The 72,089-nt window shown below is 38.3% G+C and overlaps 1 protein-coding gene across 1 annotated transcript; it reads right to left on the bottom strand.

Annotated features, from left to right (window-relative positions):
• Positions 1-44,499: 44,499 nt before the first annotated feature.
• Positions 44,500-53,084, bottom strand: MANEA (mannosidase endo-alpha). The gene is made up of 4 exons (XM_081997635.1): positions 52,526-53,084; positions 48,794-48,903; positions 46,784-46,860; positions 44,500-46,073 (listed from the first exon to the last, which is right to left on the bottom strand). Exons 1-4 carry the CDS (start codon positions 53,073-53,075, stop codon positions 45,437-45,439), a joined length of 1,374 nt encoding a protein of 457 aa, XP_081853761.1. The 5' UTR covers positions 53,076-53,084; the 3' UTR covers positions 44,500-45,436.
• Between the last annotated feature and the right edge of the window lie 19,005 nt (positions 53,085-72,089).

The raw sequence follows: 72,089 nt of genomic DNA, 5'->3' as shown, positions 1-72,089 counted from the left end.
GTCTGCACCTTCCTCAAGGGGGGCAGTGAGGGGTGGGCGGAGTGCTGATCTCCTCTCTGGAGACCAGAGACAGGACGCAAGGAAGTGGAATGAAGCTGCATCGGGGAAGTTCGGGCTGGACGTTAAAAAAGGCTCTTCACTGAGAGGGTGGTCGTTCACTGGAATATGCTCCCCAGGGAAGTGGTTGTGGCACCAAGCCTGTCAGAGTTCAAGGAGCATCTGGAGAACGCTCTTAGTCATATGGTTTAGTTTTAGGTTTTTCTGCGAGGAGCTGGAAGTTGGACTCAATGATCCTTATGTGTCCCTTCCAGCTAGAGATATTCTATGATTCTATGATTCTTCAGTTCTTTCCCCTTTCCTTATGCCACCTGTCTTTCCATGAATCCTTCTAAAGTTATGAATGGACTTTTGGAAGTGCTTAGGCAGTAGCAGCTCTTGCAGGAATGCTTTCAGAGCTGCTGGATACTGAACACTTCCAAGCTATTTCATCTAGAAGCTTAACAAGGAAGAGAAGCCACCTGAAAGATTCATGAGAAGCTGTGGTATTTTTACCCTCGGTCTGTTTCACAGGTTGGCCAGTGACAATGATGCTCCATTGCCAGAAACACAGGAACAGTACATCTTCTATTACTAGGTGTTTGTATTTAACATCTGTTGCTCTTTCATGTAACGGAATCTTCCTAGTTTCCTTCATTTCAACAGGAATAATAATAAACAACAAAAAAGAAAACCTCTTTGAACATCTCTGTCAGTTTTACAATATTCCATTCATATGGAGAGTTGCTCATAGAGAAGGTTATAGCTTTTTCCCAGTCGGGGAAGACAAGTACTAAGTTGTTCCTCATTACACAACTCTCTAGGCTGGATTAATCACTTCTTTAATCTCAGGTGTATTTTTTCCAATGGCATCGGACTCCCCAGAAGAAATCTGAATGATATTAGCAAGTCTGCTTTGAGTTGTCCTCGCATAAGTGGATGAAGAGATAATGTTGATGAGCTGAGATCCTTTTAGTTTCACAGGTTAGTGTGTAGTCCCTATGTTATTGCATGCAAGCACAGTAAATTTGTGAAGATGGATAAAACCAGTGTACTGAGGTTTTATTGTTTGTCCACCCCCACAGCCAGGAGCATCCACAAACAGCCACTCTCATCAACATTGTAAGTGTGCCCTAGCTGTTCTCCTTCCTCTGTCATGGTACAGAGGCTAGACTGGACAAAGCACTGATAAGAATATAATACACAACATTCCTGCTTAGGCACGGATCCAGACTACACATTCAAACAGTCTTTTCCAACTCTAATATTCATTAAACAAATTCTACTTATAAATATAAGTTGATATGTTAAGAACCCAATATCTTACCTTACCTTGCTAGTTTTATACACGTTATGTCTACAGGGGGTAGATAGTACAGATTAAGTTAGGATATGAATTTAAAACAAGAGAAAGAATTATCTCTGAATGTACTTCCAGTGCAGACTTCAAAATAGTTTTAGCATGGAAGGAGAGTATCAAAAGCATAAATCTGAGCTGAGCATTATTAGCTAAAAGCAGGACAGCTTCACTTGACCAGGGTGCTAATGAAAAGCTTTCTGTTGTGCACGTTGCTCTTGAGCTTAATATTAATTTTCTTGGGCCTCATATGTGCCATGGAAAAATGCATTTTTCCCAAGCTGCTTCATGGCAGTTTTTCATAAAAGTGAAAGGGAATCAGCAGACCAGGTTCTTCCACAATCTGTCATATGACACAAGTGCACTTTACCATTTCAAGAATTAGCATTCTCGTTGCTAAAACCAAATAACAATATTATATGTCATCCTTCTTGGAGATCTCCAGAAGAAGACCTACCGTACAACTGCTAAGAGCAATTATTGGTTTTGCAAGTGGATCGCCCAAAAATGGTTCTTGAATCATACAGATTAGGTAGACACAGCTGGTAAGTGAGCTTGCCAGGGGAGGTGCCCTGCTTCACCTGCTGTTTACGAACAGAGAAGGACTGGTGGGCAATGTGGTGGTTGGAGGCCATCTTGGGTTTAGCAACCACGGAATGACAGAATTCTCAATTCTAGGTGAAGTAAGGAGTGAGGTCAGCAAAACCACTACCATGGACTTCTGGAGGGCAGACTTCAGCCTATTCAGGTCACTGGTTGAGAAAGTCCCTTGGGAGACAGTTCTGAAGGGCAAAGTAGTCCTGGAAGGCTGGACAGTCTTCAAGAAAGATATCTTCAAGGCGCAGGAGCAGGCCGTCCCCATGTGCCGCAAGATGAGCTGGCAGGGAAGACAATTGGCCTGGCTGAACAAGGAGCTTTTGCTGGGACTCAGGAATAAAAGGAGAGTTTATCACCTTTGGAAGAAGGGGAAGGCAACTCAAGAAGAGTACAGGGATTTCGTTAGGTCATACAGAGAGAAATTAGAAAGGCAAAAGCCCAGCTGGAACTCAAACTGGCCATGGCTGTAAGGGGCAACAAAAAATGCTTTTACAAATATATTAACCACAAAAAGAGAGCCAAGGAGAATCTCCATCCTTTATTGGATGTGAGGGGGAAACATTGTCACCAAGGATGAGGACAAGGCTGAGGTACTTAATACCTTCTTTGCCTCAGTCTTTAATAGCCAGGCCAGGTATCTGCAGGATATTCAGACCCCTGAGCTGGAAGAAAGGGATGGAGAGCAGAATAATCCAGGACGAAGCAGTTAATGACCTGCTATGCCACCTGGACACCCACAAGTCTATGGGGCCTGATGGGATCCACCCAAGAGTACTGAGGAACTGGCGGAGGAGCTTGCCAAGCCACTCTCCATCATTTATCAGCAGTCCTGGTTAACAGGGGAGGTCCCAGAAGACTGGAGGCTTGCCAATGTGACGCCCGTCTACAAGAAAGGCCGGAAGGAGGATCCTGGGAACTACAGGCCTGTCAGCCTGACCTCTGTTCCAGGGAAGATTATGGAGCGGTTGGTCTTGAGAGTGCTCACAGGGCATCTGCAGGACAGCCAAGGGATCAGGCCCAGCCAGCATGGGTTCATGAAAGGCAGGTCCTGTTTGTCCAACCTGATCTCCTTCTATGACCAGGTGACCTGCCTAGTGGATGAGGGAAAGGCTGTGGTTGTCTACCTGGACTTTAGTAAAGCCTTTGACAGTGTCTCCCACAGCATTCTCCTGGAGAAACTGGCAGCTCGTGGCTTAGACAGGTTTACTCTTCACTGGGTAAAGAACGGGATGGACGGCCGAGCCCAGAGAGCTGTGGTGAATGGAGTTAAATCCAGGTGGTGGCCAGTTACAAGCAGTGTTCCCCAGGGCTCAGTTTTGGGGCGGGTCTTGTTCAATATCTTTATTGATGATCTGGATGAGGGGATCGAGTGGTCCCTCAGTAAGTTTACAGGTAACACCAAGTTGGGTGGGAGTGTTGATCACCTCAAGGGTAGGAAGGTTCTGCAGAGGGATCTGGACAGGCTGGATTGATGGCCTGAGGACAACTGTATGAGGTTTAATAAGGCCAAGTGCCGGGTCCTGCACTTTGGCCACAACAACCCCATGCAACACTACAGGCTTGGGGAGGAGTGGCTGGAGAGATGTCCGGTGGAAAGGGACCTAGGGGTGCTGGTTGACAGCTGTCTGGACAAGAGCCAGCAGTGTGCCCAGGTGGCCAAGAAAGCCAACAGCGTCGTGGCCTGTATCAGAACTAGTGTGGCCAGCAGGAGTAGGGAAGTGATTGTGCCCCTGTACTCGGCACTGGTGAGGCCGCAGCTTGAATACTGCGTTCAGTTTTGGGCCCCTCACTACAAGAAGGACACTGAGGTGCTGGAGTGTGTCCAGAGAAGGACAACAAAGCTGGTGAGGGGTCTGGAGCACAAGTCTTATGAGGAGCGGCTGAGGGAACTGGGGTTGTTTAGTCTGGAGAAGAGGAGGCTGAGGGGAGACCTTATCGCTCTCTACAACTACCTGAAAGGGGGTTGTGGTGAGGTGGGTGTTGGTCACTTCTCCCAAGTAACTAGTGATAGGACAAGAGGAAATGGCCTTAAGTTGCACCAGGGGAGGTTTAGATTGGATATTAGGAAAAATTTCTTTCCTGAGAGAGTGGTCAAGCATTGGAACAGGCTGCCCAGGGTGGAGTCACCACCACTGGAAGTGTTCAAAAAACGTGTAGATGTGGCACTTCGGGGCACTGTTTACTGGCCATGGTGGTGTTGGGTTGATGGTTGGACTTGGATGATCTTAAAGGTCTTTCCCAACCATAATGATTCTGTGGTTTTGTGATATTGCATCCTTCAAGCACCTTTTACTCTTGTATAGTGTTAAATGTCATGTTTCTTTTCATCACTCTCTGCTTTACTATATGATAACCTCATGCTAGATGGAATAAAGTCCAGTGGTAAAAAAGACAGTTTCATTCAATTTCAGCAAAAGAAGAGAGAGGAATCTCTGGGCATTGACATGGCACCATACCCATTAACCATTTTGTATAACAGAAAAATTCTGCTTTCAGAGAACATCTTTTCATAGCCCATCCCAAGTTTCGCGTTGCCTGTGTCTCCAGTTCCTTTGAGCTACCTAAATTTCTAATACACCTACAACACAACTCATTCTTTATAGAAAATTCCTGTCCAAAAAGCAACATTCAAGAGAGAGAATCTGATTAAATACTTCCCCTACTCTGAAAAGCTGAAAGAACCTCTGATTAGTTCTTCAAGGTGTATCCTCAATGGGAAAGGGCTTGGAGAGCAGAGGAGTCTAGTTGGCATTCATTGTCCTTACTTTAAACAGTTCAGAAACACCACTGTAGAAAGATCCTGAACTAGCAATTGAATAGAGCTAATATTGGCCTAGAAACAACATTTTAAAAGAAGACTTTTAATTGCAATTTTAATTATAGTTAAATATTTAGTTAAATAAATGTAATTATTTTATTGTTATTGCTATTATCTTGGTAGAAATAATTAAATTATTATTTTTCTTAAACCCCTTTTTCCAGGGTTTAAGTCATTATCACCTAGTGAGCTCACAAATGAAAGACAAAAATCAACCTTTATATGGGGTGAACTGACAACTGTCGGAGAGTCTATTACTGAGGCAGAATTACAGAGTTCTCAGGAATGGAGGCATGTGCTTTCTATCCCAACAGAGGGCTGTTTGGGGAGTGGTGACACTAAATGCCATCTCACTAGAAAATAATCTCTTCTGGCAGGCAATAATCAAAACCCTTTGGCAAGCAGCAATAGGGATGTTTAATTGACTTCTGACTTGGAGAATAAAGCTGCTCATGACTAATCTATTTCCAGAGAAAAATCTACATGGGGACTTAAAAGCAAACACCCCACAAATCCTCTGTGTGATTTTCAGGTAGAAACAGAGTTCTGTCAAGTTTGTGAAACTGCCATATAGGCAGATTCAGGAGCATTTAAGGTAAGAAAATACAGAGGGTTAGCAATGAGGAGTTAGTCAGTCAAGATAAGAAAGTTTGCATTATCCTTATCCTACCTCTTGGCATAACATTCTTTGCATTTCACACTTCAGAGTGAGTTATATAATAGTTACCATCATTTGAGAGATGCTCGTAAAGCCCTAATATATGAGAGATTTAGTAGAAGGGCCTCCCATTCTTATATGCATACAGAAAGAACCAACTTCCAGCAGTTTCTGCATGAAAATCCCCTTTATTAAATGTGTAGTCATAATTGTATATAGATCAAAGTGCTAATCATCTTGGCTGACAGCACCAGTGATGCAAAGCACTAATGTTCTACCCACTATTCCCTTTGAAAAATGCCCTCTCTGACTGTGAAACACAGACATGCTTTGCATTTGCTGGTTTAATGTGTTCAGAGGTTCATAAATCTGGGCTTCTCTCTTACAAGTTTTTCTTGGCAGATGTCTATCAGTCAGCATCTTTTCATTAAGCTGGCAGCCACTGTTAAGAACCATTTAATCTCTGAGCACTTCTGTCCTAAGGAAGCTGTCCTTCAGTACAGGTCCTTACAGAGGTCCCTGTACCAAAAGGTCCTTGTAAAAGAGCTCACAGCTCAAAGCTCTAATTCTGTAATGATCTCTCTGTCCAAAGATCCCCGAACCAGTGAAGAATTTATTAGGTTGGCCTCTCCCCATAAGGAGGTTTCAGGAAAATGGGAACCAATGATAAATTAAGCTATCTATCTGGGATGCAGAGCAACAGTCAGTGAAGGAAAAACAGGAGTATATTTTTACACAGTTAAAGTTAAAAAAAGGGGACTAGCTGCTCTTAGATATGTTCATGTAAATGAGAGTCAATGATAAACTGCAGGCATACTGTCAGAGTACTGCATTTTCCAGTAGACTGTTCTTTCAATAACTGGGTTTCCAAACAAGTTTTAAAAGCATAGAACTAAATCAGACATCCGCAAAGCTCTGACCTGCTTGAAGACACTGCCATGACCTGGCCTGTAGGCTTTGTTAGCTTGCATTCTTGTTATGGGTGTTTCATGACAAAAAGTTGAAAGGTGTTTCCAGAGCAAGGAACAAGCCAGAAGAAAATAAAACCACAAAAAGATTACAAGATTCTGAAGATGGGAAGACTTCTATGTATTCATTCATGATCTAATTATCAGTATAATGAATGGCTATATCGGGTCACAGGGCTATTTAGTGTATATGAACTTTGTTATGATTTAATAATAGACAATGATTTAATAATAGGCTGCTACAGCCACAACTGTCCAAAGATATGGGTGAGACTAGCTTGTATTAAAGAAATAATATATTTCATTAGACCAGCTGACAGAGCTAGAAAAAACAGTCTCTTCTCCAGATTGGAAGCAGAAGCAGAAGCAGAAAATTTTGAAATTGGATGCTGGGTAAGAACAAGTGGTTTCTGCTAAACTTCTGCTAAACTTCTCTGCTAATCTATGTGACCCAAATCTGATTAGCACATGTGGACAAGAGCAGGCAGTTTGCAAGAGAATAGGTGCTAGGGTCATTAGGTCTCCATCTTGGAAAAGAGCAATAAATATTGCCTAAATCATGTGAAATATTAAGGAATTACTCCAGGATCAGAAGTGAAAGAATAAATATTATTTATTGTATCAACAAAACAATATCTCTGTGAGACTATGCTCGGTCTTTGACTTTAAGTATCTGGTAGAGTTATGAGTTTTAGTTCCGAGGTTTGTCTTTTGAAAGTATTTTGTAAGTCTCTGAGTATCAGGACTGAATTGTCAAAGATGAAGTAGCTGCTCTGTGAAAAAGTTTTTCCCAGTGGTAGCTGTATATTTATGTCCTGCATCGATTGCATGTGTGAATTCATTTTAGTACACAGCAGGTGTGGTTTTTTATCCAAGTAATTTCAAGGATGCCATTTTGTGCACTAGATGAAATTCTGGAATCACATGTTTAGATGTTTATTGTGAGAAGGAACACTTTGATTTATGTTGCTACATGTTATCAAATAGGATAAAACAAAGATCAACATGCTTGCCTCTAGAAAACCAGCACTCGAAAAACCCCCTTAATCAATACAAAGATGATATTCAACAAAAAAGGGTATTCTTCTAAGGAAATAAATCACACCTGAATATTCTTGTGACTTATTACAGTACAAACCAAACAAAATACAACAGAACCCACTGTCCATACATTTCTGCATAGACTAAACATTTTGCTAAGCAAATTTCAATGTATATTGGGTTTTAAAATGGAAGTATGCACTAGACTTGAGCTTGTCCTATATTGCAATCTGTATGATCAAGTCATTAAATATGTACAAACTATTCTGAAAGACAACACACTCAGAACCCTCTCTGCCTCTGTCACCCTCCCTACTCTCCTGAGGTTTCACGTACTCCTCCACAGCTTATCAAAGGTCTCATCAAAGGCAAGCTTTCTGTAAACCAGCAGGCATCATACAAATGAAAAACCTGTCAGCATGACTCCACAGGCACTGCCATAAAGGTTTCACCAGACCCAGGCTAGGTCCCTCTAGTTGGATAACCTTGACTCCAAGCTCTCCTCCTTTTCCAAATTGTTCTTCTTCCAAACATGTCCACCCATGTTTACCCTTTCCCCAAAGGCCCTATTTTTGTTAACTCTTATGTGGTATACGTATAATCATTCTCAAAATTCCTACCTCTCTCAGCAGTCCCATCAAACTAGCATCCTCCTTGTGTTCTCTATGCTTCCCATGTTAATGTTTTGTTTGCAGCATCCCATGACAAAATGCAGGAGCGAGAGACTGTTGTGTTGCTCTGGCTACAGGCTTAGCAGAACACTGAGTTTAAGGTAAGATGAATTGGGATTTAAAGTATTTTGCTGTAATGCATAAACAGTTGCTGGAAAAAGATGTCCTGGGCTATCTAACATCCTTTTGATCCAATGTCTCCCATGTTCAGGAGGAGGTAGTGCACTTTGAAATTCAGTAGTAAATGCAATGAAAGGAAGAGGAACAAAGTCAAACCTTGGAAGAGTGAAAGATTTTCTTTCCCTGGTTAGTCCATGCAACTATTCCCTATTTCTGAGGTGCATGTTGAGGGAAATTTTCAGAAGTACAATGCAGTGAAGTCCAATTTGGATGTTGCTGCTATTTATAGTTAAGAGGCCAGTAGAAATGTGAACTTTCTGGACAGTTAGTGATATTTTATTGTTCTGGCAGCACAGGTTGTCTCCTCGTAGGCATAAAAATAATATAGTGAATGTACTGCAATTGTTCTGCTCTTACATAAGCTCCTGTAGAAGGTGTGATTGAGATATCTCTATATTAAAGGTAGTAACCAGCCTTAGAAAGAGAGTTGGAAACTGCTCAAAGTGATGAACTCCTCACTACCTTCTCCCTGACATAAAAAGGCAAAATGATGTATTTTGGAAAAGTGTTAACTTGAAGTATTTCTTGTCTGTAAGTGGATAAATACAATAACTGCCACCAAACTACCAAGTTGTAATATTTTCTGTGTTGCAATCTGTTTTCCTCTGCAGCCCTCTGTTTTCCTAGATTGGAAATTCAAGAGTCACAGCTTTAGTTTGTACTCCAGTTATGAAGAGCAGAACATTTATAATATTAATTTATTTTTCTCATTACAATGTTTTTAGGAGATTAGATCAAGAGGGTTCTTTGACATTTGCTTGCACATGTCTATCAGAAGCCATAAATAAATTCAATGTGACTGAGACCTTCATCATTTCTGATTATTCTGGTTTTGCAATAAAAACAATCCAATACATAACATGCCTGGAATAACTAGGAGAACATTTAGTTTTTCAGTCAGTCCTGTTTAGGAAAATCTAAATGCTGATTTCTGCGAAACATGTTGCCAAGTATCATTTTGTTGCAGCTTGATAGAGAACTGACCAATACTACAAATGAGATCAAGGAGAATCTACCTATCTAGTTATCACAATAAGTGTAGGATAATTAATCATATTGTTTCTACTGGAAGGCAATTCCAGAATCTAACCACTCTAGCAGCTAGGAATATATATATTTTATTTTCAGACTAAGTATATGCTTTATACATATCTTAAGATATATATAACCATTTCTCTGTCAGTCATGATACGGTCCTGATATGTCTAGACAAAGCAACAAATTCTGTATGGATTTGTCCTATGCTTTGAGGCTAAAGAAGCCACATTCTTTTAGTCTTGTTTCTCCGAGAGGGTCTTCACATTTGTCCTCATATCCCTTAACTTTTCTAATTCCATCTTGCATGAAAATGAGAGTTTTCCAGGTCAGGCTTCCCACCACCTTGCATTAATTACACTCTCCTTTCCTTCTTTCTATTAAAATCGTTCTCAAGATAAATGTGAAGTTAAAGCCTGAAACTCATTTTCTGTGAACTTTTCCAATACTTATTCTTTGCTTAGTCACATGTTCTATGGTAGAAGAGTAAATTGTTATGAACTGGCAAATACAACCACAAGTTTTCTTTAATAAAGAGGAAACTTCTGCATTGGGGAAACCAGCCAGGCCTCCCTAACTTTGGTCTGTCATCAATTCTGGCCCCATCAAAGCTCTTTCAGCACAAATGCATCTCTGCATCCATTTACATGAAATTCTGGATACTGGCATGTAGTAAATCATGAAGTAAATCCTGGAGACAGGACCAAAGCATTATTGGAGATATACACATTCTGGGAGATTGTTTAAAACTTTGATCTTTTGTTGGAGGGCAGTATTTCTAGGGGATAAAGAAACCTGATCAAATTATTGTATACTGGATTATGTTTAGGTTTATTCTGCTAAAAGAATTACTCCATATTTCACATGGAGAGGTCAAGGCTTGGTCTTTTTGGCCATCAAGATCATATGGTTCAAAGGATTTGATTTTGTATGTTAATTTCCTGATTACAAGTTTGATTTGACTATGTAATCAGACATCAATTTCTATATCATGTTGGCCTTCTAAGTTACAAAAATTCATCAGAACTGGAGTAATATGAAACTGAAATGGAGACCAATAACTATCTGTATGAAATCTGAGTCTGTGTTCCTAATATACCTGTAAGTTTTATTGGATTTTTAAGTTAAAATTATTCTTATTATAATTATTTCTTAAGTGAGAACTAAGAGAAAAAATGTCTATTTCTTCCCATTCTTGATGTAGAGGTGATGGCCTGACAATGGTACATTATGATACATTGTAAATAGTTTTTGAAATTTCAGTTGATATACACATTCTTCCCTCCACAATCTGTTCTCTCTTTTGACTTTTAACCGTTAAAAAGGTCAACTAAGTAATTTATTCTACAAGCTGAGGCAATAAATGGTACCATTAGAGGTAGAAAAAATTGTATGAGACCAGTTTATCTGTATGTCTACTATATGTTTTATGCAATGACCTTTCCACACAAGTAGTTGTAAAAAGACATACTCCAAAATTAAAATTGGATCACACAGTAACATTTTCGTTTACACATCTGCTACCACCACTCTTATTCACATGATGCTGATGAATTTTTTTTTTTTTTGTCTGCAATACCTGTATTTTTTATTTCAGGCTTAAAGTATAACTATCACATTCATCAGACTAAACAATGAAGATGCAGGTATTTTATACCTGGCAGGATGATCATGGAAGGTGTGTGTAATTCATAAAACTTCAATAAATCCAAGGGTCAACATAGAATCTGAGAGCTTCCCAGACCCACAGCCTTGTTCCAATCCTGAATATAGCAAAAAAAAAAAAAAAAAAAAAAGTGAGACACTATAGATCCAGTAACACTGGAAATGTTACAGAATATTTGTAACAGAAAGAGGAAGCTGTTGGATACTTTTATGTCAAAGACACAAAACAGCATGGACACTGAAAAAAGAAAAACTTTTAGAAAGTCAATGAGAGATTCCAAGTGGATCGATAACAAATGAGGCAGAAAGTGTCATCTGTCGAAGAAAAACAAGTACTTGGAAGGACAAGGGTCTCACAAAGTGCTGATTAAATGTAATATGCTACGTGAGGATGCACAAATGAGAAATGCTTCAATGAAGAAGATGAACATCAGGTCCTTCACCACATCAGGAAAACAGATTATTCTTGGAGAGGTACATTATCATTAAAGTTGTTAGCATTTGTATAACAAAAAATTATGAAGCAAAAGTATGTCTGTGTCGTGGTTTAGCCCCAGCCGGCAACTGAGCACCACGCAGCCGCTCACGCACTCCCCCTCCCCCAGTGGGATGGGGGAGAGAACTGGGAAAAAAACTCGTGGGTTGAGATAAACACAGTTTAATAGGACAGCAATAGAGAAGGAAACAACAATGATAACAACAATGATAATACTGACAAAGAATGTACAAGAACAAGTGATGCCCAATACAGCAATTGCTCACCACCCGGTGATCGACAGCCCGTCCCCGAGCAGCGATTCCCGCCCCCCAGCCAACTCCAGTTTATGGGCTGGGCATGACGTCATATGGTATGGAATATCTCTTTGGCCAGCCTGGGTCAGCTGTCCCAGCTGTGTCCCCTCCCAGCTCCCCATGCACTCCCAGACTGCTCGCTGGCAGGCCAGCACGAGAAGCTGGACTGTCCTTGACTGCTCAGCAACAACCCAAAACATCAGCACCTTATCAACAGTTTCTCATCCCAAATCCAAAACACAGCCTCACACTAGCTTCTGTGAAGAACACCAACTCTATCCTGGCTGAAACCAGGACAGTGTGAAATACCATGAAAGGGATGATCCAGATTCCAAATGTTCTAAAAGACTAAAAGATCTGAATTACTTGCATTCACCAAAAATAATCTCTTTGCTAATCCCACTTTCTAACAAGTCATAGCAAAACTAGCTCTATCTGTGAAGCAACATGGAAGCTGCTGAACAAAAGGTTCAGCCTTGAATCACATCAATCACAAACTGAAGGTCAAATTTGAAGGAGGCCTTCATATTATCCATACTTACTAGGGGAAATGTATTGTATATCCAGGATAAATTTGCCCTAGATTATCTATGCTAAAAAAGAAAGAGTTGAAAGCAGCCAAACCAAAAGCAATAAATATCCACACAGTTTTGAGAAGAGTTGATTTACAGATAGGAGTTGACATTAAAGTAAAAAGTACAGATAAATTCTGGTATTTTGTACCTTCCATTCTGAATCAGTGCTCAATAAATTTTTATGCCAAGGGATTAATTCAATTCATCTGCTAGGACTGAAAAGATGATAATATTATCTTGTCAAGACTTAGTTTCTACAGTGACTTGTGGAAAAAGCCATCCACGAAAGCATCTGACATTTGTTCAGAAGTTAATAACCATCAGTGTGAAGTTTGTTTGAATACTAAAAGAGATCACAGAATCACAGAATCACTAAGGTTGGAAAGGACCTTCAAGATCATCAAGTCCAACCATTAATCCAGCGCCACCGTGGTCCCTAAACCATGTCCTGAAGCACCACATCCACGTGTTTTTTGAACACTTCCAGAGATGGCGACTCCACCACCGCCCTGGGCAGCCTGTTCCAATGTTTGACCACCCTCTCGGTGAAGAAATTTTTCCTAATATCCAATCTAAACCTCCCCTGGCGCAACTTGAGGCCATTTCCTCTCGTCCTATCGCTGGTTACTTGGGAGAAGAGGCCAACACCCACCTCACCACAACCCCCTTTCAGGTAGTTGTAGAGAGCGATAAGGTCTCCCCTCAGCCTCCTCTTCTCCAGGGTAAACAACCCCAGTTCCCTCAGCTGCTCCTCATAAGACTTGTGCTCCAGACCCTTCACCAGCTTCATTGCCCTTCTCTGGACACGCTCCAGCACCTCAACATCCTTCTTGTAGTGAGGGGCCCAAAACTGAACACAGTATTCGAGGTGCAGCCTCACCAGTGCCGAGTACAGGGGCACGATCACTTCCCTACTCCTGCTGGCCACACTAGTTCTGATACAGGCCAGGACGCTGTTGGCCTTCTTGGCCACCTGGGCACACTGCTGGCTCATATTCAGCCGGCCGTCAACCAGCACCAACCAGATCGGACACAACCTGCAGTTTATTCACTAACTGGAGATCCTGATAGAGCCCTTTGCTTCCAGAAGCATGACTTGTGCTTCATTCACTCCTATGTGCATATGACCCAGCCTTAGGACGATGTGGACAGACCTGAGGACACATGAAGTGCAGGGGGAACATTCCACTATGGAAATGAAACCCAGTGGCCAGATTGCATGCATTGGACTGCAGCATGAAACAACATTAGTTAATTTTATTGAGATTAAACAATAAACATCATAGTGTTGTCTTTGCCAAACCAGTCTCCAATGTCACAGAAAGCCTGTAATGCTTGCAACATCAATCTAGAAAGATACAGAATCATAGAATATGGAAGGAACCCATAAGGATCATTGAGTCCAACTTCCAGCTCCTCGCAGAAAAACCTAAAACTAAACCATATGACTAAGAGTGTTCTCCAGATGCTCCTTGAACTCTGACAGGCTTGGTGCCACAACCACTTCCCTGGGGAGCATATTCCAGTGAATGACCACCCTCTCAGTGAAGAGCCTTTTTTAACGTCCAGCCCGAACTTCCCCGATGCAGCTTCATTCCACTTCCTTGCGTCCTATCTCTGGTCTCCAGAGAGGAGATCAGCACTCCGCCCACCCCTCACTGCCCCCCTTGAGGAAGGTGCAGACTGTGATGAGGTCACCCCTCAGCCTTCTCTTCTCCAAACAGAACAAGCCAAGTGATCTCAGCAACTCCTCTTAAGTCTTGCCCTGGAGACCTTTCACCATCTTGGTTGCCCTCCTCTGGACACAGTCTAATAGTCTGATGTCCTTCTTCTATTAAGCACCCATAACTGCACACAGTACTCGAGCTGGGGCTGCACCAGTGCAGTGTAGAATGGAACAATCACCTCCCTTGACCAGCTAGCTATGCTCTGCTTGATGCATGGTAGCTCTGACTGCTAATGAAATCCCATCAACCACACTGAAAAACACAGATCATCTCTGGGAAATAACATTCTAAATGGAAGGAAGGTATAACAATAATTCTCATGGACTCAGAGGCAGCTGAATCTTTTTAAAAAACTTTAAATCCAGGCTGCCTAGCTGTTGTGTCTGACTGCGGGTAGCAAATACATGACAGAAACAAACCTCTGTCATTAATTCAGGTCCCAGTTACATAAATCTAGATGAGTAATTAGAGTTTAATGAAACTGAATTGTAATTCATTAGATTTTAATTGCATTAATATACCTTTTTCTATGACATATTGTCTATAAATTGCATTCAGATAGTACTTGTATTTTATAAAAAATACTATTAATGATCAATTCCCCTTGACAGTTTTGTAAATCCCCTTGATGTTATGGTTCCCAGTTTGCTTTATAGATTTGAGATTTATCGTCAGGCCTTGTAAAACTATATAAAGTGTAGGCCCTCCAACCTGAATGAGCCTTTATGAATTTGCTGGGTCTACCAGTATGGATAAGTATACAGACATGAAACCAGAAATCAACATTAGGATGATTAATGAGCTCTGATACAACATGCGCCTTTAGGTTTTCCTTGAATTAATTATGTAAGGACTAGGACACAATATTTAGAAAAAAAATCTTAAAGTAAAGATCATTATTCTTTAAAATGGTGTACCAACACCATCTGGTAATAACAATATTCCTCTTCAAAAGAAGAAATTAACAATAATTTTATTTCATGTGTCAGGAGAAAAAAAAAATCACTGTTTTTCATAATCTTAGTAACACAAAAATTGACATGAATCAGTGAGAGTCCCAGTTTGAGATGACATTTCCTGTCTCATCCAGATGCTCCCACCTGTTTCTCCGTGCTGCCAATACACCTGAAAAGATAGGTATCTACAGAACTAGAAAGGTCCATACTGTATATCTATCATCCTTGTGAAAAAGAACTAACCATTCTTGGCTTAAGATCTCACTAGTTTTACTCTTGGAAGGCAAAAAGTAAGATTTAGTTTGTGGGGATTTTTCTTTTTTTAAGAAGCCTTACGGAAGCTGTGTATGCCACATGGAATTCCATTTTGCCCATGAAATAAAACTGCAAAACAATCCTATTGTAGCAGGACTGATACTGCTTACAGCAAAGCTGATGTATAAAGTTGATGATAAAGTTGATGATAAAACCTTCCATTAAGCTCTTTATATAAGGGAAATTATAATTATTTACTTAGTTCTCACAGAATTGGGATGTAAAACAATTCACTGGAAGAAATTAATAAAGTGAGGAATTTGTTTCAAAAACATGGCTAGTGTGTAACGGTCCCAGGAGATTTAACTTCTGTGCTAAGTCGTTAGCAAGATGGAATTGAGGCAATAAGGAAAAAAAAAGTAAAAACAAAAGTAAACATTCAGATTTCAGATTGAGGCAAGTCTGCAGCCTTTAACTCAAAATCTTTACAACAAATTTTCTTTACATGTTGAAGGAACATTCTCCTCTGTCTCCATTGTAAACACACCACTTTAAAAACAAGGTGATATTTCAGGGTCATGAAATAGGATAGGTAACATAAACTACAGTTATTCTGGGCTATGCTTAGCATATCTGTAAAATGGGTGGCCTAAAAGTGAAGTGCACCCACATTTCCCATTATTTCTACATTCCCTGTAACAGTTATTTTTCTTAAAGCATTCAATAAACTAATGATTGTGCAATTCTCTGCTCATTTTCCCCTGATTTTAATCAGCAAATTAATGTTGTATGAAACTAGGGTAAATTCTATAAATCTACAAATCTGCCTGTGTACAAAACATGTACAGACCTCTGTGTTGACAGAGTATAAAGAATACTTTAAAATCATGCTTTAAGTAAACAGTATTTGCATACTGTGTTAGTGCCACATGGGTTGCGCTTGCAAAAACAACAAAGGACGATGTATGTTTAACTTCTGATTTTATAAAAGCAAAGTGACTCAAATGGTCAATGACCTTTTAAATTAGCATTTACATGTGGGTTTGGAAATTATTATAGACCTCCTTAGCTCTATGTACAGAATCACAGAATCACAAAGATTGGAAAAGACCTTCAAGATCAAGTCCAACCATCAACACAACACCACCATGTCCACTAAACCACCTGAAGTGCCATGTCCACACATTTTTTGAACACTTCCAGTGATGGTGACTGCACCACCTCCCTGGGCAGCCTGTTCCAATGCTTGACCACTTTCTCAGTAAAGAATTTTTCCTAATATCTAGTCTAATCCTCCCCTGGCACAACTTGAGGCCATTTCCTCTCGTCCTATCACTAGTTACTTGGAGAAGAGACCAACACCCTCGTTGCCACAACCCCCTTTCAGGTAGTTGTAGAGATCCATGATGTCACTGGCTTTACAGCTTTACACAAGCATGGCACTACGGAGATGCTGAAAAGCACGATACTTCTTTACCACCCACACTACTTTCCCCTGGAAACATTGTGGAAATCATTCTGGGACATTCCAAAATATGGGGCAACTACAGCGCTTTATGGCAGCCTCAGCAGTCTCCGTGTCTCCTATTTGTCAGGAGAAATTTGCAGCCTCTCTGCCCCTCCTGGGGGTCTGGCTGTGGGTGCTCAGGCCAGCTCTGAGACATTGCGGCCAGGCCGTGAGAGCAAAAGCTGCAGGAAGCCATGGTCTCCCTTCACCCGGGAGCTGTGCTGGAGCTGGGGCCCGTGCCTTGAGCTGCGTTGCGGTTACATCTGTGCCTGGAGGTGGATCTTGCTGACGCTTGATTTCTTGTCTGGACCTCAGAGCTGCCTCACCACCTCTCTGGCGACTGCTGGACTCTGCGTTGGCCCCGTCTGCCACCTGACCGCCTCCTTGCTCCTTGCCGTGCCTCTGCTAGCAAGGGGGCTGCCCCGCCAGCCTTGCTGTCGGCCTTGGCTGCTGGCTCACCCCTCCCGAGGAGCAGACCGGTCCTGCTGCCTCCTGGCACTGTTTTCCCTTTGGACATCATTTTACACAGGCTCTGGACCACTCCCAGCAGCCCGCTGCACTCCTCCCGCGGGGTAAGCCATGGCTGAAGAGAAGGAGTCGGGCCTGCTGGAGAGGTCTGACCCGCGGAGCACCGCCAGTTTGGCCCCTCAGCTACTTATTACGATACCACCTATTTTGTTCGGGTAAAAGAAAACGTATTTACAAAGTCTTTACCTTATGAAATGTCTCTCTTCTATTTGAAAATACAGTAAATAAATACGTCTTTGATACAGGACTGTGGAGATCAGGCTTACAAGATACAGCAATTCTGTTATTGTAAGAGGAGAATGCAAATAAGCAATGTGCATACTGCTCAAGGACAAGGTTTAATTGTGTCACATACCAAACGGGACACTCACTGCTACTGCATGAGAGATGGCAAAGAGGAACGAGTTCATATTAGCTCTTATCTCTTAAGCAAATTTAGTACTATGATTGGCAAAGTCCATTGTGTTGCTGGAGAAGACAGCAGATTAAATCATTTTGGATTTGTAAATTAAGCAGCACAAATTTCTAAAAAAATAGCTCTGTATTACGGTGACTGAAAGGATGTATTTGCTTAGCAATTATGACTTAACCAAACAGTGAACAGTAGGTTCTAAAATAAATGCATACATACAGTAACCGGACAAAGAGAAATTGGCCAGGGAGTGGAGATTGCAAGGAGAATTATCCCACACTTAGTCAGAGTCTCACGATTTAAATGTTAGATAAGGACTTGCCACACTTGCTTTCAAGCAACCTATTGAACATTAGGTTTGTGGGTTCACAGGCAGGGCAATGTAGGCACAGGGGGAAGAATTAAGCCCACAAAGCATTTGGAGTTCAGATTTTCCAACAGCGCTCCTGAGTCATGCTTAGATATTGCAGAGGATATAGTATGAACTGCTGTTTACTCAATTATTCAATTTTGTTTGGATCAATGGTTTAGGAATTATCGTCTTCTGAAGATATTTTTAAAGGGAACAATAAAATCATTCACATTCAAATCATCCAAAAGTAACAAATAGATTGATGCTTACCTGACTAGACTTAAGTGAAAATTCAATTCTGCATAATTTACTCCTTATTTTGAATAAGTGGTAAGTACAGTGGTGCAGTAAGTACAGGTATTCAGAGATATGCCCTGGCTTGAAGACTTTGTTCTGACAACATATATTTTCATCAAAGACCTATTTAATGAACTTTTCACTGTATTTGACTGTTCAAACTACTTGATCAAACACTTTGTTGCATGCCATTTCTGTCAGCTGTTTACAAAATAAGACTCTAATTTCCTGGGCAAGTATTGCAGAATGCGAGTCTTAGGGTTAGTTCATGTGATTAGCTAGACATATGATTTTTACATTTCCTTTCACAGGTTTTGTAAATTAATACAGCAAACATCTGTAAAGAGATGCAGGCACAGGCTTAACCCAAGTCCTTCAGCTACCTGGATTCCCACTGCTGCAGAAGGACTGACTGAGGGTAGAAGGGATCGTTGGTTCAATGTGCGCTGTGTTTCCTTCCTAGGCTCCTTGTTTTTATTACGGCATTCTTTCTTCTGGTCTACAAAATTACTTTTAATATTTTCAATTAAACATCTATGGGATTTTTTTTTTTTTTGCCACTTCTGGCATCTTCTTTCCTGTTTGGTAATGAGAAGAAATTAGATTTTTTTGCGCCATTTGATTTATATGAGAATTTCCACAAGGTTGTAGCATTACAGGGGCTATGATAGAGGCACAAAGACCTATTCATTGTATTGCCATGCAGTGACAAAGCAATTGCATACATATTCATTACTTTGAGGTTTTTACATAAGAGGAAAAATTCCATCTGTCACCCTCGCTGCAGTTTACATTCCCTGCTTCATATTCTCTATTTTTAAGCAAATAGAGAAACTAACATGCCAACAGTATAACACTGCATAGATTGAAATGCAACTATGCTGCCTAAACTAACCTAACGTAAAGGAGAGTGTTTAGAAATAAACACTAGCATTGCTACTCCCTCCTCCCTCAAGTGATTCATGCTGACATGGTAACATCAGCTGAATTGAAGGGCAAGATTTTCTGCAGGCTCCTCAGAGCACACTGTTTTTCAATTTTTGAAATGTTCACAAGTCTGACATGGTTGTTCCCTGAGTTTCCAGGTAGCTATGTTACTACAGAGAGAACCAGGATTTTACACAATGTTTAATACAGAGTGCAGAGAACTGCTGTGTGGCTGTGCTATATTTAGAGGAAGGGTTCACTTAAAATTAATACCTGCAATGGAAGCCCTGAAGCACTAGACACCTTGAAGGTCTCCTGAGAATGAACTTTGGCTCAGCACAAAGGTAGATAATGCATAGAGCCCCAAAATAATCACAGACAAAATATTTCTTATGTTATGGACAAAATACTTCTAAAAAACATCCAGCTGCTCCATATATCTTCTTTGGCTGCCTCAGAATAAGAATCAGAGTTAAAAAAAAAAAAAAAAAAGGCAAATTTAGTGAGATTTAGGTGGAAGATTGGTACCAAAGGCCAAAATTACCTTCCTCACAACTCTGTTTTGCACCTGGTGGAATTCAGTAGACCTCTGGCTTTTTATTAACTGAACTTTAAAGTTTAATCCCCCGCTCAAAGGCATCACCCACTTCCTTTTCTTGATGAAATGGTCTGTAACATTCTCCCTCCATGATATCTATGACGTCTTTGACAAATAACCAGTTATTGAAGCAAGGGCCACTAAATGGCCTGGCTACCATTCTCTCTTGTGAACATTCTTCCTGTCTCTTTGGCACTGCGACCAGCATTAAGAGGGATGGTGGAAAGTGCCCTTCATTAATTCAAATGACTTGTAGCACAGTGGTAAGGATGCCTTCCTAGAACGATGCAGGTCACAGAGCATCCTCAGAAGAGCTGGTTCTCCCACTTCCTTGGCAAATGTTTAACTAGTAGGCTGAAAGGGAGTTTCAGTAACTAGTTTCTGAAAGGGATAACAGTTTTCTCTCTACCCTTGCCCTTAGAAGAAACCAGTTGTCATTCATAACTATGTTTTTAAAGCAGGTCAATCCCTCTGCTATGTCTTAGGGATGTTCTGAAAAGATCTCTCCTCATTGATCCTTGTTAGGCACCAATCCAATCTAGGCACTGAACTACTTAGCTATGCCATGGTTAGTGCAGTCTGGTCGCATAAAAAGGGGGAACTTCTTAAGGCACTAGAGAAACTTGGAGTTTAAAAATGAAACAAAATGTGTTTATTGATTCAAAACCAAGCAGCTGCCATTTTGGTGGAGGAAGGGGAAAGGCATTCAAGTTGCAGTTCTGAAGCTGGTGCCTACCTCTACTGTAAGGTCATCTGCCCTGTTTCTGGATTTTATTCGAAAGCTCCATCCACACGACAGTGTTTCAGCGGCGAATGCTCTGAAACCACAATTGTATCTGAAGAAACCAGGCTCCATCCTCAGCACTGATCCAAAGCCAGCAGAAGCTCTTCTGCCTTTTTATGCTTCTGACATAAACTAAGAAAACAAACAACGGGAAGTTCACAGGAGCTTTGGGAACAGCATGACATCAGTTTGGTGGGGTGAACTTTTCATACCCTCCATCAATATAGTGGCTGGGTTGGCAAAAGCTCTGTGGCATGGCCTCCCTCTGTGCTCTCAATAAGCAAGATGATCTGAGCAGTGGCTCATGACACGAAGTCGCAAGTACTGAATGGGCACAAGAAACAGTAGTAAAGTTTTTATAAGAATATTAAAGGAAAATAGGATGAAGGAAGTGCTGGCCATAGTGGGAAGTACTTCTGGGCATGCTTAAGTCCTTAACATACAGTGTTGTCCTGAGTACTACACCTAAGAGCAGAGTGGAGAAGGCAGGAATTCATGCTGTCTTTCTGTCTCCAGGCAAATAGGATTTAAGAAATCAGTGAAATTCAAATGGAATAAAAATCCATTTCATGGTGTCAGCTACGTACACCACAGAGTAGGAAGGGCAAAGATAAAGATAGAAATCGAGCCTGACACTTTGAGAATGTATTTGGGACATGCAGGCGGTGTGAGGAGAACTAAATGTTATCTTTAGCTAGGATGGCTGTGCAAGCTTAGCCTGAGCAGCCATTCCCAAACAGCGATCCATTAGCTGTCCCACCATCACGGACAGACACACATAAACATACACACACACTTGACAGTGAACATGAAAATATATCGCAACAGAGAGCTGAAAACTGCCATTTCACCCTAAATCCTGCAGATGTTCAAGCACAGGTACAAACTGTGAATTTCCATGATTGAAACAGTGATCATGGCTACCAGTCCTGACACCAGTATTCTCTTGTGCTACAGTGGGAGAAGAAGATACTGCATCTGAGCAACGTGACTGAGACAAATAAGAAGTGACATGCTCTAGAGAATGTATGAATGTATAGAGAAGGTCATGTGAGAACACCTGTTTATCCTTCCTCAGAGCCTTCCCCTCAACAAAATTGTCTGACCCCATATTCAAAAGTGGTGAATGTGCTTATACAGAGCAGCACTAATCTGACTTTGAAGCACAGTAAGATGCAATTTCAAATGCTATTGTAAGAATAAAAAGATATTAAATAACCCAGGAGCCAGTTTAAAATGTCTGGTGAATTCAAACTTTTATGCTCCTTTATGCTTTATATCTCACTTACTAATTACCTGGTTTTAAGAAGCTCCCATGTATATATGTTGCAGTATTGTCATATTATATTATCATATTCTTATAATTATTCATTATACTTTAATTACAAAGACTTATACTACGAGAAGATGTGTATGTACCCTTACCATCTAGGACAGGCTGGATACTCTATTTGATTTTTTACAAAGTAAAAAAACTATAGTAGAAAATGAGTACCCAAACAGACTAAGTTCCATACTTTAGGTGCAAAAGAACATTATTTTAATCCAAATGTTCAGAATTACATTCCTGTGTTTTACAATTGTCTTTCTCTTTTTTCCTTGTCTTTTTTCTTTGCTTTTTCCCTCTCTTCTCTCTTTCCTTTCCTTTTCTCTCATTTTCTCTTTTGTCTCATCTCTTTTCTCTTCTTTCTTTTTCTCTTTTCTTTTTCCTCTCCTCTCCTCTCCTCTCCTCTCTTCTCCTCTTCTCTTTGGTATCTGGCAGGTATTAGTAAACTTCAAGGAATGGCTCCAGTGTCACACTACTATATTTACATATATTTCAGGATTTATGTCTTATAACATGCAAATATTACTTTCATGCTATGATATTTGCAGTTGCTACCGTTAAATGCCAAAACTTCATTAAACACGATTCTGCAAAGATTGCTCAGCTTTTCCCAAAGCCAAGAACAAGGCTAGGCATATACTTAAAACCGACAAAACTAATGAGGTCACACATACAAGAGTTAACCTTCTTTGATGTAAAAAAGCATAGCAGGATTCAAAATGCTGCATTACCAAATTTATTAGTAGACTTTGGAGATAAATCAGATTTTTTACAAAGTGCTACTGTCAGGAACAAAGGTTTAAGTGAAAAAATTCTGCAATGTTGCACATGAGCTTGGGAAATGCTGAACATGGGGTGTCTGACCCAGCTGCACACATTCACTACATCCATCTAATCACAGTTCAGATGGTCAGGGTCCCTCGACAGCGTCTGAAACAGAAAGTATTTGTGGCCACATTTGGCTATGAAGTTCAGTGGTCAATGCACTATCGTAGAGGATTTGGCTCTCGTTAGTCTGAGTTCAACCTCTTACTTCTCAGTGAAAATCGACTCTCTGACTTGAGAAGTTAAGACTTACTTGGCTAGAGAAGGTCTCTAAACTATCCAAACGTAACCTCTACAGTCAGGACCAGATCATCAGGACATCACTAGCCCCTATCATTGCTTGAATTCTGCGTGACTTAGTTTTAAGTTAAGTGACAAATAGCTTTGCTCTCAACCCCAGGCTATGTCAATAGTCCGGCAATTAGAAGAGTGTCCAAGGAAACACAAGAATGGGTTTGGAAACCAAATGTTCAGAAGAAACTAGATGCCAGGGCTCTTCCTTCCTGTATAAATGCTGGAATTACAACATATGTAACTAAAAGTTGGTGTCATTTCTTTCACCTGCTCTTTGTGTTAGAATGAAAAGCTGTCTCCATCGGTAAATAAAATATACTATCAGTAAATAAAATAATTCCATTGCTGCTGCTGGCTGACAGAGAATGGTCTGCAGCCACATTGCTAAATGCTCTCATCATCCGCAACAGGGTCACATCAAACTACCCTCTGGAAATGATTTACTGATTGTGTTGATGCTCAAACTATGCCCAGAAATTGCTGGGGACATGGAAGGGGTAGGGAGTAGGACACAGAAATTAGCATTGGGCAAAACTGTGCCAGGCCCATCCTAAGACATTAACAGCACAGGTGATCAAGCTGCAGCACCTAGAAATGCTTCCTAATGTAGCTTGTTTTACTTATACAGCACAGCCTCTGAGGGCAATTTGGAGATTTCAATTTCTCTGCATCGTCTAGAGAGGGTACAGGGAAATGAGGCTTAGTGAAGTCCCTACGATGAGGAATAATGAATCCAGGCTTGGCTGCCTACTTTGGGATGGGGGCAGCAGACTAGGATATTACAAAGCATATGGGGGATTTTAAGATTAAATACCTAAGACGTTTTGCTGACCCAGGCTGAAGATTTTTTACTTCTGCGTATACTTAGAGTCACAACAGGCCCAAGCACGCTGCACACTCAGGTTCAGTTCATGACTGTGCTTTGTCAGACTCAGAAACTATCTTCTATCAGTGATTGGATTTGGCAGATGTTTTCTAAAAACTCTGTTGCATGCCCAACATGACAACCCTGCTGGCAGGTGCTATTCTCTCTCTGAGACAGGTTTTGCAGCCCATGCAGAGCTTTGTGCCAAAGCAGCCAGCCTGCAGGGTCCTGTGACTGCAGCACAGATACACCTCGGGGGAGGTGCAGGTAGGATGCTTTCCTCACCAGTCTTATCCATTTATTTTACTAGACAAATGGATTAACTAACTCGGAAATACTAAAGGTCTCCTTGGGTAGCAAACTGCCCTTAACTTCACTGGTTTCTATGAGAATTGACATTGTTCTGTATCTCTCTGGGTTCACTCAGCACCTTGCAGTACTACGTCCTAAAGGATGATCATGGGTGTGCATTGAATGCAAACAAAGCAAGGCATTATGAAACTTCTATTATAGATATATGTTTTAAAGGTGTTACAGAAGCAAATGTAATCCATTAGAATATGAGAGAAAATTAGGTACCTTGTCTTGACATTCACATCTGTCAGAAAGACCAGATGTAGGAAGAAAAATCTGTAGCTCATGTTAAGTAAGTTATGAGCATTTTGTTAGTATAGAATGAATGACCTTCAAATCCAAACTTGGGGAAAACAGAACACATGTTATTATTAGGGGCTGCACATGTGACTGCGACATAAGGATTACCAGAAAAAAAACAACACGAACTTAGAAGAACTAAAGTTTCAGACGACAGCAATCATGAGAACTACCTATGGCTGAATTTTGTTTTAAGGTACACTCACACTTGAAAAATACTTTCTACATCAATCAACAGGGAAATTTAATTTACTATTATGAAAACAAAAAATTCCAAATCAATAATAATAATATTATCAACAATCCCTGGAAAGAAGTGTAATAACAATACCATTATAACATTTTGTGTTAGCTAATTGTCTAGTTCAGAATTTAAAGAATAGTTATTTACTAACTCATTTTGCATTTTAAATTGATAACTGTTTTAATTAAGGCAGACAAAGAAATAAAGAGTTGACTGAATTTTATTTTGATTTTAGAAAATCACAGTTGCGGTTCAGCTAATACGATGAGAAAGAATCCATTATGAAAATGTTTTCCCCTTTCTATCCTTATCTCTTACTAGTGGATTGTGCTGGCTTGTACCTTTATGTATTCATTCATTCCTGTAAGCTTGGACCATTGTTTGCTTAGCAGCAGGGATCACTTAGACTAACCTGAGCTTAGCCATAGCCCAGCTTTCTAGATAATTTCTGCAGAGAAAAACTAGTAGTTCAACGCTGCTCCCCCCATAAAGACAGGTAGCTAAGCAATATAGCTGAGCACATAGTGAAAATTTAACCACAGGAAGAGGGGCTATATCTATACTAGTGACCTCAGAGTAAGAGAATATGCCCTCCTTCCTTTCCTTTTCTTTTTTTCTTTGTAATAATTTTGGGGTTTTTTTTAGCACGTTTTCAGTAGCATGACACAGATCATTGCATCCATCTAGCCAAACTCTCTTTTCACCCTCTCAAAACTGTGGTCTCATTCATACTATTATGAGCATTTTTCGGCATGTTACTCCCCAAACTATGCTTGGATATTGTCTGGAAGTACATTAGGTAGCATGGATCAAAACTGCGACAAGCAGCATGCCAAAAATTAAACAGTGCAGATGACCACATGCCACTACTGAAGCTGAGGATGGTATGGTTAACAGTGTATTTATAGTTAGCTAAACGCAGAGAACGCTGATATTCCGAGTCACAATTCCTTCATAATACAGCGCTCGTGATCAAACAGTTATAAATTAGCTTCAGTACACAGACAATACAAAAGACCGGAGATGAGGGTTGTGGTTGTCTATCTACTGCTATGTGATTTAGCTTTCGGTCCAGTTCTGTAATTATCCAGTGCTACACCTCCTGTGTGTTTGGGTTTTTCCTGTGCGAGCAAGGTCTTCTTACAAAACAGACAGATGCAGCTGAAGTGTTTACTCAGGCTTAGAAGTACTGGGAAGTACTCTGCTCCTTCAGCAGCAACATAGATCTACTGACATTACAGTAATTTCTAATGTAATAAACTAATCCTTCAAGCACAGAATGCAAACACTTAGGAAAAAAAACAACAGCTTTGTTTAAATACAGAGGCTAGTTCTTGATGCATGTTTTCAAAGCCTTGAAATGTTTGTCTGTGGTCACCTAGACATTCCTGAAGTCCATGAATAGGATCACATGCAAGCCTGTGGATCTGCTTTTATTTTGGCCTTTGCAAAATTTCAGTTGGCCGGAAAGTGAATTTGGGGAAATCTCACCTACCACATTTACGGGATCACCTCCAGTAAAAGAAGACAAAACTAAACAGGCAAGTATCTTTTTTAATCCCTCTTCTTTCTTGCCTTAGCTCATTACCAACAGCAATGCATGGAGATCTTCATATACCAGTCTCTGCTTTGCAGGCTATTTCATGTACTTTCACTTTTTGCGCCCTATTTATAAACCAAAACTCACCGAAGACTCTCCCAGCAATTTCCACCTGCAACTTGACAGAAGTGGTCTACGTAGCAAGGTCTTGTATTACTATGTTTTTATTCCTTTTACAAAGTGAAACAGACCAGTTATTAGTGTAGTTTGATGATTTATAAATGATATAATGATAGCTGGAGGAAGTTCCCTATTTATTAGATAATAATCACATTCAGGTTAATCTCTGAGGCCAAAAGCCTCACAGTTTATTAGAGCAGGATAGGATTATTACTGCTAAATTATCTAGAAGCAACCTCAAGCTATTATTAGGATGAAATTTCAATTAAATATTCAATTTCAAATGACATATTAAAAAGACTTGCGAAAAATAAGCCATCAGATCAGGAGGAAAAAAAAGCACAACTTAGTTTAAACTCTAATTCTATTTTTTGGCTTCTTTTCTCTTGTTCTTGTCCTATTTTCTGCACATTTTCTTTCCCTCTCTTTATTCTATTCACATTTCTCTACTCCTCAACTTCAGCTGAGCCCTTTTCTGGCTCATGAAAATGTAATATACTTGGAATGGGATATTCATGTAATCATGTAACCTCCTGAATCTGTCTGCTTTCACCAGCACCTGTGTAAAGAATCCAGAGAACAGGATTTTTTTAGTTTCTTCATAACACTATTTTTAGATATGTAAAATGAAAATGATGTGAATATTCCTTCATCATTTATCAGCTGAGCTGGGACATCAAGGCTGGGATTTCCAAATAAGACTAAATACTATCAACAGAAGAACACTGTTTTGCAAAGCGTTGATCACCTGTAGATCTTGCAGTGCTGTATAAAGAGAATCAGTTTTATTAGCCTTCAGTGCCAGTCCAAAGCCTGAGGCACAAAGTGGGAAAATGGCTTTCCAAAAGCCAGGCTGAATACCTGTGCCAGGGTCAGGAACCGCGTGCTTGACTCTAAATGATCAGGCTAATTCCTCATGGGCTACACCCAACAGCTTCTCCAAGCAAAGTGATACCGTAGCTACCTAAGCTTGGTAGAAAGGCTTAAGGAAGGCCAATATGAGTTTTGTTTTCTCAAAAGCTTGTAAGCATTTTGAAGAATGTGTCCACAAACATATATAGATACATGTATATGCGTGTTATTTATTATTACATATTTCTTCTCTTTGCCTAATATTTTGAGTATTCTAGCTGAAAAGAGACAAAAACTCAGGAAATATCTTAACATTGTGAATGCAAAGGATACAGCTGAGCAATTAGAAATTTCACAGCACAGGTATGAGATACTACATACTGTGTACACGCATTATGCAAAGAAGGCACTACAGTGAAACACCATACCTTACCCACCCCCCTAAATAAATTACATTACTTCAGGAAAAACTGGCACAGGGGTGCAACAGTATCTGTACAGCATTTCTGTCTTTGATTGTCCTGGACAATTCCATTCCATACTGTTGATGATGCACTTAAACAGAATAAACACAGTTTATTTCTCTAATGGGCTATACTTGTGTTCTGAATGTTTATTTGCCTTTTTGGTAATTTTCAAGTTTTAATCATGCACAATGACACACTCATTTGCAAGGTCCTAAGCTCAATATATTCCCTTTTCTGCATTCTATTAAAGAAAAAAAAATACCAACTGATCCCTTGAAGTATTTTTTCTTTGGAGAAAAAAATCAGCATGTTTTGCAAGTGGAATTATATTAACTTAGCTGTGCAAATATTTTAATGGCCCAAGTGTTGTCTGAACTACTAAATAGCTCCTGTAATTTATATCACAGATACTCTCGCTTATTTGGATGAAAAGTTATAAATTAGTCATGTTTTTTTTTTATTTACATAAATCAATGGGGGAAAAAGGAATTTAAATCATTCACCAAATATTTTCTAAATTATAAGACAAAATAGATAATAATTTAATGGAATCTTAGCAAAACATTATGTAAAATGCTCTAGGTACTGCATAATTTTGTAATAAATGCTGCTGACAATCCACTTAACCAGCGCAATTTAATACAATGTATCTGTGTTAACTGCTGAATAGATTGATGAGATTTGGACAGGCTATAGTTGATAGCAGAAACTAATTAACAAATAAAAATGTTATGGCGATCAACCTAGGAACGGCGGTTACAAGCATTTGTTCTTGATCACAGTTGCCTTACAGTTTGCACGTACTTGTGTACGGCACTGGTTTCCATTCCACCTTCTGTATCTTTCTGGCCTATGTCAGCTGTACCACCAGTGGTGGCAGCGGCCCCACTTTGTCTGAGGGCACCTGCAGGAACTGCTCTGGAAGAGGTGTAAGAGCAGCCGGCTCCCAGCTGCCCTCTCAGAGAGGTCTCAGGCCTTTCACCCTTGGACAACCGCAGAACTGGGATGCTCTGGGTGCTCTGGAGTTGCTGAATATGTGCGGGTTGCCTGGTGCTGCCCAAGCCTGGTTGTTGCCCCGAGTGCCAGCCACCCTGGGCACCTGCAACAGTGCATCCCTGCACACGTGCATTGCATTTGATGCTTCCAGGGTATACGCTTGTTTTCTTGCTCCTCCGCTAAACAGCTACTCTGCGTGTGTGCTGTAAGCCCAATGCTTCCCACAGGTAGCCAACCTATTGGTCGTATACAAGTTCACTGTTTCGCGTGTGTGCCATTAACACTGGTACTTTTATGAAGCCACAGCTGCTCTGTGCATGTGCAGTAGACTTACCGTATAGGATAGGATGAGCTGCTGTAAGCAGTTCTCTCCTCTGTGAGAATGGGAGGTGATAAAACCATGAATATTTCTGGAACAGAAAATTGCAGAGACTTCAGTCTTTATCCTCAGGCACTACAGTCCTAAAACACCATGATTACTAATAATGATAAACAGCAATGAGTTGGCAGTAACAACTTCAATACTTTAGTTACAAAATGAGCCACAACTCCAGACTAACCTTCATCTGGACTAAGTAAGAAAACCAACCGAGCTTGTAAAACCATCAAAACTATTTAAACACATTTAAAACAAGAGAAAGTAAACTGAAGCACTTGGCTACAATTAGGAGCTAAATAAAAGGCTGTAAGAGATACAAAGAATTAAATTAGTCTCTGTACATAAAAAGTCTATGTGAATAAGCATCTATGTGTGCATAAAGCTGCTGTATATTTACATCTTAAAAAATCATTCACTTAAAAGCTCAATGAGCAAAATCGATTGTGGTTACCACATACAACCAATGATTGTATTCGTACAGTATGTAAGAGAGAGGAACATGCTAAGGACATTTAAAAACACAGAATCACAGAATCACAGAATCACTAGGTTGGAAAGGACCTTCAAGATCATCAAGTCCAACCATTAATCCAGCGCCACCATGTTCCCTAAACCATGTCCTGAAGCACCACATCCACACGTTTTTGGAACACTTTCAGGGATGGCGACTCCACCACCTCCCTGGGCAGCCTGTTCCAATGCCTGACCACCCTGTCAGTGAAGAAATATTTCCTAATATCCAATCTAAACCTCCCCCGGCGCAACTTGAGGCCATTTCCTCTTGTCCTATCACAACCTATGCCAGGAAGGAGGAAATGTACTTGGAAATGCAAAAAAGGCTCACCATTTCATACAAACTGCTCCTGTTCTTGTGCAGTAGTTCTGACAGCAACAAGCAATCCACAGTGAAATCATCCGTTTAGCTATCTGAGCAAAGAAGGCACAAAAGGAAATGGAAGCAGTCACATGAAATCATGTTCTTTCCAAACTCTGTCAACTGCAAACTTCTAAGGAGCTTTCCCAGTTTTTCTCACGCTTAGTCTAACCCAAAAATTCAGTTCTTTCTTATTTTCTAATAATGTCTTGTCTTGTGATTGCTTCTTCCCTCTCCATGACGCAAGCCTCAGCTGAACCCAGCTAACTCTGAATTCCTGAGTGCGTGCACTCAATAAATTGCCCAACCGTTGCTATTTTCACAAAGGGAACACTAGCTAGAGTGTAGCAGTACTTCTCACTATATGTGCTGTTCTTTCATTTTTCTGACAGTTCATGTCTCAACCTTATCCTACTCCCTTTAATCTGTTTCCTTAGATCCTCCCTACCCATGCTCCGGCAGAGTTTCTGAATTTCACTGCAAAATTTCTTGTCCATAATGTATTTATCTGATTTGCTGTCTTGTGAGCTAGTCTTGTTCATGCATTAAATGCTGTCTGAGGGTGTGGGAAGGATCCATGCTCAGAATTTTGCACTTACTGGCAGGTTAATATCTAACCAGAAATTTTGAAAAAGCAAACTATACTTTGGCTTTATGCCATTGTCAGTTCACGGTCATTTTTCATCCTGCACTTGAAATGGGATTTGTCATGTCAGCAAAGTGCTAAAGTACAACCCCTTACTTTATATAATGCACCCATAGGATTTAGTTTTGTAGCTACTTGCCTGGGAAACACTCTAGAGTCCAGTGCTGAGGTTACCTCCCATGCCTGCACACCACTCCATGGTTTATACATTGCTGAACGTTTCTTTTCCATCAAATAAAAATGTTATTTTGAGTTTTTCTTAAAGACCTACTCTTCCACTCCAGCAACCACTCCCTTTCACTTCTCACTGTAGTAATCTTAGCTATGAGAAAATTCAGAAAATCTGGGAGTTGACATGGGGCAGTGAGGTAGGAATGGGAACTGCAGGAAGGACAGATTTTGTAAGCCCTCTCCCCTGTGGACTATAGGAGCAGGGCATTAAGCAGAAAAGTAAGAAAAAGAGAGGTTCTTCAGTCACCTCAAATACTGTCTGCAGCTCTGGAAGAAGCGATTCCGAGACAACCCTTCCTGGCACGATCAGCACATGCAATTTGCAGTACTTCCTGAGGCCCTCTCCGCCCCTCATTTCTCTCTGGCCTAAGGAAACTCTACTATTTACTTGTCATCCCTCTCAGCAGCCCAGTTGGTATAATTATAGTATCTGCTGATAAAAGAATTCTTCTGCTAGTACCTTTTTTTCTAGTTTAGGAAAAAAAAAAATATTGTATTGGTTGGATGACCTTTATTCTTGTGCAGCTGCACCTAAAGTTGAGTTTTAACTGCTCCAAATACAAAGAAGAAACATCAGGTACCTCCGGACAAAAGGTCTGTCTTTTAGCTTATGAAGACGGCTTATTTTTTAGCAGCATCTAGATAAGCGTGTGACAGCGACAGGGTACTCGCGCTCTGCACACAAATCATCATAAGCAACAGTCTTTGCCTGAAAAAAGTACTTTTGACAACTGAATAAATCAGACAGATGGATCATAATAGATAAGGAATATTACTTCTGTTTTACACACTGGCGACTAAGGCAATTGCCTGAGGCCAGCAAGTTTCTGTAGTACAGCTGGGAACTGACTCTTGTATCTTGAGTCCCATTCACATAAAAAAAAAAAAATCACCCTCCCTCTAAGGATCTCACCAAGAGACATTACGTAGTTATTTTTCTGCATCTGTGGTGCAATAAAATATGCAGATGGAAAATTGGAAAGACAGGGGAAGGGCTTACGGGAAACATTTATGAACAGCATAACATCACTATAATTTCATGAATCTGTGTAATAATGGAAAAACCCCATACAATTCAGAACTAAGTTCAGGAGTTTACACATATCTTAGAATAACCATCTCCAGTAGCATTAGATTCACATTACATATTGACATTACACTATATCCTTGTCAATTCCGTCAGAGAGGGCAGAGTCCCATCTTCCACTTTTTTCCATCAATTGCTTCTATTCCCATCTGCTCTACAGATCACTCAAAATTGGCTGCTTTGCCCTCCTTGTTAACAGAGTTTTCCCCGTTCCCTCTGGAGGAGTGCCTTCTCCCCACCTCAGCTGTTTTCCATGTGACAAACTTCATGTGGGTGTGCGTTGGCTGCCAGAGTACGTGCCCCAAATACATTTGATTCTTTCTCCTGTTTCTTGTGGAAGTGAGCTACAAGTTGGTGATTTAGCAGGGCTGTTCAGCAGAAGCTACATCATTGCATCCAGTACAACATAGCTTGCATAAGGTGTTAGGCACAGGGAAAAGAGTACCTGTTTTTGTCTTAGTAGAGTGTTAGAGCTTACAGACGGATGATGACACTTGAGTTTTGTTCTGCTGATTTATAACTTTGATTTCAAAATACTGAATTTACTGTACGCTGTCTCTAATCTGGACACCACTTCCCTATTGAGGCTGCTCTTATCATGATGCTGGCTCAGGTAAGGCAGACACTGTGTTGTTACTCTGTCATGTGGATCTGACACCTTTGAACCTGTTGTTTTTGCTAGGTGGTCTGTCTTAATTTATACCTTCTCAGGGCTTTGCCTAATACCAGTGACATCAGCAAGCAGTAAATGCATACAAGCTGAGCATGCTGTCATTACATGGAAGAAAGGCTTAAAACCTGAGATTTTAGGATTTCAGATTTTGCTGTAGTTTAAAAACACGTGAACATTGCATCTAGCCATCTCTAGCATTTTGCTCACTAGAAAGCACTGATATTAAAAATACAGTTTAAGGAAGCAAAATAAACATTTATCCAATTTATCTTCGTTCTGATTTAGAATGCTTTTTAGCTGTTGCTGCCATGCTTTTATGTACATAGCATGTTAAGTTTCCTTATCACCCAAATATATATATGCTGGCTTCCCTGTTCTTTTAGATTTTGGAAAATCTACTTAGAGCCTAATCCAAAGCTCAAAAATCAAAATAGGCCTTCATATTCTAATGGACTTCACATGCTACAGGTTAACGTTTTATAAAATCTCAACTAAAGGAATGACTGAGTGCATAGGGTTAAGCACACAAATTCTATATCATATGACAGCCTTATTTTGTACGTTTTGTGCACTGGCAGAACAAAAAGGAACAAAAATCCCTATAGTCTGCATTCTCTGCTTGTTCACTTTCTTCTCAGAGGCTTCCTAACTAAAGGCTTAACACTGGCAGAGGAAAAAGCTTTTATAATCACACTAAGTATGAACATTTTGCAAGCTAGCTCTAAGGTGTTTTTATGTATTTCAATTAGTCTTACAATTTAAAATTCTTATCTATTTTTGGATCAATACAGACTTGGTACAGAAAAGTATTTTAGATTCTGAACAACAAAAAGAGATCTAAGTACCTGTGAACGTGTATTAAGTCATGTCCTGGTTTCAGCCAGGATAGAGCTGGTTTTTTCCACAGAAGCTGGTGTGAGGCTGTGTTTTGGATTTGGGATGAGAAACTGTTGATAATGTGCTGATGTTTTGGGTTGTTGCTGAGCAGTCAAGGACAGCCCAGCTTCTTGTGCTGGCCTGCCAGCGAGCAGGCTGGGGGTGCACGGGGAGCTGGGAGGGGACACAGCCGGGACAGCTGACCCAGGCTGGCCAAAGGGATATTCCATACCATATGACGTCATGCCCAGCACATAAACTGGAGTTGGCCGGGGGGCGGGAATCGCTGCTCGGGGACGGGCTGTCGATCGCCGGGTAGTGAGCAATTGCTGTATTGGGCATCGCTTGTTCTTGTACATTCCTTTGTTGGTATTACCATTGTTGTTTCTTTCTCTCTTTCTGTCCTATTAAACTGTGTTTATCTCAACCCACGAGGTTTTTTTTTCTAATTCTGTCCCCCGCCCCACTGCGGGAGGGGGAGTGAGTGAGCGGCTGCGTGGTGCTTAGTTGCCGGTTGGGGCTAAACCACGACAAGTCACTTGGCAAAAAATGCAGAGGACAATACGAATATCATCAGAAAAGCACATTTCTTTAGTACTGTCATTGTTTACCAAATACATTTGGTTGTACCATATTTCATAGCATATTACTGCAGTGAAAATTTGCCTAGGCATTACATTTTCAGGGAGGTGAAAGTATGAATTGATCTGTGTGGAATGATGAAAAGCCCCTTCGCTCCCCCTGCTCCCACGTATTACACATACTCAAGCTGCATCTGTGGGATGTGCAATCCCCCTCTCCTTCCCCATACAAGAAGAAACCAATATAGATCCCCGTAATGAACAAACAAGTACTTAGACTCAGGAAGCACATCTGGGGCTGGGGAACTGTGTACATAAAACTAAGAATATGGACATTTTCTACATGAATCAGTCTCAAATGAAAAAGGAGAAAATAAGAACAAAACAAAGAAGGAATTACTTCACCACAGAAACACACTTTACAGATAAGCTGTAGTAAAAATTAACAATGCCATTTTCTAAATCCTTAATAAGCATACAGTTCTGTTACAGGTAACTATGCAAATATCCCTTCCCAAGTTTCAGAAATTGTTAGGATAGTATTGAGTAGCATTTTCAGAGATTAGTGAAGGAAACTGTTATATGCAATCTCATTTCTTCCTTTGTGACACCTGAAAATTTCCCCATTAAACATCAGTGTTTTACACAGTAACAGCTAATTTACATGTGTTTTACATGCCAACTATAGTATTGCCATTCATATAACTAGCCAACTTTATTAGTTTCCTATTTTCAGAGTTTTATAGAAAAATTCTTTCCAGATCTGAGGTTTAGTTGATAGCCTAATCATTAGTTTTTGTAGATTAATTCAAAAAGCCTTTGGATGAATAAGAAATATGATTGAAAACATTTCACATTTAGAAAGAATTTGCTACTTCATGTCATGTGAGCAGTCTCACACGGCTCCTGTAAAGCTGTGTTTGAATGACGACCTATCATATGTCCACTGCCACTGAATTAACATAATCCAGTTTCTTACCGCAGCTGTAGCTGAAGATGGTTTAAGCTGTATGTTTTATTTTACAGTAAAATATCCTAGAAGCAATTCCACAGCCACTTACCAAGCTTTGTCACAAGTGGTAACTAGCAGTCAGTAGCCCAAAGATTTCTGACCATAATAACTAAAGATTTTTATTCTTTTCATTGACTAGGATTAGTCACAGGGCAATTTGCAGAACTGCACAAATTCTGCAAAAAGATTTTATGAGATTTAACTTTATAAGGTAATAATATCACAGATGAAACTTAATGTATCAACATAAATGGGTACACAAAGGAAAAACAATTGTTAACTTGTACAAAGTTCCCCACTGCTAATCAGAAGAGAAATTTTGGGATTTATAATGCAAATTACATTTTGACTTTTTCAAATTACAGTCTCTATTGCTGGATTCTCTGGAAGTCTTATGACAAATGCCCCAGTTGTGCCCTTCTTTACCTCTAAAATCCATATTCAAAGGCCCCTAAATGCCACAGAGTCTCTTTGCTAAGCTCCAAGAAAAATCTTGCTGCAAACTGATCATCAATGTTCCATAGTTTTAAGCCTACAACATTCAACCTCCACAAAAAAAATAAAAATATTAAGTAATTGCCACAAAAGCATAAAGCTTCTTTCCTCCACCTCTCTTTTCTACTTCCAATTTGAATATCTATCTTAATTTCAGAAACAGCTTAAGGCATTTTTTCTTTCCAAACAGAAATCAATACAAAGTCTACCAAAAAATACCTAAAGCAATACATGAAATAGAACTTATACTCATATTTACTTCATAAACACTTTCTCTTGGCTTCCAACAATCAGCTGTTTAGAGACTTTTTGAGGCAAAAGTTGCACCTGGTCCACCCTGATAATGACGTAAAAGTCTGATCAATGCAATGTGAATTTGCACCTACTATACTTTTGATTTCTACAATATCCTGTAGCATTCAGTTTGATAATTTAACTGTATTGAATGAAAATTTATATTCATTCTGAAATACTTGATTTTCTTTGTTTAAACAGGCTATCTGGAAATTTAGTTAGATGCCCTTCTTTTGTTATAAGGAACAGAAAATTGTTCTCCATTTTCTTCATAAGCAATTCAATTCTAGTCCATCACCGCATTCTGAAGAATTATTTTCCTTGAACCTGAGTATCTTTAATGTACTTTTTCCTCAGTTGGAAACTCTTTCAATCTTTGATTTTTGTAATCCTACCATGTATCTGTTCCACTTTTAAAAAAAATTGGATAACCAGTATTCCAGACACAAGCACAATGCAAATTTGTACGATGGTATAGGGGTACTTTCAATTTTCTTTCATGATCTGTTTGTTGTTTACTATCACTGAGCTTAATTTTTTTAATAGAACTAGCCAAAAGGACAGCTAAATCTCTATTTTAGGCAGTAAGAGACCACTATCATGTAGTACAGCTTTGTGTATGTATAGTATTTATTGATATCCTTCAGTCAACATTGTTTTTCCAGCTGCCATTTTATCACCCAATTTGTTAGTATTACGTAATTAGGTTTTCAATTTTTATTATCTTCAAAAATTGTGTATCACTAGAAATTTTTTTTTTTAAAAAATGACTTTCTGAACAGCACAAATGCCAACACAGATTTCTTTGGGACCTAACCAGTACCTCCCCGCTGCTATGAAAGTTAAACATTTTTATTATCTGTTTCTTAACTTTTAATGGTAACTAATCTAGTGAAGATTCTTCCCACTACTTACTTAAAAATTTAGTATCTTTTGGAGGCCAAGTACCTCGCTGAAAGCCTTCTCATCCTCAACCACATTTCCAATTGCACTTTCAAAAACATAATGGATTTGTGGTTCATGACTTTGCTTTGGAAAAGCCATACTGACATTACCCAAGACCTCTAGCTTAAATGTCTACTATTGCTATTTTTTTATCCAGTATGGATTTCAGACTTGTCTACAGTTCTCAGTCTCCCTCCTAGAAGTGTTTTAAAATTGATATCATATTTGTCCCATTTCATTCATGTGACTATCCCTAACTTAAACAACGGAGTATACAATATTTTTAACAGATTAACGATTTCATGTTTGAGTTCCTCAAAAACTCCTGAGTGTGTGCTATTGAGATTGGGTGATTGTGATTTATTGCTGTTCACTTTATCGATACATTCAAAAATCACTTGTATCACATTCCAGTTTAGGATATGTCTTCAGATTAATGACAAGTGAAAACTGGATCCAGCATGGAAAACTCTCCGACCTCTTCTGCAATAAACATAGCTACAAAACACTTTAAACTTCTCTGCTACAGCCTTATCTTCTTTGAATGCTCCTTGTATTGTTCTGTTATCCGTCAGCTCTACCAGCACACTAACAGCTTTCTGTCTACTTGTGATATGTTTTATGCATTATGAAATATGCATTATTTCATAACATAGAAATTATAACATAGAAATATGCATTAATGATGCCTCTAGTATATAGGTCTGTTAAGTCTTTTTTTCTTTTTTTGGTCTTAATATTGTATTATGTCTTGTGTAGCATGGTTTGCTATATCTTCTTCTGGGGGAAAAAAAAAGTTTCATTATTTTTATAGGTTTAGGAAGTTGTTCCTCCAAGTTTGGTGGGGGATTTCTTAGCCTATCTTTGTTAATGCCAGAGCTTATGCTCTTTACTTGTTTCATCATTTGGACAGAATCTTCATTTGAAAGATGTCTTTTATTTCTAACACTTTTCTTTATTCTGTTGTTTAACTACATGAACTTGTTCCAATTCTCTTAAAAGTGTTTTCTGACTGGTGTAATAATCTGAATATGGTTATACTGCCTGTATATAGCCTCCAGACATTTTATCACTTTGACATCTCTTAACTAGTTTCCTCAGTTCTATGCAGCTTATCTACTCAATGTCATGTTATTGCAATGGAATTTAAAAATTTTTGCTTTGTGCTTTTTCTCTAATGTTTTAATTTAAAAAAAAAAAAAGTACAAATAAATGCCACAAATTCCAAGAGCTAGTAGTAGATCAGGAAGCTTGCCAAAGGCTGGACCTAAATAGCAAAGCAGATGTACTTTTAGTATGCTAACAGCACAACTAATGCTGATTTCCATTTGTGCTTTCAGAATGTATTTTTTGAAAGTAGAGCCTTCACTCACTCACTTGGAATAAAATTTGTGTACTCACCAAGAATCATATATGAGGCAATATAAGGACTGCTGAGCTTCTCACAGAGTAAATGGCTGTCTACTTCTCTCTCCCCTGAAAAATCTTAGTATTGTCAGTAACAGATTAACATTGCTTTCTGAGGTTATTAGCTTCTTTTGAGCAAATGTGTTTCTCTTTTAAAAATAAAAATTGTGATTAAATTATTTTGATTAGTGGTAATGGCACTATGAAATATTGTATTGTTGAAATGTATATATGGAAATATATACATTCATACTTACCAAAATTTAACTGGCTATCTGATTTTAACAATCTTTATGTAGCTTTATGTTAATACCTTTATGATAAAAGTATTTTCTACAATAGTACCTTACAATTTCCCAAGAAACTTCCATTAAAATCACAACAAACTGGCAGTCGAATTTTTCACTAGTATTCTAAAAACAACTGGAGTTCTGGTTTGTTCCTTATTTGTTGAATCATACTGCAGTTTGAAAAACCAGTCTTGAGAGATCGTGCTGTGTTTCCATAGCAATGACTTCAAGTTATAAAACCAACTCTGAAGGCCAGGTCCTGCTCTCAGATACATAGTGCTCATTTCAATGTATTAAAAAAAAATAATAAATAACAAACCACTTGTTACTGTGTTAGCTGTATGCAAACCTAGCAACACACCTCTTCAAAGTTTTTTAAAAAGATCTAACAAAAATGTCGTGTTATATATTCTAAGTAGAGATGAGATGCATTTTAAAAATAAAACTTGTTTTCTAAAAGTGGTAAATCAGCTCTGAACGCAATAGCAGACACGAACATTACCTAATAAAACAGATCTAATTTTCTCAAACATGGATTTTTAGTCAATATACACTTTTGCTACAGTATAATCTATGTTGATTATCAAAATTTTCTAATTATGAAAAGTCCAGTAAATTTATACTCATACTTTTAGATAAAATATTGTAGGACGTGAACTTGAATACTCTGATTACTTCTGACTATCCACACTGCTTAACTGCTACAATCAAGACAACAGCCATTCTGCATCACTCCATGAACACAGACAGGCATAGATCTGGGAACTGCTTAAATCTGCACTAGATTTCCTCTATCATAGAAGAGCAGTTGTATTTTTCACATAGAAATGTGAAAAAAAAATTGTGTGTGCATACATTTGCATACATATATTCTAAGATCAGAATTCGCTTTTAAAAAGTTACCCTTTTTGAATGTGCCAAGCCAGCTATGAATAGTAGCAACAATGGAATATACATAAAATAAGTCTCATCACTTTTAATAAGATAATCACACTACGATAACACAGAATCACAGAATCACTAAGGTTGGAAAGGACCTTCAAGATCAGGTCCAACCATTAATCCAGCGCCATCATGTTCCCTAAACCATGTCCTGAAGCGCCACATCCACACGTTTTTTGAACACTTCCAGAGATGGCGACTCCACCACCTCCCTGGGCAGCCTGTTCCAACGCTTGGCCACCCTCTCAGTGAAGAAATTTTTCCTAATATCCAATCTAAACCTCCCCTGGTGCAACTTGAGGCCATTTCCTCTCGTCCTATCACTAGTTACTTGGGAGAAGAGACCAACACCCACCTCACCACAACCCCCTTTCAGGTAGTTGCAGAGAGCGATAAGGTCTCCCCTCAGCCTCCTCTTCTCCAGACTAAACAACCCCAGTTCCCTCAGCCGCTCCTCATAAGACTTGTGCTCCAGACCCCTCACCAGCTTTGTTGCCCTTCTCTGGACACACTCCTACAACTCAATCTCCTTCTTGTAGTGAGGGGCCCAAAACTGAACACAGGATTCAAGCTGCGGCCTCACCAGTGCTGAGTACAGGGGCACGACCACTTCCCTACTCCTGCTGGCCACCCTAGTTCTGATACAGGCCAGGACGCTGTTGGCCTTCTTGGCCACCTGGGCACACTGTCGGCTCATGTTCAGCCGGCTGTCAACCAGCACTCCCAGGTCCTTTTCCGCCGGGCAGCTCTCCAGCCACTCCTCCCCAAGCCTGTAGCGTTGCATGGGGTTGTTGTGGCCGAAGTGCAAGACCCTGTACTTGGCCTTATTAAACCTCATACAGCCCAATAACCCTAATACAAATAGGCCTAAAAACTTCAGGAGTATTATTGGTTTAAAAACATTGTAATAAGCCTGTTGCTTTCAGCCTAATTAAATTCTACATGTACTAAGGTAGTAGAAAAATAAAAATTCACTTTCTAAACTCATTAAAAAATACCACACACTCCATTTAAATCACACTTTTTGGGCATGTATTTATTGTTCATGAAAGTATTCATACATAAGCAACTATTTTTTGTAAACATCATAGGGAATTAAAAACATTGCTTACTTAAAAGTAGCAGAATCCAGCCTGTAATTTTAATACAATGATATAGTACTTTAGAAATAAGGACTTCAGTTGTATGCACGTATATAATATATATAAATAGACACACACACACTTGTTTTTATATATGCATGTAAGCAAATGCATCTCTGCCACAGCCAGGTAGGGTATTAAAAAGATTGTATTTTTCTTTATTCATGTTCAATACATAGCAAAGATACACTAACCATTCACAAAAAAATCATACTTATAAAATATCAAATTCATATCAGGCTTTTCTGCAGTGACAGTAATCTTGTAGACTTTCTTTATTGAATATTACAACTATGAAGTCGTAGAAATACAATCACTTTAGAAGCTTATGCAACATTTAACATGCTGGTCAAAAGTAAAAGTTAAAAAAGGAATGAAATATTGACACTATCTTAGCAAGTAGAAGGGTGAGGAGCAATACTGGTAAAATACCTTAAGACTGGGAAAGACATTTTCAGCTTACATTAAGTGGCAAATAATTTTTCTGTAAATAGTTTATCTCCTCTTTTTAGGTACACAAGATTCACCAAAAGGTGCCCTAAATTACATTATGTCCTTGTCCATGTGCCCAGAGGTACATTCTCCTACTAGCAACACAGTGCCGAAAACACTCATATGAAATGTTTTCAAGAGAACCCAAAAGCCATGTGCAAAACCTGTTAATTCAAACTATGCTGAGTGTATACATACCAAGTTTCATAATAAAAATGAGTTCATTGAAGACCCTTCTGCTTCAACATCCTCTTAAGAGACAAATCATTGGCACCTCAAAAGAAAGGCACTAGACAAACACATTGAACATCAGTACAGAAACTACATTCACAATAATCTACAGCTTGCCACTGAAATATAACAGCATATGCAGGTGTTCTTTCCCTCAAAATTCAGTACAGGTTTATAGATCTGAGAAACATGCACTACTATACAAAATTTAATATAAATTCTTATTTTGGAGAAGACGTATTAAGCTTTAGTTCTGAGATCATTCACAGAACTAAAACAATTTACTTAATCACAACTGACAAGCAGAAATGAACCTACAGATTTTCTTTTAGAAAGAAGTTCTTTTAACACAAAGACTTGCTACTTGTCTCAAAAGCCATTTCCCCTCTGGGGATACTCAGTCAGTAGTATGTGGTCGATAACTTCAGGTATTTCTATATTTACATAGGCATAGCATGGCATGATGTCCATTAAAACTTCCCATAATGTTTCCTGCTTAATCTATATCAATGTAGTATATCACTCCAAGTACTATAACATACTATAACAAGATGAGTTGAATGCAATTAATCAGTGTAAAAATATTAAAAGTAATCTTTACAATTTTTTTCAATTAGTTAAGAAATAATAGGGGTGTGAAGCCAAAGTGAAATTGGATCTAGATATTCCTTAAATTCCATTTCAGAACTGAAACTCTTAACAAATATTCTTCTCTCCATCCCAGTTTTGGTTGCACCTTGGAGGCTTTTTTTTTTTTTCTCCCTGTAACTGTAAAGCTTGGAGCAATCACCTTCTAAATACGTGCACCTTCCCCCTCCCTCACTCCAGTAACTGTGCACTTGTAACAGTCTCATTTCTTTGCAGTTTTACAAATCCTCTCCCACACATCTATTTTTACTCAAATTTCCAAAAAACTATCATGACAGCAGCTGCAGTCCACCAGCAAAACTCTCCATCCCCTATAACAAGAAGTAGCACTAATATCTGCTCTAAGTACAGAGAAAGTATTGGGCAGGAATGTTGGATAGTTCGAGTAGCTGCTATTCCATCAGCCCTCCTTAGGATCATCAATTTAAATTCTATACTCTGAAATATTTTATCAGGTGGCATATTTACAATTGAAAATGCATCAAGGACATAAAAATACAGTGAGTACTCAGCGGTGATGAATTTCTAGGCACTTAATTTTCATACTTTTCTACAGAAATTCTGTGAATTCTTCTGAAGATCCCAGTAGACACCTGTGTGTCATGGCCCACACCACTTCATGGCAAGGGCTAAAATGATACCGTCACAGCAACTACAGAAGTCTTTCAGATTAATGAAGATCCATTACATTGTTACCATAAATTATATTTTAAACAAAGATACATCATCTCAGTTGTACAATACTCTACAACAAATTTCAAACATTTCTATGAACAGCAACAAAAGGAGAAACTTTTATAGTCACGGAGAAAATAAACTGCCACCAGGAGAACGTAAGGAGCTGAAGGCTGAATGCGAGCTTGTCAAGACTAGCAAACAGCTCAGACAACTACAGTAAGAAAAGAACAGTGGATGACAAAAGTTTAAGCAAGGGGAAAACAAAGAGACTTGTCCTTTCAAAAGGTTTGATTTCAGAAGATTTTTTTAATAATATGTGCAATATAGATACACAAAACTTTAATCATTCCCTCACATTTAAAATAAATATATGGGCTCTTTGGGCTGTAACAACATAAATACTAACAAATTATAAAAACAAATTATGAACAGGTATTTAAGGGACTTATAGTAAAAACGTATAAATCAGTTTCCTTAATAAAGGGAGTGAGTGGTTGTTTTGGAAGTGGTAAAAGTCTAGTAAGTGCTTCATACGTCTCAGACACTATTTCATGACTGTGGTCATACCTATATCTACTTCAGCTTATCTACCTGAGCATAAATATAACAAAATAAGCATTAGTAAACATTTGTTTCAGAAGCCCTTTGGAGCTTACAGAAGTGCAGTAGGAAGATGCAAAATACTATGAAGAGGTATTAATAAGACTCCAATAACTCTAGAGGTGCATTTCAACACACCAGGTTATATATCTGTCACCCAGTTCCTGTGTTTTTTTCAAGCAGCTGAGGGCATCATATGACACCTCTTTAACAACTGCAGAGAAATGACAAGAGAATTAAACTGTAAATAAGTGAAAGATAAATAAAACTTTCATACCAGAAAGACTCTAGAAAATATTAGTAGTAACTGGTTTGTATTTACTTGGAATGAAATGGGTTTCTGGAAAAAACATATTGTTTCCTTTTTTGTTTTTTTCTTTTTTAACCAGAAGTCCTCACATTCACCATACAACTTCATGGACAGATACTGTGAGAACTGAGTAGATAGTGTAATTTCCATGGGTCCTGCTGAAATCAATGGAATTGTAGTGGTCACAACAGTTCCAGCATATGAACTAAAACACAGGATCAGCACCTTGTATATAAATTAAAAAAAAAAAAACAAACAAAAAAACAAACCTAAAAAAAGCCACTTTGCTACAGATTAAACAGTTTCTGCAAATAAACAAAACACTGCACTATCTACTACTCCAAAGTTCAGGACTTTTCTATGAAGTTCTCTGAAAATGCCAAAAAAGGGATTGCTGAGGAGACACGTCCATGTGACTTGATCCTTTCAAGCTTCATTAAGAAAAACAGTTAATAATCACAACATTTGAAAGCTGAGATTCCTAGGTCTGAAAGTACTCATTTCCAGCCACACCAGTTGTTAAGGTGCATATCTGGATGATAACAAGATTTTAGTATCTATTATTCTGAATTCTGGAACTAGATGTGAAAAACAGTTAATCTCAGATTTCAAATTAAGCTAATGGGTAGCTGCTGTCATTGCTATCAAACTAGACTACTCCTAAATCATAAACAAAACAGCATTTTCTAAAATTCTATTTATTGTAGGACTAGTAAGATATTAGCTTTAAAATCTTTAAACATTGTAGAAAACACAGCAGATCTGTGTCTGCAGTCTATTAGCAGACAACATATAACAATGGAAGTTTTTGTATCTTTTTTGCATGTTTAGGGTTCCACCCCCCCTCAAATCTTTTCTACTCTCAGTTTCGAAGAATTTTTTTTCAAAGATTCAAAGTAACATAGAAAAACTATGTTACTGGTCAATACTCAGTAATCAGCAAAAGTCTGCACAATGTACCAAACAGAACAAATGGAAGTAAACTAGAAATTTTTCAGCAGTTCTTTGGAATGCAATCTTTCAAATACTTTTCTTTCTTCTTTTTTTTTTTTTAAAAAAAAAAAACAAAAACCACTAGTGTTGCATCACACATACCTCTCCAGTGCTTTTACCACAAGTTAGTCATATATCAAGAACCCCCTGTGTGCAAAGCATTAAAAACAGTAGATGTAGATTATTGCACACACTACAGACATCCATCCTGCAAGAAGCTATCAGGATAAAAGTATCACTTTGATTAGAAACACAACTACAAGAATAGAGGAAGTATAACTATGCCAAATTTTTGTTCTATTTTGGTCATGTAGAGTTATCCCATGCAGATGTTCCAGGAGCTCAGCATGCAAGTTACAAAGTTTAAAAAAACAAAAAAAAAACCCCAAAATAAAACCCCAGCATTTTACCCTGAATATTCTTGAACTACAATATCTAATAAGACAGAATTGCCAATATTCTCATCATCTTTTTACTCCTCAGAATTCAAATTCAGTAGTAGTGCATATATATTCAAGATATACAATAATTTGAACATATCTATAATAAAGACATTTAATAACAGACTTTTCAGCTTTCAATTTCTTTCTCAATGTATTCAATGCTTTAGGAAACAACCGCAGCAATAGCTCACATAAGCCACTGTTCTTGTTCTTTTCTGTACTTCTCAGACCACTTCTGAGTAAGCTCTAGGTAAACATTTGGTTTATGTGGCTTATAATCAAGGTAAACCACTTGTCCAGTGCGTTTGGGGACAGCTTTCTCAATCTGAGTTCCCTCATGCCATTCATTAAAAGATGTAATAGAAATAATTTCTGGTCGTACCAAAAGGGCTGCACTGAAGGCAGTCTCATAGTACTTCCCATTGACACGATTACGGGTGTTGTGGTTGTTCCACGGTCGGATACTGGTATCAATATAACCTGGCCCCACACTTGGAATAAACATTAAGTTGTTACTATCACAAAAGGCTTTTAAACTTGCCCAATTATGATGAGATGAGCCATAGGAGAAGCCGTTGGTGGCAAAGTATGTGTACATTCCATCAAAGCCGCTTCTGTGAATGTCATGCTTATGTCTTTCTTCCACAAGAAGTGCAATGAATAACGCATCATACGGGGTATTTCGAATAGTCTGGGATCCAGAAACAGTTAAGAGATTCGCCCATATTTCAGGAATTGTTACATAAGAATCATAAATATAAAACATGGGGAGAAATCTGCCTGTGCTGGTCTTATGCCTGTAAAAGGCTGAATGGCCTCCATATCTATAAAGCAAACAAGTATCGTTAAAACAAAGTTTGCCACTTGGAAAATACTGTTTTATAATCTGAGCTTAAGACTTTTCCTAAAAACTAATTTAAAAAGACAGTGCATACACTTCAAAACATTGCAATTCCTATCCATTTTCAATCCAGTATTTGCTGAAGCATTAAATAGTGAATCTGCAAAGAACTTTTAAATTACTACAAACTAGTAACTTAGTGTCAAACTGCGCTATAGGTATTCGTTTTCTCTGAAGGGCAATTCTCTAATTCAGGATGAAATAAGACAGTCTAAGTAGCATTGATAGACAAAACAACTAGTAGCTGTACAGAATTTGTCAAGCTGAATTAAAATCGTTAGAGGTCAACACATTAAAGCTCTAGCTGCTAGTTTCTCACTATAAAAATATATGTTTAGTTTACATATCATGTAGCTAATACTTTAACTGTTTTAATTTGAAGTATCATGACTTGTGATACTAATGAATGTCAAAAGCAATTCACAATCCCTCTCAAATTCACGCTTCAATATTTAAAAAACAGACTTTGAGTTTTGTACCACTGAAATATGAACAAAGTTTCTTATAGTTGTCTTCAGTCTCAGTACACATTTTTATATATTTATCCAAGCTTTAGATAACATACAGAAGTCCCCTAAACCAGCATGTAACAAACCCCAAAGGAAAACACTGAAACATTCTGAAAACACTCACTTGTCAATGATGTATTTGACATTGTGGTACATACTGCGATCATCCCTATCTTTGTAAGGTTCAATATGAAAAGTGACCTGAAAGACAAAAACATAGTAAGGGCAACACAAACGTAAAATACTATTGAACACACAGGCACTGTGTATTATATGAAGCAAGTACCAGGTCACATTAAATATAGCTCTTTTTTACAGAGCAAACATTTTTGTTAGTCTATTTGGAGAATAATCGAACCCTAATTCAAATCTTGCACTGCTAAGATTAGAAGCTTCAGATACAAGGAAGTTTGGTAATAAAAAAATAAGTATTTACATTAAAACAAAACACTCTCTTGTTTTCCCTAGGCTACAGTGAGTAGTAAAAGCATGCTTTAGAAAACTTAAAAAACTACAGCAGAAACTAAAAATTGAAATAAAATATTGTCTATTCAAATGTCAAAGAACTGATTAACCAATGAAACACTTTAATATTCAGTTTCTAAACAATGTATTAAATTTGCTATAGATAATTCTCCAAGGAGAGTTTTCAGTGTCAAAACAGATTTTAAGATATGGGATATGAAAACTTTAATTTAATAGATCTATCAACAGCAATAAACTCTTGGAACTAAATCTAATACAATGTACTGCTATTGCTCTGAATTTCAAGCTAGGAGCTCATAGAATTATTTAACCTATGCATGTGAAGTCATTTCAGTGTAAAAACGCCATTGTTTTCAAATACACAATTAAATGGAAGAGTATCTTACATTTATCAAAGCAACTAGTTTTTCAGAAGCAATTTTAGAGCAGATTACATTTAACAAAGTCTTCAACAACTCAGCAACAGTAGCAAATTTCCACTGTAGAGCCAATATCTCTATTAGGTACAACTGTAGTAAAATAGAGTGTTCGACTAAAGCACTAATTTTGTATTTCATTTCCAGCTATCAAAACCAGGCAAATCAAAAGGACATATCTTTTAGCAGACATAATAGTGTATTTTGTATGTTGGTTTTGGTCTACTAACATTCCTAACACTTAACTGTAATTAACTTACTAGTGCAAGAACGTTTAAAAACATTACAGTGAAGGTAGCATGTAATCTACTATTACATATGTGCTACTTATATCACATAATGCAATTCACACAGCATTTTTAACAGTTTGAAAATTATGTCTGTGTCTGATTTAACCGTACCACTTTCCTCTTGCGTGTCAAAGAATCTACAGTTGCTACTAGTGACAGGAAATTTCTCAGAAAATCTGCAACTTGCGTGACCAACTAAAACCAGAGCAGATGAACAGGCTGTATTTTTAGTCCCCAGTACAGAAAACACCCTCCAGAGGTGGAGGTAGCTATAGCTATATAGCTATATACATATACAGCTACTTAGATAATTTAAACATTCAAATTGATTACCCAGCAAGTCTGGAAGGCAATGCACATTTTCTTTATTCCAAGGAAAAATACAAGTTTTAGTGTAAAAATAAAAAAAATCAAACCACGATTTTAGGTTCTACTAATCAATCTACATAATCTTTAATTGACTTGACATTTCACCCATTTCAGGAAGACGGTAATTTAGCCTTTCTATCCTGTCATGCCCTGGAGTAACCTAAAGCAGCACCGCTCTGACCTTACTGTCTAAAGCAGGTGTTACCGACACCTTCTGGGATAAAGATTCATTCAAACTAGAACTTCTAAGACATTCATTCAAACTAGAACTTCTAAGTCCCTCTTTATTACTCATAGATACTTACTCCTGACAGAACTCCAAAACAGAAAAAAGGCAGATTATGATATTTATTCTAGTTATAAAGAAATATTGCTTACGTCTTATCAAAATTCAGCATAGTTCAAAGGGCACTTATACCTGCTTCTATGACCCAAAAGTGTGGCATAACAGGAGACAGAAACAGAAGCCACCATTACATGACAAGCTCCACACCGTGAATCAAATGCAGTAAACTCTTACCAAGGTCTACTTTCCTAAGTAGTCCTATTTTATGTATCTTAAAAGTATTTTACCTTTAGATTATATTTTTGTGCATAATCCAAAATAACAGGCACCAAATCATCAGTTGGTTCTCCATTTTCATCAGCCATACCCGGTGGGTACCATGAAAGTGCTATTACACCTGAAAATACAAAACTTAAGTTTTAAATCATGTTTGTTAACATGTAACGTACATTATAACATTGTCATGAGTTGTAATTATTGTCCAATGTGAAATCTACATAATATAAATGAAAATTTCAAATTCCTTTTTAAGCAATTATGAAACCTCAGTGTTCCCAAAGTGGATTTTAACTTCTCTTTTTGTTTAAAAGACAACAAAACAAACAGTGGTTCTATCATCTGTGATCATCTGTCAAAGGAACAGAACTGTACCCAGTGTCCCAAGCCTAACACTTAGAGCCATTCCCTCCCACTTTGCAGCATAGCATCCTAATCTCCAGGTTGTACCAAGAGGAGGACAACGCTCACACCTAAGGCATTATTAGCTGTGCCACAGTACATAGGTTTAGAGGACACTCAAGAGATGAGGGCTATGCATGAGATGAAAGACATTCTTCTTTTATGAAACTTTATTCCCCACCATATTTTTGCATTGTAGCTGTGGCTCTACCACAAAACAACCATTTCATACTAGAAGCAGTGACTGTAATCCCACAACCTTCCTTCTTGCTACAAGCAGTTGCTATGGTGTAATCCACCCTTCCAACCATGTGAAATTAGTTTTTAATTTCATTACCTAAAAAAATGCTTGAGTAACTCTCAATAATTTAAGGACATTACTATTCCTGTCAAAAAAGATGACAACACATACAATGTCCCTATACTGTACATTTTCCTGATGTACTCCAAGAAAGCAAAAGAACACATACTTCTTCAGAAAGGCTAAACCTTCTAAAATAAAACTCTGTCAATTAAATAAGTTGAACCTTTTAGGTTTGTAGCTGGAAATAATAACAGGAAGAAGGTAAGACAGAAAGAAATACATGAAATAATGATGTAGGAATATTTTCTTAACAATGCTATTTAAACCACATGGAAGAATAAGTCAATGTGATTCTTTTTAACTAGGTAAAGGTTTAAGTACACAAATCAGGTCACTGAGATAGGGAAGTATATACTCTAAATTCCATCTATTTTACTAATATTATAACATTTCTGACTAACAATTTCCAAACAAAAAGTCCAAAATTATGAAAAAAGAAAGCATAAATTGCACTGAATACACAATCATCTTGTAACATCAAAACCAGAAATTTCAGCTCATTATACACTGAAGAAGTTAGTTCAACTACCCTCAGCATATTCTCTCCACATTTTATTAAAAAGATAATCACAAATAATAGACTAACTATCACAAGAGATAGTCTGCTCAAGGATAATAAAAATGCAGTATTTTACTGCATTTTATCACCCTATCTTTTATTTCACACAAAAGACAAGGACAAAATTCAAAGGAGTAAAATGTAAAGTACAAGTAGAACAGCAGCAACAAACTCCAGTTACACTCAAGGTATCTTGAATACATCTGCCAACACCCTCTTCTATACCATTACGAAACAGGGAGAAGTTCAGGAGACAGAATTGTTCATCAAGGAACCCAAATTCACGTTTGCATTGGTCTTTCCCTGAGAAAGACTACTTAGTATTTTTCTCCTGTGGTTAAAAAAATAAAGTTATGTACCACTTCAGGAGTCTAAAAAAGGATAGACTCAATGCTAAAAACAGTAGCATAAATGTGTTTAAAACCAGAGTAGAAACATTCAAGACAAATGAAGGGACTTCAAACTGGACTACCACAAAAACAGGCTGGTGCAAAAAAAAAAAATTAACCAAGCAATCTGAGGAATAAAATCTATTGTATTAATCTGTTAAAAATTAGGAAATTAATAAATAAGGAAGGAATTTTAAAATATAAGAATACAAAGAAGCAATGCATAAGACTCCTGCTGCTTCAATCTCTTATAGGCCTTTGATCATTACACAATATTGGCTAAAGGAATCACTTACGTTTTTCTCCTTTTGTAAGATCCTTGATAAAGCCTTATAAAAAAGGCTAGAAGGAAAATTATTATTTGACAGAATGTAAAATGCAGTCATGGATTAGACACTGGCTAAGAAACAAAAAGAAGAAATTGTAAATAATCAACCTAACAGTACACAAAAAAATGAACAAAGTATAATTCTTATTAAAAAAGATGTGATATTTGAAGTAATGACCTGGGGGAAAAAAGCTGATGATTTATGTTGTACAAATCTAGACAAAAGAGAACAAATTCAAGTATCCTTAAATCCAGAAGTCAGAACAACAGCAGAAATCACTTTTGACCAAAATCAGTAATGTTACAAAGAGTATGTCACAGGAAGCATGAACTACTCATTCACACTTCTGAGTTTTAAATGGAAACTAACTTAAGCTACTAAAAAAACCTTATTTTGCAAAGCATTTTTTCCGAGTATTTGGCACCTTTTCCACCAGCAGTTCAGCTTTACTAGACATTCCTATTAAGAAGATGAGAAACATCACTGATTATTCTAAAGCTACAAGTGCTGTCTCTGCTGTTATCGCACTATCATGCATTCATTTGCTTTAGATAAGACTAAAATTGCTTACTGGAAACTAATACCCAAGATTTCTCTGCAACAGTTTTCCCATTGTTGCTGGTGTTCCTGTTAATGGAGTTACCATATTACTGAAAAGGGTGAGAAATTTCCTACATTTGTATTAGCTCTTGTACAAAATACAGGTTAGGTTAAAAAACCAGGAGAAAACAATAACCAAGAAGTAAACATTATACAAGTAAACACTACTAATGAGAATATAACAATTACATCAAACCATAATGATTAGGTAAATGAAAGAGATTCAATTCAAGGTGATTAGCACTCTGAATAACACTAGGAGCTCTGGTCATGTTGCTCCAAGTACAATTACAGAGTTTAACATGTGATATAACAGTCAAATGACTGCTTATTTTAAAGAAGTTGAACATAAAAAGGAAAAAGCCCAACAACAAAGAATGACAGCAAAAATATATTGAATATACTCCTGTATATAGTCCATATTATTTAGAGAAAGGGAACATCAATTTGTATTGGAAAAAAAAGATATTTTTGGACAAAGACATAAAACTATAATTAGCTACAGTGAAACTATCGTACCGGAGTTCAAGAAGGTTTGGATTAGACATTTCCATAGCTAATGAGAACACCCATAAATACACTGCATAAAATATAAATTGTATAAACGCTATAGTCCTACATGCTCTTTGCAATATGAATTAATACATAATTGTTATTATGCACAGAGAATTCAGAAAAAAAGAACTGCTCCTAGTTGAACAGACTGCTCCATAACAAGGTTAACATGTTTTACTGAAACCTGTTCTTAAAACTGAAGTATTCATTTCCAAAAATAAAATACACAGAAAAAATATTCTAGCAATGGTTTCTGTATTTTCTACATATGTTGTCAGTGCGTAACAGTAAGTCATGAAAGATGTGCACCTACAGGATGACAAATACGGTTCTTGGTTTCTGTGCTGTTAGATTCATGAGACACAGCTGAAGACTACATCTTCAGATGTAGTTTCAGTTGGGGATTAAAATTCAGAAGTACAAAGACATTTACTAGTTTCAGACATTTCCCAAATTACACAGAAAAATGGAAGAACTGGCCAGTTGTGTTCATGTATTTAAGGCTGGATAAATGAACAACATGCTGAAACATTAACATTCATTACCAGTTGAAGCTGAACGCATTTGTTTCATGTGGGCTTCTATGACAGAAGGGTCTTTGGAACTGTACGATCCAAGTTCAGGATAAAAGTTGGCCCCAATGTCCTCAGGAGGATTATGTCTTCCCTTTGGATAATTGTTTGCAATTTTGGGATCCCAGTGTGGCAACAACGGATGGTTCCAGTGAATGTATTTACCATCAAACTGTGGATTCCCAAACCAACTGTAGTAGAATATATGGAAGTTATAATTAGGAGAAGACAGCTCTTCTTCCAGCTTGTTTACTGGAGACATAGACGCTTTCATAGTATTGACTGCGATACTATGCAAACTACTGACACGCGTTACAGTATCTCCTTGAACCCTATTTAGTGAATTCTGTTTGTTGTTTAAGAGCACTGTCCGTTGTTGAAGTTCAGGCAACAAACCAAGTCCAAATGGATCCCCAAAGCCAGCTCTGTCAGGTCTCAGAGTCTTCAAAGCCATCATTATGGAGCAAATAAACAAAATAAAAAGTAACAAAATGATGCATGTTCTTCTGCGAAATCTTGCCATGATGTCATAGTTCAGAATCCAAACAGAAGGATTTTGTCCGCAACTGATCAAAAGACAAATATTTTAAAGTCAGATTTCTTATTACCTAATTCAACAGTATGAAATGCTTCATAAAGTTTTGACAGAATAGAAATAATATGGAGACAAATATGACGCATACACTTTTATACCCCCCTTTGGGCAGGGTGGGGGGTATAAAAAAACATTTTTGCACTTGAGAATGTGTGTCAGGTTCTGAGGTTCTATGACCAAGGATTCACGTATTTTATAAAATAAAATAAAATAACTCTTGAACTTGTTTTCCTAACCCAAATAAATCCCATGAAATGGAAATTATAGTTACATTATTTCAGAACTATCACGTTTTTGAAAAGTTTGATAGCATAGAAAATAGAAGAAAAAAAGCAGAAGCCATGAAAGGAGAATAACATAGCAGAACAAGGGTAAAGGACAAAGTGAGATATGACAGAAGCACAGATTATGTTCAGGATACAGGTTTTATTTACTAACCTATTTACTGGCTTTGGATCAACCACTTTGTGTTTAGTTAATCAATACACTGACTAAATAGTTTGGTGAATTAAACTCAAAACAATGATACTTTGCAACTTTACAGATCTAAAATGATAATTTGTTTTCTCAATTACATAAACAAAAAACAGCATAGCATTAAGGATGTATTTCAAGCAGAAAGCCTGTAAGTGAGCTGCTGGCAGCCTGTTAGCACAATATCACAGCTGCGTGACACTTCATGTAGAATTCCAGCACTAAGTTCAAAACAAGACCAATAGTACACAGCAAGATTTGAGCCCTGAAAGTAGGGGGAAGAAAACTGGTATAATGGAATGCCTGATTACTTTATTTGTAAATGCATGTCCAGAGAAGGACAATGAAACTGGTGAGGGGTCTGGATCACAAGACTTTTGAAGAGCAGCTGAGGGAACTGGGATTTTTTAGCCTGGAGAAGAGAAGGCTGAAGGGAGACCTTATCGCTCTCTACAACTATCCGAAAGGAGGTTGTGGTGAGGTGGGTGTTGGTCTCTTCTCCTAAGTAACTTGCAATAGGATGAGAGGAAATGGCCTCAAGTTGCGCTAGGGGAGGTTTAAATTGGATATGAGGAAAAATTTCTTCACAGAAAGTGTTGTCAAGCCTTGGAACAGGCTGCCCAGGGGAGTGGTGGAGTCACCATCACTGGAAGCATTCAAAAAACATGTAGACGTGGTACTTCAGGACACGGTTCAGTGGGCATGGTGGTGTTGGGTTGACGGTTAGACTTGGATGATCTTAGAGGTCTTTTCCATCCTTAATGATTCTATGATTCTATGATTAAATTCCTCTTCAACATTAAAAACAAGAGAGCCAGAGAAAACGATTAACAAAATTTAGCTTACTACAGAATTATGTGGAACAAGATTATGCATAAAACTGACAACACTAAACTGGAAAGTTTTAGAATGAATTTCTGATTCAACAGCCATTAGACATAGCATAGCTGTGATTTTGTTTTTCTGTCACTGACCTCCAAATTTCAGAATCTTACTTTACTGAGATATACACAGGTCGTTTTAAAACAGTTTTGAGGTATCTCACTTTAGTTTCCTACCAATGTTCTTTACTACTGTTTAAGTGCATTAACATATAGCTCAGTTGTTACAAACTCTATTTGTTACTGCTGTGATAATTTTAGATAAGGAATTTTAGTATATGCTTTTCAACAATACAGCCTGAATTGGATTAGCAGTATGACATTGCCAAAAAGGGAAGTTCTGCTTCCATTTCCAACCTTAATCCGTTCACCCTGCTTTCTACTTTTAGTTACGTCTGGGATTCATCTGGTTTTCACAGTAAGGTCACTTACACACTTCAACAGCAAAACTATGTAACATCTCAAAAATAAACAAAAAACCCTATGCACTTTTTTTACCTTGTTAGAGAGCTGATTCAGCTGAATGAGTATCAATCACAGCACTAATGCTAACAAATGAGTTAATAGCACAGATGGAAAACAGGAAGAGAATGAAAATGATGCTGCTCATTTTGCCCAACTGGACTGTGAAACCATACCTTTGGCTACTGTCAGGGAAAATGATTTTTCTTATAAGTACTTTTAATTTACTTAAAACTATAAGTACTTTTACTCATAAGTACTTTATATTAAATATTTATAGTACTTAAGACTTTTCACTAACAGATTTCACATCACTTTACATCAAATTACAGGATTCTTTTTCTATAGCTCACAATCCATCTCAAGATCTTAAAATCTTGTCAAAGATATTATTTGGAATCCAGAACATTTTTCTTCTAATAAGACATTAACTTTAAATACATTCAAACTACTTCTACAATTTTTCCCAACCTTTTCAGTCTTCCTTCTAGTCTATCATGCTACCCCTCCCTTGGATTTTAACTCAATTTTCAGATTAGACAAACTGAAGCTTTCCACAGGGTCAGAATTATTTTTTTTTTTTTTTTAGGAAACAATATTATTCACCTGGCTAATGTATTAATGTATTCACTTTTCTTTAATTTAACCCAGATGCTATTGATCTTCGTCAAAGAACATACAGGACTGCCTGTGATAAATTAATTCTCCAATTTTTATCTCTTCTGTAAAAAAAGAATTCATGACTGTAACGTCTATAATTAGAAATGTTTATAAAGTGTTTAATTTGGGCTTTCCTATTCCATATCTAAGAAAATGTTCCTTTTAATTCTTTGCTTGATATATCTGCTACTAAATTTCTCCTCTATTGCATCAAGATTTCACTATCTTACAGTGCTTTTTCTGAAGTGTCAGGAATTGATCTTAGTGCTCCACGTTCTTATTTAAACAAGTATTTTTTCAATGGAACTTTTATCATGAAAGTATATTAAAAAATGAGCAGCATACTTAGTAAAAGTTTACTAGCATCAGGACAGGTCTACCATAGCATATTATGAACCTCAAGTATGCATATACAGAGGTTCAACATCAAAGTGCAAAATTTCTAGAACAAGTGATATGTATGATAAAGGCTTGTGTTTTGAGGAGACATCAGTCTCAATGATGATGACATAATTCACCCCTGTCATAGATACCTACACTGTAAAAGCTGCACTGAAGAACTACAGGTTGGCAATGCTTGCATTATGTCATTTAATCTTGTTCAGAGCTACTCTTTAGAGACAGTGACAGATAAATTATGCTCATCAATGCTAGTGCCACAGCAGAACAGTAGTATTGCGGAAACAGATTGAGCAAATATGCCATGTGAAACAGCTACAGTTTGTAGAAACAGTTATGTCTACCCTTGGAAATGGAAAAATCTTAGAATACATTTCTGATTCAACAGCCATTAGAGATAGCGTAGCTGTGATCTGTATTTCTGTTGTGGACATCCAAATTTTAGAATCGGACTGCAGTTTACTGAGGTACACAGGTCATTCCTACACACTTATGAAGTATCTTGCCTTGGACCGTTGGGTGCATTTGGATCTAACAGCAATTCCCCTTCTCAGTAGGAAAAAGTGAGCCTGAATAACTTCAGCTTTATGCAGATTAAGATCTCACATGATGACTTCTTAACTAGTAGCAGCTTTTGGATTCTAACCCCAAGCTTGTTGACCCATGTTGGTATACTAGCCAAAAATGTAAGTAGTTCAAGCTGTTTCTCTCGCCTAGTGAAATCATTTTAAAAGAACAAAAAAATCCATCTGTAACAGGTCAGAAGGAAGAATGAGTTAGTTTAGATCACCAGTCTTTGCCTATGGGCAAACAGGTCCAATACATAGCAATGCTTTACCAGAATAGTTAGGCATCTTCAGCTATTTGTGGATCAGAGGCTTCCTGAACAAAATGTCATTTCTTTGTACAATATGAAAAACCACCTTCCGTTTAGAAATTCACCTCCTCGTTTAAATTTGATGTCCCTAGTTCTCAAATTACAAGGGAGAGTAAGCAAGCATTTGTTTACATTTAATTATTACTATTTACATTTTCTACTTCACTAATAATTGAATCGCTTCTATCAGGTTCTCCAAGTTTCCCTTTAGAGAAATTTCTAGTCTGTATACTGTATCCCTATCACTGGATACATTTAAACGTTTTTGAGATGTTTCTTATCTATGCCTATTTCAGCTCCACCACATCCTTCCTTTCTGAGATTAAGGGAACATATTTGAATACAGTATGACTTTCAACATACCTTTTTTTTTTTTAATTTTGCTCCCTATGCCCCTTCCAAACAATTCTCCCTTCTATCAATTCACTTCACAGCTAACACACACAACCTGACTGCAGAATTATCATCATCCCTAAATCTATTTCCTAAGTGGTAAAAATGAGCTCAGGTGCTTGAAGAGGTCAGGATCTTCAGTTACTCTGTCAATGTACTCTTCACTACCACACACACAGTTCCAAATCACAGAATCATAGAATAGTTTGGGTTGGAAGGGCCCTTTGAAGATCATCTAGTCCACGTCCAGACTGAAAGCACAGAAGTCAATTGATGTCTTTTAGTTCCTCCTTTTATGATCACAGATAATACAATTTCCTTCATTACACATCAGAAAAACATGAAGCATTACCATGAAAGAGTAGAACCTCTATTTCCAGAACATTCATTCCCCTTCTCCAAAAAAATCTTAACACAGTTATCTTACTTTCAGTTTGTAAGCTGCTATATAGGCTTACAGGGCCAAAGTAAGTGTAAGTATATTTATCTCTCTGTGACTGTCTCTGTTCCAAATCAATTTGTTTCGTATATGGGAATAGATAGTATGAAACATACCACGGTAGTACAAAAACTCCAGCTGTTCTTCCTAAAACAACAAATATCACCATAAAAAAAAAAAAATTGCATCTGTGAAAAAAGCTGAAGTATTTTCTAAACTGTTCCCCAAACTCAATAGCAAGCCTGCCTCAAGGATAACATCTCCCATTCAAGCTCATACTTGACAGTGATGTGGGTTTTTTTCCTCCCTCTCTGTTGCTTTTTATACCCTTAAGCTATCCTGCCGGCAAACCTTCTGTTTGTCCTTTCTGCTATATGAAGAAAAAAGGGTACAAACAGACAGATGACAACAGAGCTTCCCCCCCCCATCACATTTCCCAAAATAAGCATGTTTCTTTAGTCAGAGGAAAAAAAAAAGGGCGGGGGGGGGGGGGTGTGTTTAACTACTCTAGATCATTTAGGTCATATGATAACTAAAGTTTCAATACCCCACCCTATGGGTTGGTTTTCACAGTTTTACTGATTCCAAAAGAGAAATAGGTGATGCAAAGAAAGTATATTCAGATAAAACACGTGTATCTATTTTAGTAAGAACCAGCAAGTACTATAATTTATTTGTTCTAGTGTTCCTTAAACATAACAAATGAAAAGTGCAATACAGAAGAGAGCTCTGAAAAATCTTATTTTCTTGATGCAAGTGTAAGGTCATCCAAAAGTCACTGAGGTCGGTAGCCCATGGCCAGTATCAAAGCTCCTCACCTAAGTTTTTTAAGCTTAGCTTCTGCTAAGATTTCCCAGCTCAAAGGACCTGAAAACTCTGAAATGACAGATCAGCTCTAGATATAGCTGAAAGCTTCTAGGCCTTCAAAGCCCTTCATTCTGGAGCTATTGTACAGATGTGCTCCTAGAGACATTACTTTGGTTCCCAAGTGACTGACCAGGTGAGATTGAGTAAACTTGGTGAGATTTAGTAAACTTCCCTGAGGGCTGACAAGTCTGTCCCAACCACCACATTTACATAGCACATTCTGGTCTGGGGAACACAAATAATTAAAAAAAAAGCATCAGAGGCTGACCACATTTTCCTTGTGAGAGCCTTAGCAGTGTTTCTAGTATTAGAAAAACTGTGAAAATTCCCAAAAAGTATCTGTGTAGGAAGTCTTTTTCTAAAGACTTTTTTAAAAGCCCTTTGAAAACCATTGAAGATGGAAGAAGACATTATATATGCCATGCAGGTACTTTATAGCTGTGCTTACATAATAAATATATATCTATTCTTAAGTACTTCCAATTACATAAGGTTTCTTTTTGGTCGACCTAATTCAGAAAGGGGTATTTGAAACATGACAATTCTAACACGGATAACTACATCATTCATAAAACAGGGAATGTGATTTTTTCGCTAACCAAATTTGAAGACAGCAGCAAGAACAAAAATCAATCCTGCTGCATTTTCTTTGTTCCAACCGTGACAAGACAGCCTTCCAGCATTAAGTTATATTTATTATATAATGGCGTTTGATTTCAGCGTGCCAGCATTCTCCTGCTTTGAAAGGACGCCGAAACACGCACCTAACTCCGAGCCGCTGAGGGCCATGAAAAGAAAGCGATCTTCAGCTGGCTTCCTCATCGGGCGCTCCCCGCCAACCAGCTTCCCGGGGCCGCTCCCAGCACGGGCAGCCGCGGAGCGAGGCTGTTTGACAAGAGCTGGAAGTCAGAGAAGGGGGCGAAGCCAGCTTGCTGCGCTGCTCCCCTGCCCTGAGCAAGCCACCAAATTACGAGCGTTCACGCTTTCCCCCAACACCGCTGACGAGCCAAGCGCCGGAGCCTTCAGCTTCAGCTGAACATCTGCCGCGGGCGAGGGGCCTTCGCAGGAGCGAGGAGGGAGGGCATCGCGCAGAGGTGCCCCCGGCCCCTCCGACAACGGCTGCGGGCGGGGCCGGGCTCCTTCCCCTCCTCTCCCAGCCCCAACCATCGCCCGACTCCGAGCCCAGGGCTGCCCCGCACACCGTGGCGCCCGGCCCGTCTCCTCACAGCCCCTTCCCCAGCTCCCGGGGGCGGCAGCGGCGCTCACGGCGCAGCCGGGGCCCGGGGAGGGCCGCTGCCGTTACTCACCCGCCCGAAGCAGGGGCGCTGCCCGACGGCCGGTGAGGCGGGCGGGACGCGGGGGGCGTGCTCGCGAGGCGGCCGGGCGCAGCGGCCGGGCCGGCCGGGGCAGGGCTGTGAGGCGGGCTCGCACCGCTCCGCCCAGGCTGGGGGTAGCAGGCGCGCCTGCGCTAGCAGGGGCGCATGCGCGGGGGCGGGGCCGCGGGGGAAGTGTCTGTGTGGGCAGGGCGGCGGCCGGTGCCCCGTTAACCCGCGGTTGCACCCGCGCTGTTTGTGGGCGGTTGTGGCGCCTCAGCGCCTCTTACTGCAGGCTTGCGGTAGCTCGTCAGCCTGTCTGCGGCTGGGTGCTCGCTGGGGCTGTCTGGCTTTGCCCTCTGTGAGGAAAAGATATGAGCAGCTGCGTGTTAGGCCTCCCTGGGCGTTGGAATAGCCCCTTTTTACTCAAAAGGCATAAAAATTCCTCAGTTCTTTAAAATTGCTTCCTGGATTGTTGGTTGCTTTTCAGATGGGGAAAAACTTAAGGGTAATGGCTGGATAAAGGTTGTGGCTTAACTCTGTGGACAACGCGTGATACCGTGTAAGAGTGGCACCTCTGCACCACTAAGGATGGTGGCTTACATTAGAGTGAGGTGTTCAATACGGGGATGCGTTCAGGAAGTTCTGTGTGTCGGGGTAACTGCCCATCTTTATACTGTGTCAGCTATATGGGAATAAATCGGGAAAGAATATGAGGCTAGAAGTGTCATAGGTACTCTATTATACAGTCATTTTGTAATTGCAATAATGTAAAAACTGTTTCAGTGGTGTTTGATACGCTAACAATTCATGTGCTGTACTCTTTGTGCAAAATGGTGAAAACAGGCTATGAATGGTTGCCATAATGAGATTAGTAACCAAATCAATGAAAAAACTATAACCCATTTTCTTCTGTAACATCAGACATCTGTCAAGAAGAACACTTGTTGATGAACACTTCAGATTGACTCAATGCAAATCGTTGCACTAGGTAAAAAGCACAGTTTTCACATAGAATGTAAACACTTCTTCCCTTTGCTGTACGAAAAGTGACTATAATGAGTTGGATCCCTGTGGTGTCATTTCCCTGATTTTTTTTTTTTTAAGAATCTTTCTGACCTCTGAGAGAAACAGTACAAACAATGACTAAAATTGCGGTTTCATTGAAATCGATAGCAAAACTCTTATTGATTTTAACAGAGGCAGTATTTTACCTCATATGTGGATGAAAAGACTTGGAATGAGTGTCTCATACTGTAGATATAAACAAGTAAATTCAACAGCTCCTGTGATTCTCCTTGATTTCTGAGAAAACTGACAGGCAGAATTGTTGCATGATGTTTTCTTTATGCTGAGTGCTCTGATGGGAAATACATTTGCAGTAATGCTTATTTCTAATATTATTTCTTGCGTGTATCTGAACCATTAACAGAGAATATGTTGTCAGTGATTCAGGAATGTCATGCTTTAATAATAAATGAGTCGGCATATGAATAGACTGGAGATCAAAATTTGAAAACTTGATATCCATATCATTTCATTGCAGTCTTACAAATTTTTTACTGCATTTTCTTTCTTTTGTTGTCATCTTTTTTGCTTTTTGCTTTTTTCTTTTTTTTCTTTCCTTCTTTCCATCTCTTTCAAAAGAAAAGATAGTATAAAGGTGCTCTTCACTTCTATGTTATGGAGGACATGACTTTAATTTTCACTTTCTGTTTACCATGTGGAAGAAATCCTACTGGAGCTAACCTTCAGTATATATTCTTATCTTTCCTGCAGCCTCCATAATTTTGCATCCCACATTTTCCTGGGCAGAAGCTGAAGACAACCTTGCTTTCGTGTCACAAAATGTGGCAAAGTACATTTTTCACTCAAAGTTTTCAACAGCAGTGGAGATACTATAGTGTTTTGGTGGGATTTGGATAACTATATGCCTGCTTCTTACAAGTTTCAAAAGGTAATTTTGAGACAGCAAAGACTGGTTATGCAGGTTATTTAGAGCAATGAAAGTTTTGATTATGAAGACTTCAATAGTATACAGCCAGATTACCTGATTGCAGGCTGTGGACAACTGTAGATCTTCAAGCTGTGAATATAAACATGCTTTACTAAAAGTCATATTCTTTTTCTGTCATGAAACTAATCCCTGGATTTGTTGAATGGTTCACTAAACTGTTGTGTCTATTAGGTATTTGTTCCAGCCTTTCGTAAATGAAACTATTCTATACATGTAGAAGTTATGTCAGAGTCTAAAGTAATTTTGGAATTTAGAAAACCAGTGTTTCTTCTTAGAAAACAGTGGGCTTTCCATAGTTTTTAATTTGTATTGTGAAATTAAAAAAAATAAACACCACCACTAAAACAGGATAAGCTAGAAAAAAGGTTGGAATTATAGCCATTGGAAATGTACTGTAATCATCTCTGAAAGTTCCATTTACTTTTGGTATGTGTAGGCAATGTATGCACGTAGAAATTTCCTTTACTTATGGAGAGAAATAATCTAATGGAGCTAATAGTTTTGCAAAGCCAAAATATTTTTTCTTTGTAACAAAGTAACAAATACTTTGTTAATACAGGAGTGCCTACCAAACTTATTGAACTGTGTGCCGTTGTATATATTGGGTTTGTATGAAGGTTATTCATTGGACAATAACTGCAGAAAATATATGGCATATCACTTATGTTAGCATATATTTACATATGCTTTTTCTTTCTTTTGTTTCTTACTAAGTTTTAAGACCTTTTCTGGAAAGGTATAGCCAGTCAAAACGTAACTCTTTCTAATACTCTTTTGTTCAAAGTAAAGTTATGTAATATCTTAGAGGGTGAGGGGAAACAATTTTTTCTCTCAGAAAGAATTTACATATTGTTTTCAAGATTTTCCCTGGAGTACTTATCAATCTATGGATGCATTTGATTTGGAGTCTCAACTCTTTCAGAAATTAGAAGCCTCATTTGTGCTTCCTCTCAGATTAAATGAACTGTGATGAGACAATGATGTTTTCTTCTTCTGGCAGAAAATGTAGTTCAGCCTAGGTAGTCTTGTGCACCGATTTTTAATTTTTTTTTCTTTTTTTTTTTTCCCCCCCAGCAATTGCAGCAGAAGAAATAGTTCTTTAAAGGAAGATGAATGTTTAGATGACAGGGTGATACATGCTTTTAAAATATCTGAGTTAGGTGGTATTGGCAAGAAAAGGAGCCAAAGCAAGGGAGAGTTTAAAAATTATGACACACTTAGCTTGCGGGTACTCTTTAAAAACATACCCATTTGGATTCAGAGTGTTCCAATACACTTTAAGCATTCTTAGTTGGGTTCGTATTAATAGAGGAAATAAATTAGCTGAATAATGTGTCATCACACTTCTAAGAGTAATCAAGCATTTCAGTTGCTTACAACTTAATGCATACAAATTTTCAGAAGAAATAAGTAGGCTTCTTATTGTCATACAAGACAATTTACATATAAAATGGAAACACACATGCGTAGATTTCCCTTACTGGATGTTCAAACAGGCTGTAGTCTTGCAGTTTCAAGAGGCCCCATTTTAGAGTACTAGTTATGGTTCTGAAGATAGAGCAGCCTGGTGATTTTGTTTTGTGGTCAGGATAGCTCTGCCGGATGAAAAAAGTTCTTCTAGTGTTTTAAAGGACCCAGCGAAGATCAAGATTGCATAACCCACTGCAGAGTTAAATAAATTGCCACCAATGTTCAAAACTGTAGGGTTCAAGGGGACCAGGCGCTTAATTACTGCCTATACACATGCATATTATCTAGTATGACTTGTTTTTGTGGAACGTTAGTGATGAAGATGTACAAGTATCAAGCAACGTCCAATGTTTGCAATTCCAACTTTTGACTGGCTTTTATTTTAGGAATAAATGAAGTGCTAATAACTTTCACAATTAGACATGTAACTGTCATACAGAGGCTACTACATTTTCATTTTGACCACTAAGTACATGATTCATCTATAGGTGAATGAATATAACAAATACACAGTTTTAATTTTTTTTAAAGGATTATTTGTCTCATTTCCCACTAAACAAGAAGTTTAAATTTGTGGTCATATATTAAGCATAAATATTGGCTCAAAGTAAGGCAAAGGTATGCAATATCTTAAACCACCAAAAAAGTATTGCATGACCTGATAATAGTAGTGCAGTTGTGATGACAGAAGGCTACAAAGACATGTATGTTCTGCATAATCAGGTTGCACTGTGAAAGGTGCTGGCGTTGAAGGAGTCACAAAGGAATGGGAGGGAATGTGTGGAGTTAGACTATGGAATGAGAACTTCCAGTCGTGGAAGCAGTGTGAAGCACGGATTATCCTCATAAAGGAAAGAACAAAAGATGTATTTGTGTTAAAAATATTCCTGCATTCCTTTCCAGTTAGTTTGAGCTCATGAACTAGAATGGGAAATGTTTTATCGTTTTTATTACAGTGTTATTCTATAAAACAACATTGTTTTCATCTGTATATCTGTGTGGATGTAACCGAGATGCATAAAACGTTAGGTGCATATTACTGACATAGAATCCATATTTTTCTTTTAGCCATTCTTTACACAAACTGGACCTGAAGAGCTATTCTACCTGCAGTTTTGGGCCCCTCACTACAAGAAGGATGTTGAGGTGCTGGAGCGTGTCCAGAGAAGGGCAATGAAGCTGGTGAGGGGTCTGGAGCACAAGTCTTATGAGGAGCGGCTGAGGGAACTGGCGTTGTTTAGTCTGGAGAAGAGGAGGCTGAGGGGAGACCTTATCGCTCTCTACAACTACTTGAAAGGGGGTTGTGGTGGTGAGGGTGTTGGCCTCTTCTCCCAAGTAACTAGCGATAGGACAAGAGGAAATGGCCTCAAATTGCGCCAGGGGAGGTTTAGATTGGATATTAGGAAAAATTTCTTCACTGAGAGGGTGGTCAGGCATTGGAACAGGCTGCCCAGGGAGGTGGTGGAGTCACCATCTCTGGGAGTGTTCAAAAAACGTGTGGATATGGCACTTCAGGACATGGTTTAGGGGACATGGTGGTGCTGGATTAATGGTTGGACTTGATGATCTTGAAGGTCCTTTCCAACCTAGTGATTCTGTGATTCTGTGATTCTGTGATACAAAAAACTTTTCCTTTATTGGGGGTCTCATTTTGTAACATTGTTAGAATTTGGAGTAGCAAAGCAAGATCATGGAGACCAGGGTACATTAAGAAGGTGCATCAGTTCACAAAAATACCTGTACTGTATAGCCAAGCATTAGTGCCTAGAAGGTCGCCAAATGAGTGCAGTAATTTCTGTAATTACACAGATAAAATTATCTGCATCATGGAGACATCTGATTAATTTGAAGATCTCGTTTTATGTGATGAGAGAGGGATGAACTCCATGCGGTTAGTGTTGCACGCAAGACTGTAGGCAGAACCTCACTGAGCTAGGAAATGATCAAGCACTGCAGCTTTCATTATTACAATCACTAACAATTTTTGACATTAGATTATTGACAGAGCATGATTCTCCATTGGCCAGTGACTCTATAATAATAACAACAATAATAATTTTTTTCATGTGGCACCTAACTGGATGAAAGTGCTTCTCAAAATAGGTGAAAAGAGATACTGCCTATCCTGAGGGCTTAGAAACTTCTCAAGCATGATTCGACATGGTGTTAGAAGTGAGAGGTAGTCATAGACCATTAATGGCTTTATCCTGTCTTACTGCCATTTTAATATTGGTATTACCAAAAATGGAACAAAACACAAGTTTTAGTTGGCTAGCTTTTTGTAGGATCTGCAAAATAAATTGGTCTGAACATAGACCTTAGTGGCACTGCAGATCGTCTTGGGAGAAAACATATGCAGACCATTGGAAAGTATAGACAATTGCATGGATGAGTTTGGAAGCTGGTAGCAAAATGCCAATCAGGAGCACAGATTTTTCCAATTTTTTTGTCTACTAAAACAAATGCAGTAGTCAGGTGTATAGTTATTTCTGGTTTACTCTCAGGGAGCAATATTGTCAAGAGGTGACGTGTGAGTTGGTGCTTACTTGGAAATATTTAGATGACTTGATTTTTCTAGGAATAGAGTGTCCTTCTTCAGGGAAGAATACCTTTCTCTAAGTATCTGCAATGAAACTCTTCACTCTTAAAAGTTATTTTTATGACTCACTTCTTAAAAATCAACTCATGTGAGCCAGGAAGTTAATCAAAATACAGTTCACAGATGATAACTTGAAAATCATTTTATAGTTACTGATTTTCTATTGTAAAGATAGTTAGTCCTGCCTAATGATATAGTATTATGCTGCAGGCATCATGGATGTTGATTGGCAACTCTGATGCAGGGATGAATTCCTTCCAGGAAGTCACTAGGGATAAAACAAGCACGTCTTAGCGAATAGACATATCCCTTGATTAAAAACAATTCAGTCCATTTCATAACTTTTGCAATTTTCATACAAATAGGTAGAAGATCATGAGAAATTACACTTTCTGTTTTGCTAAGGTGGAAACCATTTTAAAAAGCATTTTATCCACAGAAGCCAGCAGAGGGTCAGTTGTGCTATGATAAGCTAACACAACTGTAAAAGTGTTCAAATAAGCTCCTCAGCTGTAGGCACATTTCAGCCTCTACTCTTGATTCAAGGGCATTTCTTTACATGAGCTTGTAGTATGAGATCTGCACAGGTGATTAATCCTACTACCTTGAAGGTATATTAGGCAGTAGAATACTTGTTAAACAGGGCCATGGATGGGCATCATACTACGTATATGGATTTGTTCTTCTCTTTTCCAGGGATGTTTTAGTAGGTGCTTTAAAAAACCCAGACTGTTTAACTAGCACAAAAATTATTGAATCAAAGATAATAATTTATAATCTATCTTGTAAAACAGTATCATGCAAAACAGAAACAATGGGAGGGACATAAGAGCAACAGTATAATGTTAGCACTGATACTTTCTGAAAGTTAACTTTGAAATTTTGATGGCCTTCTAGACTTCCATTGTGTTAATTTGCGAGTAAAAGCAACAGGTGCCTGGAAACAATTGTTTGCCTAAGCCTGATGGGAAAGATGGGTGAGGAAAAGAAAGGTAAATGATAGTTCACCATATTTGCTTTTCTTAGTGGGGCTTGAAGGGACCTGTTTTTTGGTTGATTCTGAAAGAAGAAAATAGAAAAATATGTAAAAAGTCTATATGTGAAACATAATGTATTTTATAGGTAGTGATTCTTTGTGTACCTTTTGGAATCAGAGGTCAAATGCACATTCTGACCATTTCCTTTATGAGTGGTTAACAACATGCTGGGAGCTAAGTTATGTAACAGTGCATTAGAAAATAGCCCAAAGAAAAACCCCTTCTGTTTCTTAACTTACAATGCATTATTTATCAGAGAAGCCTGATGGACTGTAAGCATTAAAATTTTAGGGTGTAGAAATTATCTTTTTGTTCTGCACATGCAAACTGTGTAGAATAAGTAGAGTTTAATCCTTGATTATAGACTGTACAGGCTACTGAAGTTAAAATAGTGTGTTGTACAAACATGTTTTTTCTGTTAGTATTTCCATTCATTACTCCTGTTTTTAGCCTGAGGCAAAAAATATTACTTTCAAGTCCCTGGTCATACAGTTTTTTAGAAAGTGTTTTAGATAGTATCTGTACTAGCTTAATTTACCTCCACCACAGCTATGACAAAAATATCAAAAAATATCAAAAATATTTTTAAAATAAATTATATACCACACAGCTGTGTGACGTCTTTTTGTTCAGTAATTTCAGTCCTGAGACATTGCTGTTTTACCAGAAGGAGGCAGTAAGAATCTGGTGTGAGGGACTAAAATGTTAACAATCCTTCCTGAAGGAGGGATAAAAAATAAGTAATTTTGGATTCACTGCCCTGTGAGGTCACTGAAGGCTCGAGGTTTGGATTTAGTTACTTAAACAAAGACACCCATTGCCATCTAAGATGCATTGGATTATCGTGAAAAAAACATGGATTTAGAGATGGAATTTTAAACACTACAGGAGACTTTTGCCCTTCTGGTATAGCTTTTAGAGGAGATAACTTGAGTTAACAAAAAACATGCATATGTTTAGGAAACCAAATTCCACACACATTGTCTCCTTAGTGCTTTCTACCTTCTATGTGGAACTCCAGGCCTTCAGTTCCCCTTTCAAGGGTAACATAGATACTTATGTAATCCTGAAAATCCAGGTTCTTTCTGAACTCAAAGTTTACCAGGTGCTTTGAACACTTCAGCGCCTCAGCTCCTGCCTTCTGGTATTGCATCTGTGGCATTAAATGAAAGTTCAGATTTCAGTGGGTCAATGCAAAATTCTTGTTCTGAGTCTAAATTTATACTTAAATTAGAGCATCATTTTCAAATCTGTTTCTATAAATGTGTATGTCCTATTATAGTCCTTGGTAAATCACTGTGATAGCTAATTGTTAAAAAATTGTCCTTTGTATTAGTTAGCTGTTAGCCTTACATACTGGTCTGCTGCTTTGAAGATCCCCTTATTTTTGAAATTTCTGTTCTTATGGAGGTAGAGAGACTAAGTCACTCTTTGTTCTTTCATTTGATAGGTTAAGTTTAGTTCATACCTCTAGAAGAGGTGCTTCACCTGGCTTTGATCATTCTCATGAATCTTCCTCAAATCTTCTCTGCTTATGTCTCATGTGAACTCTAGGCATAAGAGCTAGATACGTTATCATAGAATCATAGAATTATAGAATCTTTGGGTTGGAAGGGACCTCTTAAGGTCATCTAGTCCAACCCCCCTGCAACTTAAATAATTTTTTTCCAGTGGCATTTCTTTCCATGGAGAAGACTTACATCCTATAAAGATGTATTTACAGGTATCTTTGATCGTTGGAGTCATAAATAGTACTGCAAAAGGTTATCTAGTCCTTGGATACATTTCTTACATGAAGACAGTATATACTATGATCCTGTTCTTAAGGGGTGGTTGTAAAAAATTTCCTTTAAAAGATTGCACAGCCTTCCTAAGCGACCTGTTCTACCACTTCACTGTCTTCACTTAAATAGATTTTAATGATTTCTAACTTAAATCTCCTTTTTTTTTAATTTTAGCTTGTTGCTTTTTATTTTGTGTTCAGTCTACACAAAGATGGATGAATTTTCTTATTTAACACCTCTTCTTACATTCTTAAAGATTTATCATATTTGTTGTAGGTTAAGCTATGTATGCCCATGATAATTTTTATTTGCCTCTTCTGGACTGTCTTCAATTATTCCATATCCTTCCTGAGCTGTAGTCCTTGAAAATGCAAAAAAGGTCAGCAGATGCTGTAAAAGTACTGACTTGACTAAAAATGCATTCTGAATGTTTTTAATGCAGTGTTCTTGCATATAAATCCCAGAATTACATTTGCTTTTTGTCACAACAAAATTATATTCTTATCCTCTGTTCAGAAACCGTGATCCAGTGCAACATCAAATCCTTTTCTGCAGTACTGATGGCTATCCAGTTTAGTTTTTCATTCTTCCTTACAAAGCTGTTAAGGTCGTTTTTCTTTTTGTTACCTAACATGAAACCATTATTACTGCTACTTTGCTGGTAATCAGGCTGGAGAATGTTTTATTCACCAGCAGGCTAACAGTACTGACAGATTCTTTTAGGTCCTTATCTATTTATTTTTAAGCTGAAAACTATTGGTTTAAATATATGTTGTTTCTAGAGCTCCCTAGAAGCTTTTCGGTTTGTATGTGATGTGAACGTATCTGATGCAATTACATTTTGTAATGTAGCATTTAGCAATACTTTTGAGTCCAGAATCAAAATATCAAAATCACAAGTCAAGTGCCATGTTAATATAGCCTCTGTGATTTAGCATCAAAGCAAGTAATGTCAATTAGAAATTTGAAAAAACTAGTGGGATGAGGTATTTTTCAGAACTCAGATTGGCATTAATGATATATCTTTATTTTTTAATCCATATTTTGAAATTATTTTGGCCTTTCCTACCAATGAAAAGAAAAAATCAAAATGTTTTGTTTCAAACCAAATTTGGAAAATCTACATTTTATGTAGTAACTTAAAAATGAAAATTTAAAATATCTTTTTCTTTTTCTTGGAAAGGTAATAATGTTTTGATAGTCTGGTAAATGCATCATGTATTTTTGTTTCCTCCTAAAATGAATTGTCAAATGAAATCACAAAGTTTCAACAAAACAGTCTGTCTTAAAAAAATTGCTTTTCCACTAAAAAAAGACATTTCTTGGCAAATGGTCCCTTAATTGGGTCCCCTAATTGCCTGAACTTCTAGAGTTTGTATCTAAGTAGTTAGAAAATATTTTCTCTCAGTGCTAACTGGTGGCTTCATTATATACTTAACATCTTCATTTTGTGCTAAACGTGTGCTCACCTTTCATTATTATTTTTAAGTCTTCTAGTTTGCTATTAAAGTAACAACTTTAATAGCTTTATAATGTCATTACAGTAAGGTTTTATCAGACATTAGAAGCTAAGAGGTGAGTTCTGTCTAGGAGGTAAGTTCTGTTTTATTCAACAGCATGTGAGGAGGTTTTAATAATACAAGGAGCTATCACAGATGATTACTGTAATGTCTATCTAGTCTGATATTCCAGCTGTAGTGGTAAGGACCAGAAGTTGTGTAGAAGGAATTCAAATTCCCTGTTATCCAAATGAATATTTTTCATAAATCCCATAACAAATATATGGCTTATGTCATAAAATGTTGAAATGCTGTTTTTATTTAAATAAAAATGCTATTTTAGTCATAGATTCTAGTTTTGACTCTTCTTTGACATTGAAAGCTTTCTGGTACTTTGCATTAAAGTAAGATATATTGCCTCGGCACAGGAACCTAAAAAATAAGCAGAAATCCATGCTTTCTTCTACTCAACAGTTTAAGCCTTTGCCTTCTGAAATGCGTCTTTGAAATGCCTCTGCGCTAATGCATGCAGCATGGGGAATGAACAGGATGAGTTAGAAGTCTGTGCAGGGCTATGACCTCACTGGGATTGTGGAGATGTGGTGGGATAGCTCACATGACTGGAGTGATGCAGTGGGGAGAGGCTCACAGGCCCTTTAGGAAGGACAGGCTGGGAAGATGAGGAGTTGCCCTTTATGTGAGAGAGCATCTGGAATGCATGAAGCTCTGCCTTGGAGTGGAGTCAGTCAAGAGCTTATAGGTGAAGATTACCAGGCAGACCAATGTGGTGGCTGGTTTTGTGGCTATCTGCTATGGACCTTCTGATCAGGAAGAAGAAGATGAGGCCTTCTTCAGACAACTGAAAGAAACTTCATGTTCATAGGCCCTGATCTTCATAGGGGACTTGAACCAACCTGATATCTGCTGGAAGGACAATATAGCAGGGCTCGATCAATCAAGGAAATTTCTTGAGTACACTGATGACAACTTTCTTGCATGCGTAATTGAGGAGCCAACACGGAAAATTACTCTACTGGACCTGATAATTACAAACAAGGAAGAACTGATGACAGAAAGTCAGAGACAACCTTGGCTGCAGTGATGATGAGATGGTGAAATTCAGGATCCTAAGGGGAGGCAGCAGGACAAAAAGAAAAACCACAGCCTAGAATTTCAGGAGAGCAGACTTCAACCTCTTCACAGATCTGTTTGGAAGAATCTCTTGGGATATGACTATAGGCAGAAGAGAAGTCCAGGAGAGCTAGCTCATATTCAAGAATCATCTCCTCCAACAGCAAGAAAGGTCCATTCTGACAGGCAGGAAATCAAGTTAATCCTGTAGGAGGCCTGCATGGATGAGGGAGGAGCTCCAAACTGAGCTCAGACATAAAAAGATGTATACAAGAGGTGGAAGAAGGGGCAGTTGATCCAGGCAGAGTATGGGGTTGCTGTCTGCTCTTGCAAGGGTAAGGATAGGAAAGAAAATGTCAGCCTGGGCCTGAATCCAGCAAGGAATGTGAAAGGCAACAGGAAAGAATTCTACAGGTACATAAACAGTAAAAGAAAGATACTGCTGAGCGGGACAGGGGAAATAGTGACAAATGACACTGAAAATGCTGAGGATCTCAATGCCTTATTTGCCTCTGTCTTTATCAGTGAAACTGGCCTTCAGGAAACCCAGGCCCTTGAGACCAGAGGTGAAGTCTAGAGCGAGGAAGTATTACCCTTGGCAGAGGAGGACCAGGTTAGGAAGCACTTAAACAAACCGGAC

Source organism: Phaethon aethereus, assembly GCF_964289735.1.
Source record: "Phaethon aethereus genome assembly, chromosome: 3".
NCBI classification, from domain to species: domain Eukaryota; kingdom Metazoa; phylum Chordata; class Aves; order Phaethontiformes; family Phaethontidae; genus Phaethon; species Phaethon aethereus.
Note: the sequence above shows the minus strand (reverse complement) of the source record. Positions and strands in the feature narration are given on the sequence as shown.

Excerpts from the sequence above, each read along its gene's own strand:
- MANEA (XM_081997635.1), bottom strand. The coding sequence starts at position 53,075 with ATGGCAAGATTTCGCAGAAGAACATGCATCATTTTGTTACTTTTTATT. Across the intron at positions 46,861-48,793 it reads CACAAAAATATAATCTAAAG|GTCACTTTTCATATTGAACC; the intron begins GTAAAATACTTT and ends TTTGTCTTTCAG. Across the intron at positions 46,074-46,783 it reads GTCAAATACATCATTGACAA|ATATGGAGGCCATTCAGCCT; the intron begins GTGAGTGTTTTC and ends TTTGCTTTATAG.